Source organism: Populus trichocarpa, chromosome 1, assembly GCF_000002775.5.
Source record: "Populus trichocarpa isolate Nisqually-1 chromosome 1, P.trichocarpa_v4.1, whole genome shotgun sequence".
Classification (NCBI taxonomy): Eukaryota; Viridiplantae; Streptophyta; class Magnoliopsida; order Malpighiales; family Salicaceae; genus Populus; species Populus trichocarpa.
In genome coordinates this window covers 24,184,352-24,256,440 of record NC_037285.2, presented here as the reverse complement: position 1 = coordinate 24,256,440, position 72,089 = coordinate 24,184,352, and the positions used below count along the sequence as shown (strand labels likewise).

General features: G+C 32.5%; 5 protein-coding genes across 6 annotated transcripts; 2 read left to right on the top strand and 3 right to left on the bottom strand.

The window, feature by feature from the left end:
* The first annotated feature begins 12,787 nt into the window (after positions 1–12,787).
* Positions 12,788–15,374, top strand: LOC7486651 (elongation factor 1-beta 1). Its single transcript, XM_002299613.4, has 5 exons — positions 12,788–13,257; positions 13,359–13,434; positions 14,064–14,181; positions 14,768–14,881; positions 14,974–15,374. Exons 1-5 carry the CDS (start codon positions 13,055–13,057, stop codon positions 15,135–15,137), a joined length of 675 nt encoding a protein of 224 aa, XP_002299649.4. The 5' UTR covers positions 12,788–13,054; the 3' UTR covers positions 15,138–15,374.
* Positions 15,375–23,873: 8,499 nt separating this feature from the next.
* LOC7486650 (uncharacterized) lies at positions 23,874–25,746 on the bottom strand. Its single transcript, XM_002298112.4, has one exon. The coding sequence runs from the start codon at positions 25,744–25,746 to the stop codon at positions 24,190–24,192; it is 1,557 nt and encodes a 518-aa protein (XP_002298148.4). The 3' UTR covers positions 23,874–24,189.
* Positions 25,747–31,138: 5,392 nt separating this feature from the next.
* Positions 31,139–36,321, bottom strand: LOC7486649 (transcription factor GAMYB). Of its 2 annotated transcripts, none has more exons than XM_024607725.2 (4): positions 35,944–36,321; positions 34,569–34,944; positions 31,696–32,692; positions 31,139–31,624 (listed from the first exon to the last, which is right to left on the bottom strand). In XM_024607725.2, the coding sequence occupies exons 1-4, from the start codon at positions 35,961–35,963 to the stop codon at positions 31,428–31,430; spliced, it is 1,590 nt and encodes a 529-aa protein (XP_024463493.2). In that variant the 5' UTR covers positions 35,964–36,321; the 3' UTR covers positions 31,139–31,427. The 2 variants fall into 2 exon arrangements, with proteins under 2 accessions (XP_024463493.2, XP_024463496.2); XM_024607728.2 differs by lacking the exon at positions 35,944–36,321 and adding an exon at positions 35,526–35,929.
* Positions 36,322–38,932: 2,611 nt separating this feature from the next.
* Positions 38,933–40,491, bottom strand: LOC7486648 (urease accessory protein F). Its single transcript, XM_024606061.2, has 2 exons — positions 40,352–40,491; positions 38,933–39,962 (listed from the first exon to the last, which is right to left on the bottom strand). The coding sequence occupies exon 2, from the start codon at positions 39,909–39,911 to the stop codon at positions 39,180–39,182; it is 732 nt and encodes a 243-aa protein (XP_024461829.1). The 5' UTR covers positions 39,912–39,962; positions 40,352–40,491; the 3' UTR covers positions 38,933–39,179.
* Positions 40,492–57,270: 16,779 nt separating this feature from the next.
* Positions 57,271–61,365, top strand: LOC7472985 (proteasome subunit alpha type-3). Its single transcript, XM_002299612.4, has 10 exons — positions 57,271–57,524; positions 57,639–57,678; positions 57,784–57,867; positions 58,938–59,011; positions 59,474–59,560; positions 59,665–59,749; positions 59,871–59,917; positions 60,253–60,318; positions 60,817–60,907; positions 61,099–61,365. Exons 1-10 carry the CDS (start codon positions 57,421–57,423, stop codon positions 61,168–61,170), a joined length of 750 nt encoding a protein of 249 aa, XP_002299648.1. The 5' UTR covers positions 57,271–57,420; the 3' UTR covers positions 61,171–61,365.
* The last annotated feature ends 10,724 nt before the right edge of the window (positions 61,366–72,089 follow it).

Below are 72,089 nucleotides of genomic sequence, written 5' to 3'. Positions count from 1 at the left end.
TGAATCACAAGATTAGACTTTGCAAGGTCACCTGGTTCAAGCAAGTAAATAAGAGTATTCAAATTAAGAATATGCAAATGAGTGTTAATTGGGTTTAAAAGATTTACAAGCAAAATATAAGTTGTCTGTTAGAATTCTTATGGATCCAATAGAAAATTAATACTTCATTCATATACATTACATGAACAAATATATATTTCTTTTATCAATATAATGGTATGTTTATTTATGTAACAGGTCCATCAAATATTCAGGGAGATCATTAGTTAGGTCTCTAATTTTTCAAACTTATGTAAATATTTAACTTAAACAAAAGGGAATTGATGCGTTTATGTAGTATACTTTTGTGTAAACCTTGATGTATTTATAAAAGTTCAGCTTAGCATATAGTACTTTAGTTATCTTGTAATTAACCTTTTTGAAATGTTTAAGAACACTTATTATGTTGTAATGCTTTCTTTGCATGTTAGTATTCCCTTTTCTTTTAAATTTTATGATATGATATGTGGGCTATGTTCATATTGAACTTACTCGTAGGATAAATATAAATTGTGAGGATTGTATGAGGTGTTGAATTATGATTGTTTGATATAAGGTCCGAAATTATGGGACGTTGTGATGATGGGTTGATTGAATAAATTGTTAGTAGTCGATAACTTGGGATGTACTAAATACAAACGAAACTCTGCCGAATTTTTGATAGAAATTTTTTTCCCCCTCAATTAAGAGAATATCTTGGGATCTTTTAACATTGATCAAGTCGTACATCATTAGTTTATTGCAGGATGGTACGTTCCCGTCAAGAGATTAGAATAGATCTAACCACTGCAGGGAGGGGGAACAGAGATATAGCTTTTCCGAGGGGCAAGAAGAGAGCCCTTTAGAAGATACTGCTTCTCATGCACCCGTAGTATCAACTCAAGCAGGGCATGAAGAATCGACGGGGCCTCAAATTGGATAGGCACCAAGGCAAACTGGAGATGTTCAGCCGACCATGTCAGCCCCACGGGAACGAGTAGAGGAGCCCCCTCAGACTACACCTGCAGGGTCATCTGTTTCTTATGTTGATCCGATGCTCCTGGCCCAGCTAGCAAAGCAGTAATGGAAGGTATGGCTAATGCTGCAACTCCTATGCCAGCACCCCCACCTGAACCCATTATACCAACCATTTCAGAAGCAGCTACAACTACTAATGACGTGGTACATCTAGTTTGTTTGGTGAAAAGTATGAGAGAAATGGGTTGTGAACCCTACTCAGGTGAACAAGATGCTGAAGTGGTGGGAAGGTGGATTAGAAAGGTGGAGAAAACAATGATTCAAATTAAGATACCACATGATCCGCAGGTAGATTGTGCTACTCAATTACTATCAGGCAATGCTATGACTTGGTGGGAGACAGTTCAGTTGAGGAGGGCTATAAAAACCTTAACCTGGGATGATTTCAAGACAGAGTTTGAGAATCAATATTACTCCAAATATCATCGGAAGATAAAGGAACTAGAATTCCTAGCCTTGAGACAGGAGGGAATGTCAGTACTCGAGTATGAGAGACGATTTCATGACCTCTCACTATTCGCACCACATTATGTCCCATCAGAACAACACATGATAGAAAAGTTAAGGGATGGCTTTAGACAAGAATTGAAGCAGGGGTTGATTGTTTTACAATTCAAGACAGTAAGGGAACCGATTGAAGCAGCACAGGCCTTGGAGGGTTGTATGGAAGAAGGCCAACAGAGTCACGGGGGTGCAGGAAAACAAAAGGATATGGAATTCTTAGGCAGGCCACCGCTTCCAAAGAAAGGTAGAGGCGAACAGTTCCTCCAATTCAAAAGGAAAGGGGGGGCATCAACTAGCTTTCGATAGGATATAGGTGGGAAGTCGGGAAGTGGTCAGACCCGCTCCATGGCTATAGCTGCGAGGAGGCCTAATAATCAAAAGGAAATTGTCTACCCTCGATGTGCTCAGTGTGAACAGAGACACCCCGGGAGTTGTTTGGTTTCTCCTGGACGATGCTATATACGCCGAGGAGAAGGTCATAAGTGGCAAACCTGCCAGTACTTGGGAAGAGGATGTCATCACTATGGTGAGAAGGGTCACTTTAAAAGGGAATGCCCCCATTTAAACACCGAACAGCCTCAGAGACATAGGCAGCAAAGTCAGAGTCATCAGCAGTCCATCACAGTAAACAGACTGAGAAGGTCAACTCAGTTAGGAGCTAACTCAAATAGGGGACGACCCAGAGTGCAAAATGAAAGGGATCAATGGAGGGTTTTCCATATGACACAGGAGGATGTCAAAGCAACATCAGATGTGGTGGCATGTATGCTGCAAATGAATGACTATCAAATGCATGTTTTGTTTGATTCTGGTGCCACTCACTCCTTTATAGCAAATAAAAATGTAACCAAATTGAGTAAGGAAACAAAAAGGGTAGAAAAAGGATTTATTATTGGGACACATTTGGATGAAACTGTGGAAAAAAATGTTGTATTCGAAAGGATAGGAATTAACATTAATGGGTGTGAACTAGAAGCAGATTTAATACCCCTAGAATTAAGTGATTTTGTTTGTATTCGAAAGGGTAGAAAAAGATTTAATTCTAGGTATGAATTGGTTGAGCAAAAATAAGGCTCGTTTAGACTGCTTTACAAAAACAGTAACCTTCCAAGGGGCTAAGGGTGAAACAATGGTCTTTAAAGGGGAGAGAATTTCCAACTTTACAAATATAATCTCGGTTATGGACGCGAGAAAACTGCTAAAGAAGGGTTGTACAACATACCTTGCCTATGTGATAAATTTGAAAAAGGGTAAAATATGACTGTCTGACATTCCAATTGTGAGGGAATTTCCGGACGTATTTCTGGAAGAATTGCCAGGACTACCCCTAGAAAGAGAAGTTGAAGTCACCATCGACATATTGCCTGAAGTGTCTCCTATAGCCCAACCACCGTATAGAATGGCCCCAAAAGAATTGGATGAGTTGAAAATTCAATTGCAGGAGCTTTTAGACAAAGGGTTCATACGACCAAGCAACTCACCTTGGGGGGCACCCGTATTATTTATAAAGAAGAAAGATGGAACGTTGAGGCTTTGCATAGATTATCGTCAGCTAAATAAAGTGACGGTAAAGAACAGATATCCACTTCCGCGGTAGATGATTTGTTCGATCAATTGAAGGGTGGTAAAGTATTCTCAAAGATTGATTTAAAATCAGGATACTACCAGATGCGAATCAAAGGGCAAGATGTGCCGAAAACTGCCTTCAGAACTCGCTACGGACACTTTGAGTTCTTGGTGCTACCCTTTGGATTGACTAATGCTCCAACACTTTTTATGGATTTAATGAACCGAGTATTCCAACCATACCTTGATAAGTTTGTTGTCGTATTCATCGATGACATCTTGGTTTACTCCAAATCCTATGAGGAGCATGAACAACACTTGAGACAGACACTACAGACTCTAAGGAACCGCCAGTTGTATGCCAAGTTGGATAAATATGACTTCTAGTTAAAAAAAGGTTACCTTTTTAGGGCATGTAGTGTCTTCAGAAGGCATTTTTATAGACCTTTAGAAGGTGGAAGCAGTTTTGAGATGGGAAAGGCCTACTACGGTGACGGAAGTTCGTAGTTTTCTTGGATTGGCAGGGTATTATATAAGGTTTATCGAAGGGTTTTCAACAATAGCAACTCCATTGACACGACTCACTAGGAAGAACATAAGATGGGAGTGGTCAAAGGAGTGCGATGAGAGCTTTCATAAATTAAAGAGAAGGCTTACTACTGCCCCCGTACTAATCCTTCCATCCAGAACCGAAGGCTTTGTAGTTTACAGTGATGCCTCAAGAAAAGGATTGGGTTGTGTCTTAATGCAGCATGGAAAAGTAGTAGCCTATGCATCGAGACAACTAAAGACTCATGAAATCAACTACCCAGTTCATGACTTAGAATCGACAGTAGTAGTTTTTGCCTTACGAGTATGGAGGCACTACTTATACGGATCCCAGGTTCAATTTTTCACGGATCATAAGAGCCTTAAATATCTGATGTCGCAGAAGGAGTTGAACATGTGACAATGGAGATGGGTAGAATTAATTAAAGATTACGACTGTATTATAGATTATCATCCAGGAAAAACGAATGTAGTCGCGGATGCTCTAGCCGTAAAGACAAGGTGATTAGGGGTGGACCAGCGATTTGGAATGAGAAGACCATGAGTGAGCTAAAGAGATTGGGGGCAGTATTAAATATGAGTCCGGAAGGATCCTTAATGGCTCAATTAAGGGTGAAGTCAGAATATCGAGAGCAAATATTAGAGGCACAACAGCGTGATGATGAAGTGTCGAAAGTAAGAATCAAACTAGAATCGGGGGGTGAAACTCTTTTTCAAATGGGTGATGATGGAATAATGATGTTGGGGCGACGTATGTATGTGCCTGACAAAAAAAACCCTTAAACAAAAGTTACTACGAGAGGCGAGTCTAAGTTCATTGTACATCCAGGTAGTACTAAGATGTACCAGGATCTAAAACAGTACTACTGGTGGCCAAATATGAGAAAAGAAGTGGCTGGCTACGTGGCAGAATGTAGTATTTGCCAGCAAGTAAAGGTAGAACACCGAAAACTGGCAAGACTGTTACAGGTTTCCTGTTAAGTAATAAAAAAGAGTTTATATTATATTTATTTGAAATACCATTAGTGGATCCTCTAACCTTGACATTTATTTTATCCTTGTTTAATCCTTACATCAATATCACATCTCAAAAGTTCTCTTCAATGTTTTTTCATTTATTATTTGTAATTTTATATAGTTGACCTCCCTGTGGTTCGACCCCGGTCTTGCCGGGTTATTTATTACTTCGACATTCCTACACTTGAGATAAGACATCAATCTTTTGATCGTGTCAAAGACCAATCTCAAATCAATGAAATGTTAAAGGACCAAATAAAAATAAAATTGAGATATCAAAGTAAAAGAAAAAAACTAAGAGGAAAAAAAAGAACCACTATTGAAATCTATATTGATTCCTCTCATGTTCTAATAATAAATTGATGAATTTTAGTTTTTTTTAATAATTATAATAAATATAATGAATGGGAGAAAATATAAAGATTAGTTGGTATTCGTATACATTGTTAGCTATGTGATATAAATAAATTTCAATGGATTCCACGTGTATAAAATATGAGCATGTAGAAATTGTGTAATTATTCTAAAAAGAGTAAAGGAAAGGAACAAAAATGTAACAAAATAACAAAAAAAAATGCAATTAAAAAGAGATTATTGGATAATATTTTGCTAGATGCAAGTACAAAAACAAGAAGTCTAGAGCATTAAACCAAAAGATCCAAGAGACATTGTGGTTCATGGAACTGTTTTACTATAATAGCATGTTAATATAATAGAATATTTTGTACATGATAGCTGTTTGCACTTTAAAAAAATATTCTTTTGTTATATGTTTTATACAATTTTCAGTCAATCGTTTATATTGGTTAATTTATACGAATTAACTAACTAATGTATTTTCAGTCAATTATTTAATTTTCAGCCAATTTTAATACATATTGTTTTGGTAAAAGAAGAAGAAGAATGGAGGTAGGTTATCCAAAATCTCACCATGACATATTGTTTTTACTAGACCGTTCACTCGTGTTACGCCACGCGTTGGAACAATTTTTTTTTAACATATTAAAGAAGCATACATGCATTGCTAATATTTTTTTTAATTTTTCATTTAAAACCATATGGAGGTTGTTATTACCCATTTTTGACCCCACAAAAAAATCAAGAAAAAAAGAAAAAGAAAATAAAAAAATACAAGAGGATACACATGAAGAAAGCTTAGAAGGTTGCCCAAGTTGTTGGTAAAAGACCAAAATGACAAGTGAAAAAGTTGAAGGATCATAATGTACAAGATTGATAAAATTGGTGATCCAATTCTGATTGATAAAAGACTCATTCAGTGAAAATATTTTTTATTTAGGGTAAAGAAATACAAATTTTGATGAGTAAGGACTCAATAAGAATTTTGAAAGGCTTAATTAATTTTATTAAGGATTTAATTAGAAGGAAAATCAATTTTTTAGAGTCAATTTGAGTGTTAATTGGAAGAAATTGAAGTTTGGGGACTGAAATTGAATTTTAGAAAGTTTAATTGATCAAATTAGGGGTTTAATTGTGAAAAAATTAAAGTTTGATGGCCAATTATGGGTTTAATTGAAGAAATTCCAAACCAAATACCAAATCGTAAAAGACACGAGGCTTTAAGGGCTGAAATTGACCAAATCAGTAGCCAAATTGAAGAGAATTGAAAGCTTCATGGTCAATTAACGGTCAAAGTGCACAAATCAAAAACCAAAAACGAAGATGAAAATGACGCTAAACTTTGGGGTTGATGATTGAGTTTGACAAGAGTGAAATTGCATGAAATTAAGAGTTTGGGATGCAATTATAGGTGCAATTAAAAGCAATTGAAAGAATAAAGACTAAAATGAAATCTAAAAGATCTCAAAATAAAAACCCTTAATTTCTAAGAGTTTAACTTAGACGATGTGTCGTTCACCCACTATTTATCTCTTTCCATGACAGTTTTAGATGATTGGGTTAGCACCTTCCAAGAGCTCATTGTAGAGTTCTAGACCTCCAAATGGCACAAGGTTTTCTGCTAATGGAAGAAGAACATCCCTTCTATAACCCCATTTCCATGAAATTAGATGTTTACATCCTAATTCTTCCATAGAAATCTCTAACTTCTTGTCATTAATCAACCATCACTATAATTTCAAATTCTAGGCGAATCGATATGGCATCTTTGAACGAATGAATGTGAAGCTACAAACCTATACATTAAGCAAGGTTGGATCTAAATGAAAGGTATGTGCCTCTTCTACGAACTTCAGGTGGTTTTCGATGACGTTTACATGGAAATTGCTTTGGCAAAACCTCGAAAGTGGTCAATCTAGTTAACCTTGACTATGACCCCCATTTCACAAAAACCACCTATTTTTTCATGTGTTTATGTTTAAAACCTTCTCAAAGGGTTCTTATCAATGAATTTAAAACCTCCCTCTAAAGATCAAAAGACAAGAAATAACTCATTGCCCACCAAGTCTCGCAAAACCACCAAAGACTCCTAAAACCAAAACCATAATTGCAAAATCAGCCTAGTACAAGAGCTTCAAGCTATTAATTTTTTTCCAAAACCCTCTCATTTTGATCAAAGGGCTAAGCTTTGATCAATTTTTGATTGAATCCACCTAAAAACCTAGAAAAATCCTATAAATACCCCTTGAAAAATCAGAAAAAAAGACAAGGAAAATAAAGGAGGAGAAAGAAGGAGAGAAATACTGAAAATAACCCTAGTTGTGAAGGTTCATGAGCCTAGCACAAGGGTCTCATTAGTTTTGAAATGTTTGAAATTGATAGAGGCAAAATTCTTTTCAAAAGTGAGCAAAAAAGTAGCAGCTACTGTTTTAAGTTTTGAAGGTATAAAACCTCATCTAACCTAGCAGGTGATATCTATGAGGCACACCTCTAGCCTTCCCTTATATGCTTAATGATGTTTTTAAATAATTTTTTGGTGTAATTTTGTTTTTGGAATTTGTCAAAGGTAGTGGTAGGTGTTTAATGGCTTTTTTCTAGGTTTCTAATACATGTTTTTGGTTCTTGAGTTTAGCTTAGGTCTCAAGTGTTTAAAGAGTCAGTTATGAATTGAGTTTTGATGTTTTTGTTGGTTGATAATAGGGCCGCAGTTTTGGAAGTTGAAATCTTATACATGTTTTTTATGATTTGAGATTATTTGTTAGTGTTTTTTTTATTCAAACCTGTTTGTTTATGATAATATGGTTTGTTGGGGCTAAGAAAGCTTGATTTGGAGGCATAAAATGTATTTTCTGGGTTTGACAGTGTTTGTTGGGTTTTCTAGGCAACTTAGGTTCATGTTCTTCATGTTCATCCGAAGAACATTGTCATTAGTGCTAGTTTTAGGTCTCATTTTGATTTGGTTTTAGTTTCTGCAAGTTTGTATGTCATCATTAGAAAATAATCTAGAGTTTTCATGCATCAGTAACATATTTTTATGGGTTTTAATCTTAGAGCTTCGATTTTAAACCGAAACCCTTTTATGACAAAAATGATGATGTTTGAGTAATAATCGAAGCAAATGGATACTTGATTTTTGATCTATGTTTGATTGCGAACAAAACCTTGTCTTTTATTGCTTGAAATCTAGTCTAATTTGATGTTTACGTTGGTGGGTTTGAGTTTGAATGTTCTTCATTGTTCTTAATGTTTTTTATTTTTCATGGTGTTTGATATGTTTTTGTTAGAAAAGTTTATGTTTATGTGTTTTTTTAGTCTTGATCCGTTTTCGGTTAATGGTTTGTTTTGGTTTAGTTTTTTGGTTAAACCTTAGTTTGTGGTTCGGTTCATGGTTGAACCAGTGTTTTTGAGTCGACCCGGTCTTGTCAAGATCGGGTCAAATACTTAAGGATTTGTTTGGTTTGTCGTTGTTTTGATAAAATGAATTTTGGCTTAAGAGCATATTTGGCAAACATCTCGTTACGCTTGTGTTTGAAAGTTTTGTTTTAAACAAAAATATAGTTTTGCCAAATATGGTCCTAAAACAATTCTCTTAAAAATCAAAAAATGATTTTTGCTTGTTACATACGGCTCAATTCTTATAAAAAAAAGTGCATTTTTATTTATAAATTTTTTAGCATGGTTTTAGAAAATACATGTGTTGATTTTCCTTTGTATTTGTTTTTGGAAGTTTACAACAAGTTTGTAAAATTCCTTAAGAATTTGACCAATATTTCAATAACTCTAAAAATTTTAATTCATGAAAATTAATTGTCAACATTCTAGTATAAATATTGGACCTATAAGTAGAGTGGTATTTAAATACCAAGAGTTGACTAAAAAAATTTTAGAATTAATTTTGATATTCACAAATTTTAATTGAGATTATTTTTCATCACAATATACAAGTTCTGAAAAATTCTTTCGGCTTCCAGGATAGGTGAACTCTATTAGGGAACCTATATGGACCCTTTCTATAAGAATCTATCTAGGCATACAAGCTCAAAATAAATTCAAAATGCCAGATTTATTCATAGGAGTAAATCTTTATGATGAGCCATAGGCAGACCGCTGGTTAGGAACTCATCAAAACCTTTAAAACCATATCTAGACCACACAATGCAACTTACCTCGAGTAAGGTGCGTTAAGGGTGTTAATATCTTTCCTAGTCGTAACCAGTCCCTTACCTTTTGAATTTCTGATAAGAATAGTACATTTGGGTCTCCTAGTGACCCTAAACCAAACAACTAGGTAGCGACTCCTTGACCCCGACGTCGCATTCCTCGTGTGCCCACGTGCGATAGAGGTTGACCCAATGTGACTTGATCGACTTGTTGGATATAAAGACAACCCAAATAACCGGTAAAAACATAGTTTGATTAACAAAAATTCAAGACAACATCTTTTTAAAAAAAATAATATTGAAACGACAACATATTGGATTGATTCGGGCCAACTAAGGCTAATCTGCCAAATCTATGACACGAATCATAAGACCATGATAATTCTATATAAAACAAATCAAAACAAATTATGAAACTTAATTTCCAATCAACCCAATATTGAAGAATGTAATTGAAAAAATTAATTAGAAAATAACAAAAAAAAATTGACTTGAGTTAACTTGCCAAACTCGTGACCTGGGTAATGATATCAGGATAACCTCATTGAAAGTAAACAAAAAAATGACCTGAGTCAACCTGGGTTAATCTGCCAAAATCATGACTAAGGTCATAAGACTTTGATAACCCCATAAAAAGCAAATCAAAACAAATTATAAAGCCCGATTTTCAATAAACTCATTGTTAAAAGTTGGAAATGGAAAAAAAATCAATGTAAAACCAGGACACAATAAAACGACTTAAATCTACCTTGGTTAACCCGCAAAAAACGTAACCCGAGTCATAAAACCGGGATAACCTCATAAAAAGCAAACCAAAATAAATCATGAAGCATAATTCATAATCATCCAATGCTAAAGACTGAAATATAAAAAACACCAATTTTAAAAAAAAAATTGAGACAACTAAGTTAACCTATCAAACTTGCGACTCTAGTAATGAGACCTAAATAACCTCATAGAAAGTAAACCAAAATAAATGCTAAAGTTGAAGGATAAAATTGAAAAAAAAAACTCAAGTCAACTGAGTCAACTTGCTAAAATTGTGACACGGGTTATGAGATCGAGCTAACCATGTATAACGCAAACGACAATAAATTATGAAGTCTAATCTTCAATAATCTAATTATTGAAGTATAAAGTTAGGAAAAGAAATATAGATTTAGGAAAAAAAACACTATTGAAATGAATTGTGTTTTGTGAGAAGGTGCACAGTAAAAGCACAACCTCTTTTAGTTTATACTACTAGACTGAGAACCCGTATTATGTCGCAGACTGATAGTGTTTTAAAAGAAGCAAAAAGAACTTGATACTCGAGTCATTAACTTGACTATATCCAATAAAATCAATTAATTTAATAATCTGATTTAAATTGAAGACAACAATAGAAAACGAACCATAAAAAAACATTTGGCAATACTAAACAAAAAAACAAGACATCGATATCATACTTGTAAGGAAAAGAAAAAAAAGATCACTGAAGAACCACCACCACCACTTGACCATGGACATCGCCTACAACCAAAAAAGCTTGCTAAGTTGGTTCAAACTCCACTGCTAAAGGATGCAAGACAACATCGAAAAAAGTTGTATGGTTCGCTAGAGCAATGCCTTGTAAAAGCAAACTGAACAAAACACAGTGAAATGTGTATCCATCTATATTCAATTAATCAATTTTATTTAATTAAAGAAAAAATATTTTGAGAAAATATATCTAACAAAGAACAAAACATAAAAAGACCCTAGATAACCCAACTAATTAAAAAAATAAAGGATGTAGAAAATATATAAAAAACACAGAGCTTAATCTTCAATAAACTAACTATCGAATGATAAAATTTGAAGACACATTAGCTTAAAAAAATGATAAAAAGAAAAAGCAACCCCTAGCAAACATCCTTAAGCTGAGTTAATTTTTCAAACTGGAATATGTGGAATTTCAAAATGGAGTTAACTACGAAGCTCAAATCTAAATCAACTCAATATTGAATGACGTAATTGAGTGTAAAATAACATAAAACTAAAAAACAATTTAGCGAAGCAAAAAAAACACAATCAAAAGAATAAGGACAAAATTTGATAGGAAAAAAAAATAATCGAGCGTGAAATCATAAAAAAGCCACATTATAAAATTATCTTAGATTACATAAATAACAATTAAAAAAAATAAGGACTAAATAAGACAAATTTAAAAAATCAAACGAGAATGAAATTAAAAAAAATTCAATTCTCACAAGTTATTTCAAATAAAAGAAATATCAACGAAAAGATCAGCAATTAAATAAAAACCAAAGAGAAGTAAAAAAAAAAATAAGGATGAAATTGAAACAAATTTGGATTTTCATAAGTTATTTGAAATAAAACAAATATCAATAAAAAAATTAGGGATAAAATAAAAAACAAAGAGAAGCTAAGGGGCCGATTTAAAAAATTACAGGGCAAGGTGTAAGAATCAAAGGGCAGAGAGGGAAAAAAAAAACAAAAATGGTCATCAAAGTCAAATTGGAGATCCGTTTTCTACACATGCCACTTCTACATGGACAAGACACCAAGATGAATCTAATGACGCCCCAGAATGGTATTTTTGGTTGCCAAAATCAACTGCACGAGCCATACTAAGAAGGCCGAGTGGCTGATGCACTGATGCATGCGTCAGCTTTGTTATTATTATATTTTTTTTCTTTCTAAAATCCCTTAAATTTATTAAAAGACAAAACTAACCATCACTTTACCCAATAACAATTAAAAAACCAATATTACAATAACTAAAATACCCTCATATCCAAGGCATACAAAACTAAAACCTAGGCATTTTTATTGTGAAAATAAAAAGGATAAGAAGAAAACACCCCTCCTAGCCAACTAAAATATTTTGTATATAAGGTTAAATCGATTATTTTACTGTGCACTTTGTAAATAAAAATACAAATCTATCCTTCAATGATACCAAACAATGCATTAATCTTAAGAGTATTTATGATAATTTATTATGCAATTTTAAAGTAAATACCTGTTTTGCCCTTGATCGATTTAAAAATACCAAAATACCCCTATTAAAAAGACAACCATACCCTTAATCTCTAGACAAAAGGTTTTTTCTTTTTAAAGTAAAGTGGTAAATTCATTGTTCATGTCCACAATGAAAAGTGTCTTACAGAATAGTGAATTCATCTTTCCTTTTAATTTTTTTCTTTAATCGAAACATATTTAAAAGAATCCTTCTCGACATGAATCTTCATAAATACAATCTTAATATATTAATTACATTATTTTTTATTTTAATAAACAAAGTATTGAGTTTTTAATATTTTGCACAATATGATTATAATTATTGTAGTTGTAAAATCTAATATGAAATTGAGATTGAGATCGATCTATTAAAATAATATCATTTTAATTAAAAAATATAACACATAAAAAAATTAAATTTTAACCAAATTTGAGATTTATTAAATCACTGATCAATTAAGTTTTTAATTTTTTTAATCTAGGTGTAAACACGATCAACCCATTACCTCCTAGATCTAGTTTTATAAATAATCAATAGTAAGATATGATCTCTTTGTAGACATGCATTCTTGATGTTTTGAAAGAGAGGAAATGGGCCAAAGCAACATAATAAGTCCACCACACGAAGCCAACCCATGTGAACAAAAGAATATCCATCAATCAATCATTCCAAATCCCATAATTTCTAATCTAGGGTTTCTCTTACTGTTATAAACCATCACTACCACTCCACACAATTCTCCTCTTTCAATTACACTGTTTATCGCTCTCTTTGGCACCCCATCTTCCAAGTAATTGAAAAGGAGTGATCCATATCCTTCTCATCATCATCTTCAATAATGGCAGTCACTTTCTCAGATATCCACACAGAATCCGGCCTCAAATCCCTGGACGAGTATCTCGCCGGAAAATCTTATATCTCCGGAGATCAGATTTCCAAAGATGACATCAAAGTTTACGGTGCTGTTTTGGAGAATCCTGGTGATGCTTTCACTAATGCTAGCAAGTGGTATGACTCTGTTTCTTCACAGCTTGCTTCAAGGTAACAATTTTTCACTTTTCAAAGTTCAATTTCGCATCTTGGGGTGATTTTGTTTTGGTTTGGTTGTTGATTAATTATGAGTTTTGTGTTTTGATTTATAGCTTCCCAGGAAAAGCCACCGGTGTAAGAGTTGGTGCCGCTGCCGCTGCTCCCGTTGAAGCTGCCCCTGCCAAGGAGGTTCCTTTCTTTCTTTTCATAACTGAATGTTGATTTCTGGTTTTTGTTTTCAATTGGGTATCTCAAAGTTTGGATCTTTTCCCATGCGTATGTAGCTTATACACTGTGATTTGATTAGCTTTGCTGCATATAAAACCATTGCCAACTGGGAGTAAAATAATGTAATCGATTTAGAAGGCCATGAGCTTATACCCAGTAACACACAGATAGGGCAGCTTTAACTTGCAAATTTAACGTTGCAAGTTGAAGACTTCTGCACTGGAACCAGCGAGAGTATAGCTGCTGCTGTCGTATGAGTTTAAATTTAAAGCTTGACTTGTGTTTCTCGCTGGTGTGCTAGAGGTAGGATGCGATGATAGTTCGATATTGTTTAATTCAGACAATAATTTCTTGTACTGTTTTATTACATGCCAGGGATGACTATTTCGTGGTCAAAGTGATAGGTCTAAGAATAATTTGCTGGTGATTCATAAATCACGCTGAATTTGCTATTCGGTACAGTGCTTTAGTTTCGAATTAGGAATGTCCAGTGCTTTGGTTGCATTGGTGCAAGTCACATGGCAAAAATATTAGGGGCACTTCTTGACTTGCTTGCATTGAACTCAGAAGTTTTCCCTGTTCTGTTTCAGGCTGCTGGTGACGACGACGACGACGACTTGGATCTTTTTGGTGATGAGACTGAAGAGGACAAGAAGGCAGCAGAGGAGAGGGAGAAAGCTAAAAAGGGATCCTCCAAGAAGAAAGAGAGTAAGCGCCCTTGGTCCCCTTTCTAATTCACTCCAAAACCTCGTTCATGTTCTTGTATAACACAGTTGAAAACTTATCTGGGTAAAAAACACAGTTGCAGGTGCCAACTGCTACTCTAAAGCTTCACGATTGCAGTTGCAATTTTATTAAAATCTTTTGATAAAGATAATATTTTTTTTGGGTTAACCTAGATTTGGATAAAACAGAAAAAGATCAATAAATAAATATTTTCTTTATCACAATAATATTTATTTATTTTTAAAATATTATCTTTAAAAAGTAAATAAATATTATTTTTACCCTAGTTGTGATAAAAATGATATTTAATTATTTTTTAAATTCAAAATTTAAAATGGCTATTAATTTTTATTAACAAAGTTGCCTCTACGACATCTTTTAAAAGAGTAGATGACACCTGCAACGTAGCAGATGCAGATGAGATATGCTACACTTTGCAAACTGTGCTAAATAAGTTTTCAACTGTATTATTTTCCCTTTTTTTTTCCTTACTGTGCTACTTTGAAAAAAAAACTCCTTTTATGACTTCATTTTATTTTCTGTTCTGCTGACTTTTCCCAACCTTTAGGTGGAAAATCTTCTGTTCTCTTGGATGTGAAGCCATGGGATGATGAGACAGACATGGTGGCGTTGGAGAAGGCAGTTAGGAGTATTGAGATGCCCGGTCTCTTTTGGGGAGCATGTATGATTTGACTTGACTGAGTTTTATTTATTTATTGCATCACACTTGACTTGATTGTGTGATACTAACCAATGTGTGTTGGTTTTGTTAAGCAAAATTGGCTCCAGTTGGCTATGGAATCAAGAAGCTCCAGATCATGCTTACCATCATCGATGACCTTGTATCAGTGGATTCCCTCATTGAGGAGCGTCTCACAGTCGAGCCTTGCAGCGAATATATTCAGAGCTGTGATATTGTTGCCTTCAACAAAATCTAAGACTGCTTACATTCTACTGGTTGTAGTGTAGCCATCTTTGGCATTAAGTTTTGCTGGTCAGTCATTTCCCTTTTGTTTAATATCGTGTCCTGGTAATCTTGTGCCTCTGTTCTCTAGATCAGTGAGATATGAGATGACGATCACTTAACAAATTAAATTCCTCTTCTACTGTGTTTGGCTGAATGCCTCCACATGAACTGTTTTTGCTTGTCTTATTATATAATATTTATTCAAGTAGAGACTAGACTAGACTGTCATTTTTATTTATATGTTTTATGTTGAATTTTTTACTATATTTTAAAAATAACTTGGGTTATCCCGGGTTTTTTTATTTGTTATTTTTAAATTTTTTTATTTTGATTTCATCATTCAACATTTGGAATAATTTTTTTTAAATAATTCATAAAATTAAATTTTTTTTTTCATCCCTCTTATTTTTTAATCTTTCAAGTTTGGTCTTTATTTTTTTTAATTACTATTTGTTTTGTTTAAAATAGTTTTTAAAATTGATATTATTTATATTTTCATTCTTTTTAATTTTTTTTCTATTCAAATTTGATCTTTATTTTTTTATTGTTTTTTTATTGGTACTTTGATAATTTTTTTAAAATTTTTATTATTTTTTCTGTTTAATTCTTTAATATTAAATTGGTTGAGATAGAGTTTTTGTATTGAGCTTGGTCTAGGATTTTAAGGGTGCAAGTTTTAAAGGTTAAACCAAGTTTTTGGGGTGGCTTGTTTTTTTTTCCCCGTTTAAGAATATATGTCATTTTTTTTCTTAAATATTTATTCAATTAGAGATTGAGCTATATTATTTTTATTTATTCGTTGTTCATTGAATTTTTCACTGATTTATAAAATGACCCGGGTTATCTCGAGTCTTTTTATTTTTTGTTCTTTATTGAATTTTTTTGGTTAATTTTCAACTATTATAATGACCATTATTATTATCATTATTATTATTATTATGACAAAAATCATAAATCTGATTTGAAGGATAAAATTAAAAACTATAAAAACTTTGATAAAAAAGTAAACGAAACAAATAAAAAATCAAAAGATGAAGGATCAAACTGAAAAAAATATTATTACCATTGAAAATAATTATAAATTTAATTTGATGGATAAAATAAAAAATTATAAAATCTTTGACGAAAGAGCCAAGGAAAAAAAGTGAGGATAAAATCATAAAAAACAAATAAAATCTATAAGCCATCTAAGAAAGATAAAAAAAAAAGGTGGGGATTAAATTTGAGAGATGAAAAACTTAAGGAGGATAAAATTTAAAAATCTTTTCAATTTAAAGTGATTTTTCCAAATAAAACAGGGATTGAATATGAAAAAAGAAAATAAGTTCAAGGGCTGCTGTGTTTTTTTCCATGGGTAGTGCCAAAACCGAGGCATATGAGAGAGAAATGAAGGGGAAAAAGGAAAATCAAACCGGCACCAAATCAAATATCATCATCATACACGTGCTGCCCAGGAAGGAAGAGAACACCGAGACGGATCCAATGACATGGCAAGACAATTTTTTACACCACCACTGTCATCCACATGCATTGTTCAAAGACAGCAGAGTGGCTGATGTGTGCTGTATATACGTCAGTAGCTTTTTGTTTTTTTGTGTCAAAAGACAACATCACCCCTAGGACCAAACATCTATTGCTAAAAACCATCATGAAATGACGAATTGACCCTTACAAAGATGCTTTGAGAATTTTCCTTTCAAGGGTGATAGAGTCATTGCATTGTTCTAAAACAGCTAAAAACCAAAAATACCCCTAGTCATAGTTAAGTTGAAAATTACTTTTAAAGGTACTAAAGTAAATCCACTATATAAAAAGTTTATGAAAAGACAGACGCTCCTTAACAATTGAAGAATGACAAAAAGAACTTTATGAAAATACTAATCTACCCCTACAGGCCAATTATAATAGTTTTTTTTCTCAAGTGCAAGAACGTAATTCCATTATTGTAATCCACAACAAATCATGCCTAATGTACAATGTTGACGTTAAGGAGTTAAATGATGTTTTGAGAATCAACGGACATACAAAAGTCGATGAAGATGATGACAACGACAAAATCAATGTAGAAGATTGCGATGAAGATGAATATGATGACATTGATGAAAAAATAGATAATTTTGATTAATTTGTAAAACATGAATATGTAATGAAATTAATTTTATTGTAATATTTCTAGATGTTCCTTCACAATGACATGAATTTATTATTACATGACAAGGAATGTAATATTTTTTATGATATTATTGTTATACACAGAACTGATGATATTGTGATGTGATTTTAATGTATTTGCAGGATGAATAGATAAGAAATACATATATAATTTGGACACAAAAAATATTTTATATTGATGGAATTACTGACGGACTAAATACGTAGAAAAATTCTAGAGAGTTAGAATAAAATTACATGTATTGCCATTGAGGATGGAACCATCAACGGATTAAGTTCGTCGGTATATTCTAGAGAGTTGAGAAAAAAAATAACACTCCAATGCCACTAGAATATACAGATGGAATCACTGACTGATTAAGTTCGTTGGTATATTTAGAGACTTGGAAAAAAATTACACTCCAATTCCACTAGAACTTACAAACGGTATCATCGACGAATTAAGTTCATCGGTATATTCCAGAGAGTTGGGAAAAAATTACACTCTCATACCACTAGCTATTACAGATGTAATCATCGATGGACTCAAATTCCATCGGTGATATTTGGGAGGGGTTTATATAAAATTTAAGGTTTAATTTTTTTAATTGTCCGCTAGAAATTCTATCGGTAAAAAACAAAAAAACACAATTAAAAAACCAAAATCCTTAACTTCATAACAAAAGTTCATCTTCTTCCTCTCTCGTTCTCTTCCTTATTGTAATTTCTTCTTCTCTTTCTATGTTTTTTTCATTTCGTCTCTCTTTGTCAAGTTTTTCTCTTATTCTTCACTCTCGTTCTTTTCCTCTCTCACTCAATACCAAGTAAAATCTCTAACTCTTGCTTCTTCTTCCTTTTTTTATTTATTTATTGTTAAGGTGGTTAATTAATTGATTTTTTAATTGATTTTTCCTTTTCAATCTAAGCCAGCAAGCTCTTCATCTAGGTAAATCTCATTCTTCTTCCTTTAATTTGTTGAAACCAAAACTGTATTATTTTGATAAAAGTTGTTTCTGGGTTTTGTTTCTTGTTTGAAATGGTATCGATGGGTTTTGGGTTTTGATTCTTGATACCTTGTAAATCTATATTATTAACAAGTGTTTTGTTGGTTGTTGTGTCTTGGGTTTTGATATTTTTGCTTCAATGATTACTGGGTTTAGGGTTTTGAGACTTAATTATTTGGATATTCTAGTTTTATGAGGTTTGGTTAATTTAATGTTGTTTTGTTAAGGTTATTGCATGTTGATTAATAAATTTTATGTGCCTATTAAATATTTTTCATAGTTTCAAATTTGTGTGGTGTGTTTCTTGAGAAAATGTAATATTAAATTGAATTTGTGTGATGTATTTATTGAGCAAATGTTAAACATTAATCAAAATAAGCTTTCTATTAAGTCTAATTTATTTTTAAAAAATTAATTTAGATGTTATGTCACTTGTTAATGAATACAATTAAGATGATGCATCTAGTGAGTATATGAGTTTTCTTAGGAATAATATCTACTAAGTGATTTGAGTATTTAGGTTTGAGCATATAAGAGCAAAGGGTTGGTTTGAATTTTGAAGAGATATACTCTATAATAGGTCTCTTTACTGATTTAAATTAATTTTACATTGAAGTAATAGAATTTTTCATTCCTTATATTTTTTATGGTTATTTTTTTTAGAAACTGATAGGAACATGGAGAAGTCCTAAATAAAATCAACTAGTTTGTGGAAACATATTATTGATGTGTATTTGTAGGTAAACAAAATTTAGATAGTCTCCTGTATAGAAAAGGTGATGCCGATTTTTTTTAGAAAATAGGATTGTTATTAGCGTGTCATACAAATATGATCGTTGCTAGTTCTTTTAGAACTATTTTTGCTGACCATAAGTCATTACATACTAATCATGAACATGCACCTTAGGCACAAACAACCTTTCTCAATACAGGTTTGTCGAGTGTGATGCCGCCATGCCGATAGGGGGTTTGTTTAGAGAGGGAACCATTTACTGGGAAGTACATTACCCAATGGAAGCCCGACCAATCAATGTAATTTTGTTTTCCTTTCATGCACTATTAAAAAATAAAGAACATTTAATAATTTTTGAAAAATTAATTTCAATTAACGAATGCAATTTCAGGTTTATAAATGTTGAGGTTGCCTGCATAATAACATCGACGATTAAATCATCGATGAAAGTGCAATTGTTTCAATGGAGTCAGGTTTTTTAAAATCCTGAATGAAAACCCATGTTGATGCACGGTTCAAAAAGTTCAAGGTTAATATATACTTCATTTTTTTATCATGTTAATTCGGTTAGTTTATTCATTTTAATGAATTAATTCTTTTATAAATTTATTGTGCAAGGAAAATGTTTACTAGGATAAGGCCGACAACGTTGTTGTTAGGAGGGTTTGAGAGAATCACAATACAACGAGCTAAGATTGAATACTATATTATATTTTTTATTTAAATTTTATTTTTCATTTATTAACCAATAATTCATTTCTACCATACAGGTTGCGTGATTTTGGGTATTAGGTGCAAAAAAAGAGCTAAAAAATATGCTAAAGAAAGAGATCTTCCAGGTTGGAGAGACGTGACGGTTTAGAGGGATTTTAGGCATTCACACATCTTAGAGGCTATATGAACATAATACATTCAACACGTGATATTTGAGCGTTTTGTGTGGCGGTTGCAGTTCGATACGGAAAACCAAAATAGAGAGATTCACGATCATTACCACACATACTCTAGCGTATGTATTCTGTTTGTTTCACATGTGAAGCGGATGATAATATTCTTCTTTATTACATCTATTTTTTTAAAAAAATGTTGTTTTATTATTAATATGTTTAACTAACAATAGTTTTCTCTTGCAGATTACGGTTCTTGGATGCAAACCAAGACCGATGAAGCTTTTTGTAGAAACTCACATGCAAAATGATGACCGTTAGAAAGAGGTGTAGCAGCTCGTGGACAGTCGAGCTCAAAAGTTCATGGTATGTTAGATTTCAACAATTTCTTTTCTTAAGTTATTGTTATTTTTTTGCTAACTTTTTTTTTCCAAAAAACATATAACACCCGATTGCAGGAGAGATATATGAATGATCTTTTGACCCATCCATAACTCGATCCAGATTTGTGGTTGGAGTTAGGATCGTCCAGTAGACCCGATAAAAATCAGGTTTATGATATCTCAAACACTATGACAAAGGAGTTGTGGACGACTTGAAGTGTTTCAATCATTGGATGCTTGCAATCAGTTCTGAGCACTGAATATTCAGAGTTCTAAGCAATTTTAAACCAGCAAGTTGAAGCTCAGATGACCCATCTTGCGACAGAGACAACAAGACTTAGTTATGAGAAGACTGGACTCTAACGATTGTACATGGAGTTGAAATCATATATGGACGGTACATCTATATTATTTAATCATCAACGAAATTCATCTGTCGGTAATGTAGACATAAATCACTGATGGAATTACAAACAGACTTTTTGTCAGTTATATGTTACATTCACTAATGAAAATCCTGACAGAATGATGCCTACAATTTTTTTTGTTTGGCGTGTGTTTTTTGTATGTAAATCCATCGATGGTTATATTACCGATGGAATAACTAACGATCATCGACAATAAGTTTTCTGACAAACGGCAACCATTCATGATCTAACTGATAAAACTTATGCCAACGGAATCGATGTCTAACTACCGATGAAATATTCTGTTTGTAAATTGCAAAATTATGGTAGTGAGCAACTCTTCATGATCGAGATGACCCTACAAAAGACAAAAAAGATCTTGAGCAAAATTCTTAACCATAAAAAAATTTAAAAGAAAACAAATAGTAATCAGAACAATGAGGACCAAATCTGATATAAAAACTAATGAAAGAAAATAATGAGAGACTTAATTGAAAAATAAAATAAAAAAGAAAAGGATAAGAAAGAGCAATTGAAAGTACGATGACCAAAATTGGATTAAAAAAATGAAATAAAATGTTGAGGGACTAATTGAAAAAGAAAAAACAAATTAAGAAAAAGATAAAAAAAAAAAAGCAATTAAAAAAAATAAGGACTTAATCTGAAAAAATAAGAAGAAATGAAATAAAATGTTGAGGGTTAAAATTAAAAGAAAAAATAACAAACCAAGAAAAGGATGAAAAAACAAAAATAATGAAAATAAGTATCATATTTGATATAAAAATAAAATCAAATCAAATGGAAAGAAATGAAATTAAAAAAAAAAACAATCTAAAAAAGAATCCAAAACGAAGAAAGACCAATAAAAAAAGAAAATCATAATTGAAACATAAATAAATAAGAGGATAACTCTGATTTTTGATTGATCTGACACAAATTTCAAGGAGTGGAAAGAGAAAATAAAGGGAGAAAAAAAAAGTCAACTACTGTCAAACCACCATGACTTGAGTAACACGCGCTGTCTTATAAGCTTCAGCTCCACTGAACGCTTCAAAGATATAATAGTTGGGAAATTTTAGTAACTGCATGATGTGCCAACAACATTTTCTTAATTAATATTAATATTTTTATTTTATTTATGAAAATATTAATTTTCCTCCTATCCAAATAGAGTATAACAAAAACACCATAAGAAAAATACTAAATATCCTTTGATGCATCTTTAATTTTCTTGATTTTAAGGATAATGAAGTAATTGTACTATTTGAAAAAAAGAAAATCATACAAAAGCTCTCTTAGCCCTTTTATTTTTTTTTTATTTTTAAAGGCATCTATGTAATTCTACCAATATAAATTATTAAATTGTCCCAATCAATTTGCAAATGACTTTAAAACCCATGAGAAATACCATTCTAGCCCCGCAAACATGCAAAAACTTTGTACAGAAAAGAGCAAAATATATATTAATGACATTATGTAAATCCAAATTGAATTACATCTCACGGTCTACAGTGAAATACAGATTTTTATAACATAATCATGTCATGAGCTACTGTTATTTGGAGTGGGGATTTTGGGCTTAGCTTAATAATAAGAAAACGTATTTTGACTATATGAATATTTTGGGTATGTTATACACATAAACATTTCTGTATATGTATTTAAAATTTGGACACTTGATCATAACTATGTTTTTGTATTCTAAAATTCAAGATCTTGACAAGTTGATCACTTGAATATATTCTTGTTTTCACATCCCTATCCGAATTCGATCAACATAAATATATATACTCTATGACCTGATCCTACTGTGCTTATTGCAAAAATCATACATTCCGTCTCAAGAACTGATTACGAGAGAAGGATAAGCATGTCCGTTCCTTTTATAATCATCTTAAAGAGGTATTTTACTTGGAAGTCTAGTACTATATGAGCAAACAGACCTCATAATACTACCTTCAAGACATTATGGTTACAGTTTCCATCTCTCATGAATGTATGGTAAAGATAATACATCCACGTCTCTTTGCTTGTTAAGAATGTTGTGTTATTGTAGTTCTGTGATTAATGAAAAACAGTGCCCTCGTGTTCAATCTCATATCTTACTAGATTTATGATGTTACCATCACCTAGTTTCGCAGCCATTGCTCTACGTACTCGATGCTACTGCAAAAAAATCAGGAGAAAATTGCTGCGATATGATAAAACACCTAAGGGAATTCCCAGTTTCATGTCTTCCTCTTAAGATTGTGTGTGTGTGTGTGTGTATTTCAATACATGTTCTAAATACCTTTGTCATGGAAAGCACCCAGCAACATTAGGAATGTTTAATTAATATATGTTTAGTAATGCTGTGCAGATGTTTTTGTAAAGATTTATGTGTTTTTTTAATGATTTTAACGTCGTTTACATTTAAAATCATTCAAAAATAACTTGACTTTTTTAGTAAAAACACAATTTGAAAACACCTAGAATGCAATCCAAGTGCATACTAAAGCTGCAGAATAGGAAGAAAGGAAGGTGAATATTCAAGTTGATTCAGGTTATGATGTTACTGCTTAACAATCCAAAAACAAGAAAAAAGTCATGATGTTGCCAGCAGGACTTTATATTACAAAACAAAGAGAGAAAACCTGAAGACCACTTGTTTGTGAAAAGATTGTATGCTCAAGAGAATTTGGACCAAAGAAAGTTGAGCGGATTATTGAATTGAAAATGGTACAAAATGAAAGCCTTCTTTAATTTCAGTTAAATGGATCACATGAGGCATATATACGGAATCCTTGGTAAAGGAACAACTTAGCTAGGTTTTTCTTCATCTATTCTTTTCCTTACTCTTACCGTCGAGACATTTGGGATCATCCCCTTCACCTGATCAGCTCAGAAGCTAGGAGTTTAGACTTTAGGCTTGTAAATTAAGTTGTTCATACGCCAGAAAAACAAAGCAACATGCATTTATCATCACGAGAAGCAAGCAAGTTTTGAGCAATAATTTGGATAAATTAACATGAAATTAAGCATTATAAGACTCAATATGCTTCCTTCTTGCATCAGATTCATTCAAAGTTCAGCAAAGGTTTACATTAGAAATAGTTATAGCCTGCCTGGAAACAATAAAAGACATTATACCAAAAAAAAAAGGTAGTTGAAGATAGCTTAAATTCAAGCAATATATATGTAATATACTAAAGGTAATATATTAAAACCTGAAGACGACGGAAATGCATTAGAACCTGGAGAGGAGGAAGGAAATTCAAAAACTACAATGTAGCTCAATGATCAGACCTTGTTGAAGAAAAAAGAAACCTATTCCCCATCCTTCATGATGTAGGGCATGTTCAGGTCAAAGCTTAATCTACAAGCACTGGCCCGAGTAACTGGAAGGAAAGAAATTCAAATACTACAAAGGAGGTGCAAATGTAGCTCAATGATCAGACCTAGTTGAAGACAAAAGAAATCTATTGTCCATCCTCCATGATGTAGGGCATGTTCAGGTCGAAGCTTAATCTACAAGCACTGGCCCGAGTAGGTTCTCCATCTTGATTGGCTTCTCCAGATGATTCTGTATTAGAAGTATTTTGACTTGCTTCTCCTAGTAAAGCTACTTCATGTGATGGAGTAGCTTTAACTGGCCCTTTCCAGTGGCATCTCTTATGACCTCCCAGTGCCTGCCCGGTGGGGAATGTCTTATGGCATATATCACATTGGAAGGAGGAAATCCCCATTGGGACTGAGCCCTCCTCTTCAATTTCTTCTGACTGTTTAACTTCCGTGGAAGAAAGAACATGGCCTTTCACATCCATGTTGGAGTTATAATCCAACAGTTCAGCTCTATCTGCATTGGCAAGGCCTGGTGGTACATGACCTCCTGGAGCATGAAATGTTGGAAACGCTTTATCATAACTGCGGCATCCAATCTTATATGATCCAGTGCCTTTTGAAGTTTCAGAATCATTCAACTTGCACATCCAGTTCATCATCATCATCTTCTTCTTTTTCTTTTTGGTGATCATACTGTGAGATTCATCATCCTGTTCATCTGACTCCCTCTTCGTCTTGCCTTTCTCTTCATTAAACCAACACGAAACTCCCCCTTCACTGTCGAAAGCTACCGCCTTTTGATCATCCATTGGTTTGCCGCTGTTTTTTGGTTGAAAAGATTTATAAGTTGCTGATTCGTCATTAATCTTTAGCTTCTTGCTTTGTCGAACTTCCTCAATCTTCTTCTTCTCTAATTGGCCAGTACCATCGCGAGATAGTTCTATCAGATTACAAGCAGCCACAACTGGGTCCAGATCACACACAGCCTCAACTGGATCTAAGGTCCGCCCTCGCTTATCCCTCTTGTTCCAACTTGAGAGGGATGCGAGTAGATCAACACCATCATCTAAACCTTTTTCCATAGCTAAACCAATCTGATCAACCTCTAATCCAGCTGCAGATTCAGAAAGACTAGAGGAGCTACTGTGTTTGTCAGAAAATGAAGGCGGCTGAGTCCCCTTCCAGCCTCTATCAGGATGGAATCTCATATGGCCAAACAGAGAATTCATCGAAGGAAAAACTTTAGCACACAAACAGCAGGTTGGTTTTCCTCCACTAGCCACACTCACATCACCAGCTTTGATGGTATTACATCTACTAGCGTTACTCTTCGACAATTTTAATTCATGCTTCTTCGTCTTTTCACGCTGGATCTTGGTAAGCTCTAATTTTTTAGCTTTCTTGAGATCTTTATCGTTCTTGAGATGGTGTCTCTTATGCCCTCCCCACGCTTTCCCTGATGAAAATTCTTTACCACAATATTCACACACCCGATAACCAGGGCCATGTAGGTCAGCAGCTGAACCTTCACGATCATCCCCGCTAGGTTTACTGCTGTTAGCTATTTTTATCTTGAAACAAAATTTCGATTTCGAAGCTAAGGGATCTAATGGTTGTGATGCTACAGGTTTAGCTGCAGTAACCTTGGCAGGATAATGATCCCCTTGGAAAAGCTCTCGTTCATGGTCATCCATGAGAGACAAGGAGAAAAGAAAAAAAGAAAAAGAAAAAAGAAGACTGCAGCACAAGCTAGCTAGGGTTCTAGGAAAAGGTGCTAAAGAAAAATCGGTATAGTGATAGATAAGTAGGGAAAGATAAGAGAGATTTTGCCGTATAAGATGCTACATTCAGGGAAAGAAGAAAGAAATAAGGCCTTGGATTGGATAGAAGAAACCATTTTGCGAAGATATCTCACAAATTTTAGGTGGCATTAATTCAGAATTTATTAGATTCACATAAATATTCATTGCCTTTGATTCTTCAATGAGAAATCCTTTTTGGTAACCTCTCACTACTACAACTCTTCGCTTCAGTTTCCATTTACTACACTCTTGTTATTGATATGCATGCATACAACATAGCATAGTTGTAAAACTCGATTCGGCATCGTAAATTGATTAGAACTCGATTAATTCAGGACTTGAATTAATTTAAATTAAAAAAAAAACTTGATTGATTGATAATAACCTAAACCTTAACCCGTTGATTTTTCTTATTATTTTTAGATCAAAATGATATTATTTTAATTTTTTTAAAAAAATATTTTAGGATCGATTATCTCAATTTGTGTTCTAAACCTTACATGGGTTGAGTTTTACAACTATGACATATAGAGTAAAACATTATAAAATAAATTACAAACAATAAATTGAAGTAAAATCATTATATATAAAATATTGTAGGATTTGTTTTTTTGATGAAATATTCACATAGTGATAAATTTTGCTAAACCACCATCCCTATCCATCCATCCGAGGATATAGGATGTGATGTTAAGTATCCGAAAATAAAATTAAAATGGGCCATAATTTTTTGGTTTGGGAACTTAACAACTCATAACTTTTCTAATTTGTTTTTATAATAATAATTTATAAATCTCCATACTTTGTTTAGAAGAATTAATTTCCTATTTTAATTTAAAGTAACCTTAATTTGTGTTTATACCGAATAGGAAAATAGAAAAACCCGTTTCAAGAAAAAATCTTTCCCGTTTTTTATCTTTAATTTTCAACCCATTTATTCCAATTTCCAGTATTTTTCAATGTAAATACAGCGAATTCGAACATGAACAAATTTCGTTGTGTTTAGTTAATTCCTCCTAATATATAAAATAGATATATAAGGGAAATTAAGAAACGTGTTTAGTTAAATATATAATTATTTTAGAATAAAATTTCTATATTTTTAAACCAAAATTAACCCCCGTGAATAATATTCTTGTATTTTTTATATTCTAGATACAATGAACTATTAATTAAATGAAAACTTTCACAAGTAAATTAAATAGCAACCTAAAAAGTAACCCAGCTAGGTTCTTAAAACTTCAATTTTAGTCCTTCCGGTGGAGCTTCCATTGCTGCCTCCTCTCGCTGTCTAGCTTCACCTCGCGTCAAATCCCAGTTCTCCACAGCCTCCATCAACTTTTCTAGCATTGACAGCCACCTCCAGGCAGCTATTCGTATTATTTCACAACCAACCAAGCCTCCCTTTAATTTTTGCTACAAAATTATATTTCTCTCTTTCTCCACTAATTGTTGTTGAATTTTGTTTGTTATTGATGTTTATATTTGAAATTGAATTGATGGAGAATTTAGATAATTTTGTTTTTATTTTTCTCTATATATATTCATATATGCAATTTTTTATATTATGGGTATTTTGTTTTTTTATGAGAAATTATAAGTTTTATTAGATCATTGGCTCATATTATGCTGTTGATTAGATTATTTTTTTAACGTAAAATAATAGCTAATAAGAAAATTTTTTAAACCATATGAGAATTGATTCGATGTGACTTGATTACCTTGACGGATCCAAAGACAACTTAGATAACTAATAAAAATATAGTTTGAGTTAAAATAAATATTTAAGATGATATTTTTTTAATTATAAATATTGAGACGCCAACATATTGGATCGATTTGAGTCAACCTGAGTTAACTTGTCAATCCACATACCAAGTCATAAGATCATGATAACCCCATAGAAAGAAAATCAAAACAAATTACGAAACTCAATTTCCAATAAACTCAATGTTGAAGGATGAAACTGAAGAAAAATCAATTAAAAAAAAGATCCAAAAATATAACCAGAGTCAACTCGGATTAACTTGTCAAACTCGTGATCTAGGTCATAAGACCAAGATAACCCAATAGAAAGCAAATTAAAACAAAATATGAAACTCAATTCTTAATCAACTCAGTGTTGAAAGATAAAATTAAAAAAAATCGATTAAAAAAGAAAGAAAAATGACTCGAGTTAACCGGGTTAACTCGCGAAACTTGTGATTCGAGTCATGAAATGAGGATAACCTTATAAAAAGTGAACTGAAACAAATCACGAAACCTAATCCCTAATCAACCCAATGTTGAAGAATAAAATTGAGAAAAAAAGTCAATTAGAAAAAAAAAACTCAAGTCAACCAAGTTAACATGTTAAACCTATTGTCCGAGTCATGAGTATGAGATAATATCATAAAAAGTAAATTGAAAAAAATTTTGAAGCTTAATTCCAATAAATCTAATGTTAAATGATAAAATTGAAATTAAAAAAAAATAACATAGATTATAAAAGAAAAAAATAACAAAGAAAGAAAGAAAATACTATTATAGTGAATAATATTATGTGAGGAGAGGCACAATAAAAACCCCTTCTCCTTTAGTGTTTTTTTTTTTTGTTAATGTTAATTAATTGTTTATTAAAAAGTTTTAAAACATTTGAGTTGAAAATTAAGAATTTGGAATGAAGTTAGGTGTTTAATTTCTTAATTAGGACTTTAAGTATAATAATTAATTGGAGAGAATTTATAATGGTGATTGTTGATTTTTTTGGTAATTTTGCTTGAGAGTTACAAATAATAATTAGGTGTTGTAGGTGCAGATGGATTCAAGTTCTTCTATTCGATGATGATGTAATCATTGTAGTATTGGAGAGTAGGTATGAATCTAAACCACGTGAAAGGAATAAACATTGTAGATATGCTTTAAATTTCTATGGATTTTAATAGTAAAATTATTTTGAATGAAAAATCAGATGATCTTGAAGAGAAAAATGATTATTTCATGAAGTTAATTTGTTATTTTTTATTTGTTTTAGAGTAACATTATCTTTCTATTTTTTTAATAACAATAAAATTATTCAGAATCTTTGGTTTAAAGGCTTTATAGAAATTTCATTTCCTAAATTAACAGTGTAATAACTTCATTTCCCTTACCATCTAAATTTTTTAACCCTGACTTTAGGGGCTTGGAAGTAATTTCATGATGGTTTTTTTAATTATTTAGTCTTAGGGGTATTTTAGTAATTTTTACAAGTAAAATAAAAAAGAAAAAAGTTGTTGGTACACGTCATACGCTTCGCCGCAGCGTGTGTGATTGATTTTGGTGGTCGTAGTCGTGCTTCCACCGCATCATTTGATTCGTCTCAACATCCTCTTCCTTCTTAAATGATGTGTGTATGGTGGTTCGTTCTGGTTTGGCACAAATTTGCTTTTCCCCCCTTCTTTTTTCTTTCATTCACCTCAATATGCACGCTATCTCTTGAAGAAATCACATCAACCCTTCAATTTCTTTCCCTTTCATATTTAGTCTCTTTTCTCTTAATTGCAAATTTTAAATTTGAAAAGATTATTTCAATTTGAAAATTATTTTTAATTTTGTGCTTCTTTAACTTTTTTCATCTCTTAAATTTGGTCCTCATTCTTTTAATTGCTATTTTTTAGGTGATTTATAAAATTGATTTCTTTTTGCGATTTCATCCTCCTTCAATTGTTTTTTCTATCATATTTAATTCTCATTCTTTTAATTGCTAGTTTTATACATTGACAAGTTTTTTCGATTAATTTTATCTTTTAACATGAAATTGGTTGGAGATTGACCTTGATGAAGCCCAAGTATGAGATTTCATGGGTTGTGATAAAAAAAAAATTGCAATTTTATCCCTCAACATTAAATTGATTTGGAATTATCTTTCTTGATTAAGCTCGAGTATGAGATTTTACAGGTTGTGATTTTAAAATATTAACTTAAATTTAGAAGATTCACTCGAGTTTTCTTTGTTTTTCATACTGTTAAACTAGGGTTGTCTTTTTTCACTTTCAAATTAACCAAACTTATATTTTGTTTCTTTCATATTATTTTGGAATATTATCCTAGTGTCACCTTAACATTTTTCTTCTTGCGTTCAGAAAAAATTACCCCAGCCCACACTATTGTGCTGACCACCGATATAGGTTTGCTAAATTCACTTTTTTTATCTTTTTTTTAATTCTCTTTTAGCCTTTAATATTTGGTTCATTATAATTGAGCTTTCTAATTTGTTTCGTTATGGGTTCCATGCCTTTATTACTATCTCTTATCCTATATCATGGGTTTCACATGCTAACCATGGTTAACCCGAGTCAATCCGACGTCTCAATGTTTTTTTAGAAAAATATTTTGTCTAACATGTCAACAATTAAGTATTTGAAAAGTGTTTTGGGCAACATATATTGAATATTTATTTCCTAATATTTTTATAACCTTTTTAATGTTAAGAAAAAATCTAGTCCACTGCAAAAAAAACGTGTGTGTATTACATTCTATCTATATTAATAAACTCTTTGGATAAACTTGATGTCCAATAATTTTTTTAAAAGAAAAACTTTGTCCAATACCTTAGTTTAAGTTTATTCTTTTTTTCCCCTTATTATTATTCAAAAATAATTTTATTATTATTCCCAATCTTTAAAGAACTGGTTTAACTTTTATCAATTAAAATTACTTGATTTAAAGTGATATTTTTTTTATTATTATAAATACACTTGATATATTTAATTCTTGATCTGATAAATATGCAAAGTGATATTGATAATAATCTGTATAATCTTTAAATTTTAGCCTCTATAATCTTTAAATTTTAGATATTTTATTTTTCTATTTTGATATAGTGTTTTAACTCACATAAAAGCACGAGGCAGAGTAACTGTTTAGTGGGGAGATGACGAAGTCTTTATTTGGCCAATTGCCACCAGCGAAAATAGTTGGCATCTCTTGGCATTAGACCTCAGCTTGATTGCACGGCTTCGTTTTCTACCAGTCTCTCTCTCTCTCTCTCAATCCAAGCATATGTAATTTCTTTGCTCACTGCTTCGTTTAAGATTTAGTCTTGTTTGATATTTCAATAATTTCTATATTTTAAAATGTTTTTTAAATATTTTTTATAGGTTTGTTGTACCGGTATTTTTTAATATATTTTAAATTAAAAAATGAGCAAACAATTACCAATACCAAGTAGCACAGGAGAGCAAAAACTACTAGTAGTATTCTAAAAGCTCGATGGTTGTGCAGTATATATCGTTATGAGGAAGAAAGAAAGAACTAGCAGTCATTTCGAACAACAACAACAAAACCCACACTTGAATAACATGGCAATGGCAATGGCATTGGCAGGACAATGTTTCATGTCTAGTCAGTCACCTAAGATGAGCACAACAGAAGGTAATTATCCAGAGGCACCAAGAAAGTCACAAAATCTTAGGGAGCCTATGAGGAATGATAACAAAAGGATCATAAAGGTTACTGGAGTATCAAATTTCAATGATGTCAAAGCCAACAAGGCCACTATCCTTTCCCCAGTCGCAGTTGCAACTCATGGAGCACTTGCTAGTGCTCAATGTTCACGGTTGATCTCCACCAAGAAGTGCCGCTACATCATCAGTCTGAAAAAATTGGTCATTATGGTATTTATTGCTGGGCGCAAACCAGGTTGAGCCAAGCAAAACATCTGGCCTGTTACAGTCTGTCTGATTGAGAACTTCTCTCGCTTCAACATATGGCAAAACCTGATCGATTGGCTCAGGCTTGACATTATATGCTACAAGAATCACAAGTTCATTAGTAAAACTGGGATTCCCAACAAGTTCATGTAATCTTAAATATTCTCACCTTGTTCATCCGACGAGCTTCCACTGATCGGGGTGCACTCGCTAAACAATGAGGAAGCAGAATGACCTGAAGGAGAGTTAAGATCAGCATGTAGTTCCCATTCTGCTGCGCAGGCATTCAAAGGTGAACTATGCACTCCACAACCAATTGGGACAAAAGCATCTGAAGTTTGGTGGCCTGGACATTTCTTTGAGTATTTCAGAGTTCGTGATTCATAGAGTACTGCCTCCAAGAGACCACTACTTCTTGGTGACAGACCATCTGACTTTGTCTCCTTGGTTGGAGGAGACTGAATAAAAGTATCAACAGACTCAAGTGAAGGCAGTGGGGAAGCAGGTGTTCCCCAGCTATCTTGTTGAGTTTCTGAATATTGGAGTGAAGGGAGCTCTAACTTCGTGGCCCTATATATGGGCTCAGAAGAAGATGAAGAAGAAGAATTGCCATTTAATATGGCATGACTGCCAGGAAGAACACCGCATGATGACTGGTCATAGTTGCTCAAATCACAACCATATGGGGAAGATAACCCAAAGTTCCCTGTAATCTTTCCGCGATGATAATCTGTAAATTGATCGAACTCTGGTATTCCACCACTGACACTACCATCAAGACCAGTGAATATGGTCTGTGACTCTCTAAAGCGTTTGGCAGGATGAATTGTTGGGAACACAAGGCCCTGACCATAGGATGAACCTACACCTTGTTTCAGCATGCTGCTTGCAGAAGCATCGAAAAGACCCGTTGAATAAGACAGGACACCTGGATTGAGTGCCAGAGTTTTGAATTCCACTTCCGGAATCTTAAAATGGTCAGTCAGCATCATATCAGGATCATGTGCGTCCCCTGTTTGCAATTTGCCCATATTTTGACCATCTTTATTCATCTTATATGCTCGCAGACAAACTTCAGGGGGGTAAAGTGGTAAGCCAGCACGTTGCAGTCTCTTTGTTCTTGTATTCCAGTAGTTCTTTATCTCGTTATCTGTCCTTCCAGGCAACTGCAAGGGGAAGGAAATCATAAACACAAAAAAATGGAAGCATGATACAGAAAACAAAGCTGGGAACTTGAGGTTTTGTTTGCTTGTATTAAAAAAATTATCAGGGAACAAACTTGTTTCATGTCTCCCATGGTTGCCTAAATGCTGTCCATGTATAGGAATTTGCTTAACATGTTATGAAATATGCTACCAGCCTACCACACAATGTCTTGTGAGTGGCCAATATTATAAGAAACAAAACCTTCAGAATATATTCAATTACCAAATTGTAATTCTGTGTGGACACAGTTACTTCACAAAAACAGAAAGAGATAATCAAATACGCAGGTTCAGTCATAACACATAAAAGATGATACTTTTCCCCAAAAACCAAACTGAGCCTGGGGTTAATTATGAAGGCAGAAAGAAAAACAAGGTTCTGTTATACCTGTTTCAAAAGAAAATAATGTCCTGAAAGATGAAGTTAGTTGAAGCAAATGGATAAGCACTTTAACATATATACAAGAAGACCATATTGTAGTTAATCATGTAGCAGGAAACTTCCATGTATGTAATATGATGTGGAGCGTACATAGAGGTTTGGTTCTTTTGAAGCTTATGCTAAGCCTCACAGAACATGTATTCCACAAACAGCTTCTTGAATACCTCTTCCCGGAAATTTTTTTTGAAACAATAGTTACTTTTAAATACAAAATATGAATCCCTAAGATTGAAACATGATTTTTAAGATTAATATATAAGGTGAAAAACCAGCAATATTTCTGAAAATGGAAGCCGCTCAGGAAATACATAAAACCAGTGAAGTTGATTTCCATTTCTTTATCACTAATTGTTTTTGGACTTGGTGTTGATTCTTGACAAGCTACAAACTCTGCAAATATCTCCAAAACTAATTAGAGTGACTCATTTAGCCTAATGAAAAATGCATTAAACTGGAAAAAGGAAATCTTTTGATGTTGTAACTAAGATATCTGAGACAAGAAAAAGATTATGCAGATATATGTCTGACTATAAGATTGTGTTCAAACACTATGCTTATATATCCTCTCTTTTTTTTGCTGGTTTACATTCTTATCTCATTCCAAAAACGTCAGAATGATTGAAGATTAATTAAGAATTTGATTTTTTTATTTTGTTTCTTTTTCAGTATTTAATTCTATTTCCTACCATACTAGATGAATTAATTTTCTGCCATTTCCTAGCTATTATTTTACATTAGTAATATTTTTTCTTTTTTTATGCTACTTATTTTTCTGAAGGACTGTGAAGGGTTTATTGATGCCTACAAACCATAAGTTATCACTCTTTTGAGGGAGCCTTTTTTTAATTGATAATAAATGAAGAATTTCTATCAAGTTTTCATAGCCCTCGTGTTATTTTCTGATATTCTACACCTTTTTTTCTCCGCTACTCCCTATTTCTCCTCTCCTCCCAATTTCTTCTTCCCATACTACATTGTGTATGCGCACACACTGCACATGTATGCAAACACACATGGGGAAGAAAAGACAGACAATGTCTTCTATCAAATCATGTATGCAATTAGCTAGATTCAAAATAAACGCTTGAATATTTATCTGCACATTACATTGGGAATTTAGTAAGAAGTGTGCAGGTGTTATGTCTGACTGAACAAATCTTTGTATATATACGCATGTTTGTAAGTATATCTGTTCCAACCATTGCCATATCCATGCCACTTGATTAGTGGATTTTCTATACAGTGCATATCTAAAAAAATCCAACATCTGATTATTGTTGTGTTCCATGAACAAAGTTAGACGGATCGATACCATCCCCACAACATAATTTAAAAAGATCAAAGTGATAACACATTTATTTGAAAAACCTTTAAATCAGGAATAAGGTTACCAACCTCTGCAGCCATTCGAGCCCATTTGTTTCCCATATTAGCATGGAGTTCAATGATGCGGTTCTCTTCCTCTGGAGTGAATGAACCCTTCTTCAGATCTGGTCGTAGATGATTCGCCCATCGCAGACGGCAGCTTTTTCCACATCGGAAGAGCCCTGAGTGCTTCTGGACAGAATTCCAATTCCCTTCTCCATGCTTCTTGACATAGTCTATCAAAATAGCATCTTCTGCAGAGGTCCATGGGCCTTTCTTCAAAGGAGTAATCCCACCCACCATTCCCCCACCATTAACTTCATCAGCTGCAGGTGAATCTTGACGACCCTTGGACCTCTTATTATCCTCGGTCCCATTCATCATGCTGCTCATCTCATGAATATGCCTGAATAGATGAAATAAGACAGCTTAAATAAAGCTCAAAACAGTTCATTTCAAATCAGAAAAGGTAAGTAACATAAAGAGCGAATCAAAGAGGGGAGAATAAATTGCTGTTTTTGGACGCAAAGAAGACGACAAAACCAAAGGTGAAGTCCAAACAATAATGTGAACCGCTAAACATTTACGTATCCACGCAATCCAGCCACACAATCCAGCAATACAAGTAATCCAAGCAACTCCTTACAGATTAAAAAGTCAAAATCAAAACGCTTTTAATACTGAGTCTATGAGATATTATTGCTGCACTAATACGACAACTTTGCGAAGATTCTCTACACGAATCATGCGTAAAATCAATACATTTGGCCAACTCTTTGGCTAATACATTTGACCAACCCTTTGCTATATTCAATTTATAGAAAATTTCTATATTCGATTTATAGAAAATTAAAGTCAATTAAAGCACAATGCTCTCGGTTGTCCAGACTACTTCCTACCTTTCTTTGCTATAATTTAATTGATATCCATATTATTACCACAAACAGATTAAAAAAAGAGAGAGTAAACTTAAAAGATTACTTTTACCTGCACAAATTGTTGAAGTCAGGTGAAGGTTGACAAATTCCAAGATCAGAAACTCATCAACTCAACTAATCCCTCTATAATCCCACTAAATCTAACATCACAACTTACAACCACCTCCAAAAACTTGAATGAAACAATGAAGAAACAAAACCCACATCAAAAACTGAAAATATAAAAATCCTTCAAGTATTAAAACTCAAAAGAGTTCGACTAAGTACTGAAACTGTAACAAAGTGATGGATTCACAGTTTTTCTTTACATTTACAGAAATGATAGCTGAAAAGAACCGAACACAATCAAGCTCAACACACTGAAATTCAAAGCTGCATACTTACAGAAACAAGCAATTAAAACAGTAAGAAAAAAAACAAAACATGAAAGCACACAATACTCAGATCCATTAAAGCAAAATACATACCATAAAACTCTACCACACATCCAAACCAAGTGTAGAGTCTGAGCACAGAAGAGGGTTTTTGTTTCTTTCTTGCTTGCTGAGCGGAGTAGGAAAAATGGGTTTAAAAATAGAGAAAAAAAGGGGCCATTAAAAGCAAAAAAAAAAAAAATTAGCAGGAAAAGGAAACCCAAGTTAATTAAAAATATTAGATGGCAAAAAATGAGTAAATGTAGGAGAGATTCAAAAGGAGATATCAACAGCAAAAAACCTAAATATCTCCCCTTCTTCTTTTTTTAAAAAACAAAAAACAAAAAATAAAAATTTCAGCTTTCCCTTTTCTCCACGGTGTGTACTTCCATGTTCCTTAAGGGAGAGAGAGAGCTTGCATTTATGTTCATAAGGTCTTATAAGGGTATGAAAGGGTGAGGACATGAATTTAATCATGGCCCCACTTAATCCTTACGTCTATTAATTATCAAAAAATCATCAATCATGATGATGAGTTTATTAATTTTGCTAGCTTTCGATATTAATAAACATTTCATCTCTCATTGATGGCCCCAAGTCTTCTAAGTATAGTAGAAACATGCCCTAAGGTTACATAAATAAATTGAGGTATTACAAATGGGACTCCATTTTTCTTCCCATTTCAGAAGAATAATTAAACTACATTATCGAGAGAGGGAGAGGGAGAGGGTGGGAGGGGGATAAGAAGGATTTCATCTTTTACTATTTTTGATAAGCATGGAAGCATGATTTTCACAAAAATAAAAATTATTAATGTTAAAAGGGATAAAATCTCTCATTAGCTACGAGCAAGTTGCTCAGAATTTTTCCAAACTTGAAATAAGCCAGCAAATCCCACGTCTTTTTTTTATTGGTGACCATTGAATATTGTTGAAATAAAATGTTCTTCCATTGAACATAATTTTTTTTATTTCAAAATCATTGTATTTTAAAATAATATTTTTTTTTTATTTTTTCAATGCTTGAAATTAATTATTTTTTATGATTTTATATTGTTTTAATTGGTTGATGTTAAAATAAATTTTAAAAAATAAAAAATATTATTTCAATATATTTTTAAATAAAAAATACTTTTTTTTCTAAAAAAAAATATATATTAGGTGCATCCAAAATCACTTCTCTCTCAAATAATATGGAAAAGTCAGGCATAATTCAACACAAACTCAAACTGTGCTAATTGGATGCTTAGCACCCTCGGGCTGTGGCCACAAGGAAGCTATGCGCCGAGGGAAGCAAAGGGTGACATGGTCGGCAAGTACTTGTCTCAACTGCCTCTTTCGAGCCCTCTGGTTGGTTTTTACCATTCTCTTTGTACTTCAAAAAGCGTTTGGGACAAAAGCTGATTTTATTCCATTTCCACAAGGACCATAACCAATTCAACGGTTCAAAATCTTCCATCATCAAATTTCATGATTTTCAAGGAAAAGCAATCTAAATTACATGACTCTTTTTTTTGGGAAGCAAGTTGCAAATGACAAGTGTGATCTACAAGCAGCACATTACAAGGTAGGCTCTGGAAATTATTTGCCAGATGATGATGGTGTTCTCTACAAGTTGCAAGAACATACACTAGTGATCTTCAAAGTTTTGATATCAAGAGACTCGTGATAGCTTTTGTTTTTTTGCTCAGAAAAACTCATTTAATTAGTCAAATTACTTTTATTTTTTATGGTGGACTCTCATGCATAATTTGCACTAGTTCATGACTATTTCCTAAATCAACAACCTTTATAAATAAGCACTGGCGCCTAAAATCAAGAAAATGGAAATGGTCTTCTCAAAAAATGATAATACTACAGAAAATGTAGAAAGAAAAAGGAGGAAGGGCTTCGCTCAAAGAGTAGTGCCAAGCACAAAATCCACAACAGCAGCCCGCCAAACAGCTTCACCGAGAGCCGCCCACCATCTGACTGGTGTAGGGTTTCAGGGAATCCATTGGAGTTGCAGCTGTTGGACTATTTATTTTTACCATTGCCCAAATCACGAATATTTCATAGTGACACCGTTGTCACCAGTAAATGGAGATGAAACTCCAAGCAGGTTGCAGAGCCAAGCAATCTGTCTCCTGGAATTTGTTTTATTATAGTATAAAAGGCAAGTGCGGAAGGGGGTGGGGAAGGGAAATGGAAGATGAAACAACAGTTTTTCAATCATAGGTATGGTCTGCAAATTCTTCAGTCAGATTAAGAATATATAGTCGCTCTCACTTGATTGATAACAGTAACAATCAACACCACCTTGGGGCATAAAGCTTTTCCAAAATGGACCTTGCAAAATCAACGAGGTCCACGGTCAGCAGCCTGAGAGACAGCATGAAAGCACTAACTAGGACACTGTAAGTAATTTCGACTCAGCAAGGCAGTCCACATATATAGAATGAAAGCACTGCGGGCTGTGCTCTGATTCCCTGTAAGGAGCGTGGAGCAAGGCAGTATTTGAGCAATGGATACCACTCACCAGAAAGCTACACTGTTCTTCACCAGTTCACAATAGGTGACCAGTCGATTGCGATTCTTAATATGAAAATGAGTGTGCTGCCAATGCCATCCACATTCACAGAGGAAAAGAAGCTCATTAGGAGGAAGATAGAATTAAAAGATCAACGACAACATTCACACACACACACACACATCAGATATATAGCAGAACTTTTTTTTAACATCTGAAAATTCAGCCATGCCCACGAGCAACATTACCACCTAATATGAACAATAACAAGCTTTATCATTGAATTATGAATGTACAAGTGAAAAATTATCCCAAGGTATTCTTCTCCTTGACGCACCAACTGGAGATGATAATTGAACAAAGCAAACCTCAGCACAAGGCAGGGTTGAGAAATAAATTAAAGAACGCATGTTCTGTCTACTCAGTAGGTATGTCTCAAAAGCTGTATGATAGTTTTTAATTTTCTACATGTTAACAATATATGCTGCGTGGTGGAGTGGAATGTAATGAAAACAGCAAGGCAGTTTCTCAAATGTTTTAGTATCAGAAACTTCTTCTCAGTTTTGTAATTAATAAACTAACCATGGAGGAGCATGTTTGCAGCACAAGATGATTCTGCAGTAATTTGTTTGTACCCTGACAGTTACACATTGTTATAAAGACTCAACCACCATTGCCTATCCTCCTGACATTGACTGATTGCTAAAGCCTCATAGCATAAGAAAAGGCACAATCGAATCAAAATTTCATTTTGTGTGGGAATTGTACATTTACATAGGACATCAAGAGCAGAATAATCTTGAAAATAAATAGCCATGGCATCCCTGTAAAGTATCAAGCAAAGGAGCTGTCTGACATGCATCCTCAACCTCACGGTTCATCCACCTTTTTAGCATAGTTTCTGCAGCAATAGACACCTGATGCTGCAATACAGCAGCACCAAGAGGTCCCACCAAATTCAACCTTGTTGCAGCTGAAAAAGCATCTCTCAATGTGATAAACATGTAAGCCCTCTGAGAAGTTTCACTATCCATGCCCAGAAGCCCACAAACAATCCCGAAGACAGGAGCATGGTGAAAAGCAACAATCCCAGAACCAAGAGACATCTCTCTCATAATTTTAAGAGATGGGATTTCTGTAAACACAGCCGCAGCCACTCTCATTAGCGCCGATCCTTGTGAAACAGACGCCTTTCGACTTACTTCATTAGTTAAAGTAGCATCAAGCATTCTATCAAGTTTCCGCCAATTATCCAAATCCGGACACATTGCTGCGGAGTACACATAAGGAAGAAGCAAGCTTCCCGTGTTCTCCAAAACATGAATTACATAAGTTTGGAAGTCTTCTGGATTCAAAATCACACGTGCTTGAATAGCTGCCTCAATACCAAACGAATGAGCAAACCCACCAGTAGGAAGAATCGAATCGATCAGTTGCCACTGGCTCCAATGCAAAGAAAAACTCGTAGAAGCAGGTTTCTCTTTTGCTCCATCTATTTCCTTCTTGCCTTCCATTGGAAAAATTGAAAAACCAGCTTGGCCGCAGGCAAATACTTAGCAGATTAACTATCAAAACAAGAATCAACAGCACAAACCAACAGAATGAACAAATTATTTTATCAGAATATAATCTCTGGGGAGGCAAGAGTTTCCAAAATCTATAATTAACCCAGCTAATCTTTATGCCCATTTTGCATATCCTAACAATAAAATTATCAACATCTGTCATCAACCCAGTACATCAAATCAATTATAGAACGTCAAATTCTTTGCAGTTTCAGGAATAATACTCAGAGAAGATAACCAAAATTCAAATCAGAAAAGGATGCAAACCAAACAAAAAGATATTAAAAAGGAAAAGTAAAAAAAAAAAAAACCCAGATACGCAATCTGTATGAAGAACTACAGATTCTATGGAGGTCAGCAGGGACTTTATGAAGCGAGGAGAGACTTGCCTGTCTTGTTTTCTGTAACCACGACCTTGCTGCGTGAAAATTCGACGTTGACTCCTTGTTTCAAGTGTTAGTTTCAATTTACCCACCTTTCTTTTAATTTGGTTCCAAAACTAGAATCAACCATGCCCTTAAATATAAAAAAGTTTCAATGAGGCTTGTAACAAATACAAATCCCTTGATTATACCCATTTTGTTAATTTAGTACTTCAATTTTAGAAATCTTGTGGCCATAGGCTAGTTGCTTAACTTCGAAGGCGTCGTCACACATGCTAGAATAGTTGTCAGATTTAGTCCAGCCATACAATTTGATTCGAGAACCTAACAATCTAAGATCTAATCCAAAATGCATACATACTCATGCACACTTCACAAAATTTTAAGCATCTTATAGCAAGGAGGCAATAATTGGGCAGGAGACAAACAAAGAATTGAGAAGCTTATTGAAACTTGTATACTAAAATGCCAAGAAAGCTAATACATAGAATTAGAATTCAAGAAAGTTAATTGGTGAGCATCTCCCCCCTTTCCTTGCTCTAAGAACCTTGCGGCACCCTCCAATCAAAGCATCTTCTAAGGGAACAAGGCATGGAGTATAAGGAAAAATCTCGCCTGTCTCCAATCTGATATAGTGCTCTTTATTTCTTCCGTCTTTGGGTCATTTGAACTCAACCTCTTTGAATACTTTCTCGTCAGCGTCGATATGCTTCCATGTGACAGCAAAATACTTCCATCTTCCATGTACTCCTTGACTCCATACTCTTTCATCAACCATATGTTAAACGCAGGGAATCCAGCATCATATTGACACAAAAAATCCCCCAACAACACTAAGGATGCAGTCTTCATGTCTATCTGATCAGGAGGTGCGGTACTCCGTGTTTGTTCATTCTCCATATCAAAAGAGCATATGTATTGATTATCTCTGTCATGCTTATTATCGACTGTAACCCAATGTAGAGCTCCATTTACGAAAACGGTTTGTATCCATTTATCACAATAACGGCGTCCCGGGATATCAATCTTTCTCCAAGTATTGCTTCCAGTGAAGATCTGACCAGGGATATCAATTCCCCATGGTCTATTTATTAGAATCGTGCACTGATGACTTTGTGAGCTATAGTAAAACCCGCCTGGCTGTGTCGAAGCAACCTGCCCTTGCTCTACTTCTGGTCCTGGAATCTCTACGTACTCTCCCGTAATAGGATTGCAGATGTAAAGTTTGTTAATCTTAGAGTCTTCAGTTTCCGAGAGACAAAGCAAGCCGTTACTGGAACCCACAAAGTTGCCCTTATCGGAAATCTTTGGGAGGTCAAATTCGGTTGGCATACTCAACATGGCATTATTAATATTAATTACTGCTGCTAAGGCTATGGATATCACAATCGTATTGTGATTTCTTATTCCCTGAATAAGGAGTTGAAACCATGTCACGCCAGGATCTGCAAACGTTTTTGCACTGCATCACAGTGTTGACAGGGAGTCTTGCAAGAATGTCCAGGAGGAGTTCTGTTGGCAATTCTGTCATCAGTCTGGATGGTGATTCTTCAGCACCCTTTCTCTCTTGTTGTGACCAGCTGGTGGTTTCTATTGTATATCAACAAAAAAGCTACTTGTGAGCAGTGATAGTTAAACTATTTTGGTATGTAAACAAATAAAAAATTGGTTTTGAAGTGTTAAAAATTGTTTTTAATGTATTTATTTATCCCATAAATAACACTTTTAAAATACAATTAAATCTTCTAAACTTGTGAAAGAATAAGAAGAAAAGAGAAAAGAAAAAAATTATATTTTTTAAATATATTTTTTTATGTGTAATGATGAAATATTATGACGGTTAATAAAAATATATGATTAATTATGAAAATTAAAAGAGATAAACTCAAAAAAAAATTAATTTAATTTTGATTGCTATATGTCTTTTTTGTCGTAGTTCAGATTTGTTACTTATTTTTTTTATTATTATATGTTTTGTTTTTCATTATTTAATTTATTTTCAATTTCATCACTTAGTATTTAGTCTCATTTTATTTTTATATCAAAATTTGCCCTTATTATTTTGATTTTCATTTATTTTATTTTGAAAAATCTTTTAAATTTCAATATTTTTTTATTTCATTTTTTAATATTATATTGATTTTTTTCAATTTCACCCTTCAATATTTAATTGATTGTGAATTGGGTTTCATTGTTTTTTGAGATTCGGTGCTTCCGGACTAATAGTCTGTGTCACCTATTTGAAGAGTTGACATGGATTGATATTTTTTTTATTTTATCATTTGATATTTTTTTAAAATGAGCTTTGTTGTTTTCTTTTCTATTAGCTTATTCAAATCTCAAGACCAGAACCAAGATTTAATGAATTAACTCATGTTAGCTCAGGGTCAACTCAAACCGAGTTTTTTTAATATTTTTTTATCCAATTTTTTTATATTATTTTATTTGCTACGAATTGAGATACATCGTTTTTCTCTTTTGAAAAAAGGTTTTTAATTCCCTAGATTATCATGATCACTTTTTTTTATTTGATAAATTTGTTGTAAATTATTTTTTTTATTATCTAATTAAAATAAAATCAGTTTATTTGACCCATTCGGATCTATAACGAGAGCCATTGATTTTTTTTTCCTTTTCTAAAACATGCTTGAGGCACTAGAACATTATTTTTTATAGAAAAAATTAATCTAACTTGTGATGAAGCACGAACACTTGGCTAATATCATATATAATTTAATGTGTAATAATTGGATGCATAGAGATATAGAACAAACATAATAAAAAAATTTAATTTTGGACATTTGAGATACGGTAGAATACACGAAGTATGCAATTAGGATACATGAGAAATATATCCATAATACTTTTTAGGGTCAGATTTCTTATTATTATTATTATTATTATTATTATTATTATTATATTGATTAAAATATGAATTTAAGTTTTATGAGTTAGAATACTTATATATTTAGTAAAATAGAGTTTCATTTAATTGATACGAGAGTAGCTAGGAAGCAAATACTTACGAATTTAAATTTCATTCAAAGTTAAATTTGGTCAAATTCTAAAAGCTAACATGAATTAACTTAAATATTTGAGGCCAATGAACTCTACAATATCTCAATTAGTATTACTGCTTGCCACCTCCTCTCATCAGGAGGCTAGAGATTGAGTCTCTCCTCTCTATAACCTAAAAAAGAAAGAAAAAAGCATGAACTTTGAATGTCATTTAATTTCTAAATAAAATATAAAACAAAGCTCACACTTGCATATACATGCATGCATGCCCACTTCACAAAATTTCAATAGACATGAAAATTAATCATCTATGGCAAGGCACAGCAATAATTGATTAGAAGAAAAATAAAAAAAAATTGAAAAACTCATTGAAACTAATAATAACTATATAGAATTAGAACTCCAGAAAGTTAATTGTTGAACATCTTTTCCTTTTCCTAACATTAAGAATCTTGTAGTGCCCAGCTCCAATCAGAATATCTTTTAAGGGAACCAAGGATGGAGTATGAATGTAAACAAATCGCCTGTCACCAATCTGATCATATAGTGCTCTTGATTCTTTTGTCTTCGGATCATATGATATCAAAGTCTCCGAGTTCTGTATCAACAGAATACTTGCATCTTCCTTTATTGCAACTGGTCTATAATGAGAATTAGGTGATCTTTTAACAGTATAATGTTTCCACGACTCCTCGACTCCATATTCTTTCATAACCCATATGTTAAATTCAGGGTATTCATTATCAAATATACACAAGAAATTCCCTAACCCTGCTAAAGATGCAGTGTGCATGACTACTTGATCAGGAAGTGCAATACTCAGGGCTTGTTCATTCTCCATGTCAAAAGAGCTTATATGGCGATCGTCTCTAGTGCTAATCCAATGTAGAGCTCCATTCAGAGGAACTGCACGTATCAGATGAAGGTGGCCTGGGATATCAATATTTCTCCAGGAATTGCTTCCTAGTGTGAAAATTTGTCCTGATCCTGGAAAATTTCCATATCCTACCCTTACTCTAGGCATTAGAATCTTGCACTGCTGATTTTGTGGGTTGTAGAAAAACCCAATTGGCTCAAAAACATGCCATCCTTGCTCTACTTTTGGTCCTGCAATCCCAATGTACTCTCCTGTAATAGGATTGCAGATGTAAAACTTTTTCTTCATCCTGTGAATTTCCGACAAACAAAGCAAGCCATTACTCGAACCCACAACTTTGCCTCGAAAGGTATTTTTCGGGAGCTTAAATTTTGTTGGCATACTCACCATGGCATTATTAATATTACTGCCGCGAGAGCTATGGATATGACAGCAATATAGCTTAGTCTTATTGCCTGAACAATGACAAAACAAGAGGCTGCTGGGTTTTGCCTTGGCGAAGTGCAGGCGTGCAAAATAAGGAGTTGAAAGGAGGTCACGCCAGGATTTACAAACGCTTTTGCACTGCGTCATGGCCTCGACAGGTAGTCTTGAAAGAATATCGACGAAGATTTCAGCTGGTAGCGTGGGCGTGGATGATGGTTCTTCAAGACACTTTCTCTCATATAACCTAGTTCTATATCTTTTCGCCATTGCATATATCAGCAAAAAATTAAAACCTTGCTAGTGATTGGCTCTCGTTCGCATAGAATTAAGAAGAAAGAGATGTCTCGTATATATATATAATTAGGAGATAGAGAACATCGATCTTAATTACGTTTGCGTAGTCCAAAAGGATTTTATGTCTTATTTCCAAACGAATCTGGTAATTCATGCCTGTCCCTAATAATGTGTACCATTTTACGTGTTTTATATTTGTTTACAGGTTTTTTTTTTCTTACGAAAAATTTTCATGTCAATATTTTAATAATAAAAAATTACTTTCATTATTGCGTGATATAATTTAATTAGATAATAAGTGGATAAATTTTATTTTTCTTTTCTAAAATATTTTCTAAATGATAACATTTTGAAGGTAATAATATTATTGTGTTTACTATTAGAGTATATACTAGATCATTGCCGGAAGTTGTGAAAAACTTCACGTAGAACTAGACTTTTCTAGTTGACGAGCTCTAGGTTTTTGTTGATCTTGTAAAATAAATTCTTTATGGAATGAGGGACAATTTGATGCTTAAGTCAATTCTAAGTGTTTGTTGATTTAAGGATAAATAAGAAAAAATTATGAAAAGAAAAGTTTTTAGGTAGTTTAGAGATTCTTATATCCTTTGTCTCTAGCAATTTATTCTTATAGAGATTTTCTACTGTTCACCTTTTCCAAGACAATAGTCCGAGGTGATAAGGCAAATGGTTGTGCTTTTCCAAGAATACAATCAAATGTGGTAAGACATGTGGTTATGTTGAAAAAACAATTTGACAGTTTTTTTTTTTTTAGTTTAACGTGGGTGTCCGGGCCAGCTTGCGCGCATCTCGACTAATCCCGCGGGCCCTGAAGTTAACGACCATGTAAGCCTCCAGTGGCCATCATATGAGCAACCACAAGGCTCGAACCTGAGACCACAGAGGGAGCAAACCTCTTGGTCCCAAGCTCTTACCACTGGGCCACCACCTAGATGGTTAACAATTTGACAGCTTTGATTGGTTTAGATAATGATGTCTGACAGCTTTGATTGGTTTAGATAATGATGTCTGATTCACCGCGTCTCTCCGCTAATAAAAGTGTTGGTGTTAATACAAGTAGAATTTATGAGATTGTGTATAGAAGAAAACAAAAGAATTTTATTGGATTGTGTATAGAAAAATATAGAACATATTTGCAAAATAAAAGAAAGAGTAGGAAACAAATATGCAACATAAAAAAATGCAAAAAAAGGATTCGGGTTTTCCTGTAACCATGTTGACTCAGGCAAACAACACCTAGCCCAGGCAAGCAGCCTCCAGCTCACATGGGTCGAGCCCAAGCAAGTTGCATCAGGCCTTTTGGCATATGTTTTGCTTGGCACATCACCTATCAATTTTTTATATAAAAAAATCCAGGTGTTATTAATCTGTTCTTTATCAAGAAAAAATATTAAACTATATGGAAATTGACTTGATTTGACCTTGTCAACTTGACAATTTCAAAGATAACCCAAACAACCGATAAAAATATAATTTGACTAAAAAAATTAAGACATTTTTTAAAAAAATATTGAAATGACAACATATTAGATCTATTTCAATTAACTGAAGTTAATATGTCAAATCCATTACCCTGGTCAAAACAACCTGATATCCCTATAGAAAGTAAATAAAAAAAATATTAAACTCAATTCTTAATCAATCTAATGTTAAAAGATGAATTTAAAAACAAAATTCAACTAAAAAATAAGACGAGTCAACTCAGGTTAAACTGTCAAACCTAGGTCATTAGATAACCCCATATAAATCAAATTAAAATAAATTATAAAATTCAATTCTCAATGAACTCAATACTAAATGATGAAATTAAAAAAGAACACAAAAAACAACATGTGTCAACCGACCAAACTCGTGACCTAGGTCATAAGACGAGGATAACCTCATAGAACACAAACCCAAACAAATTATGAAGCCTAATTATTAATCAACCAATGTTGAAGGATCAAATTAAAAATAAAAAAATAAATTTGAAATAAAATAACAAAGTCCTAAAAGACTTTAAGGAGCAAATTGAAAAGGGCCTTAGCATTTCGCAGTTCATTGCTACAGTGAAATGCCAAGGCATTTTAGCATATACTAAATTATTGACCCCTGTTACGTTGTGTGTCAAGTCAAATTTTTCTTAAACGTAAAAAATTATTAAAATGTTGTTAATGTTTTTTTTTTCTAGCGGGAAAAAGTTAAATTGTGCAAGGGTTTACTCGATGTAAATCGGTTGACTTTACTAGTCCAAAAACAACCCATACGTACAACCCATGAAAACAATATTTGACTAAATAAAATTTCAAGATAATATCTTTTTTAATATTAAAATAATTGCATATTGGATTGACCTGGGATAACCCGGCTTAACTTGTCAAATTCATGACTTGAGTTATGAGATTATGATAACCCTATAGAAATCTAATCAAAATAAATTATGAAGTCTTATTCCCAATCAACTTAATATTGAATGATAAAAATGAAAAAATAATCAATTAAAAAAAGAACCGTAATCAGCATGTCAAACTTGCAACCTAAGTCATAAGACCGAGAAAACCCCATTAAAAGCAAATCAAAACAAATTATGAATTCCAATCCATAACCAACCCAATATTGAAGGATGAGATTAAAAAAGAAGTCAATTAAAAAATAACATAAAAAAATAACATGAGTCAATCCACCCAAGTCATCAAATCGAGATAACTTTATAGAAAAAAAAATGACGTGATTTAACTCAGGTTAACCCGCATCTGTGGTCTTTAGACTAAAATAACCACATAGAGAGAAAGTCAAAACAAATTATAAAGCTTGATTCTTAATCACCCCTATCGGACCTAATGTTAAATGATAAAATTTGTAAAAATCTAAATAAAAAAAATGACATAAAAAATAAGTCAAGTCAACTAGGGTTAACCGTTAAGCACTATTCCCGGGTCATGAGATCAAGATAACCTAATGAAAAACAAACTGAAATAAATCATGAAGCCTAATTTTCAATCAAACACAATGTTGATTGATGGAATTGGAAAAAAAAAAGTCAATTTAAAAAAGAAAAAGAAAAAATGAGTCAATTGAGTTAATTCGTCAAACTCGCAACTTGGGTCATGAGACAGAGACAACTCAATAAAAAAAAAATCCAATGTTGAAGGACTTGTGACTTAGGTCATAAGATCAATATAACCTCTTAGAAAGAAAATAAAAATAAAAATGACCTAATTTAACCAGGATTAAAATGTCAAAACCCGTGACTTTAATCATAAGACTAAGATATTCTCTTGAAAAACAAATCAAAATAATGAATGAGGCTCAATTCCCAACTGACCCAATGTTGAATGATAAAATTTAAAAAAATTAATTAAATAAAAGATATAAAAACAACCCGAGTCAACTTAGGTTAACCCGTTATGCACTATTTTCGGGTCATAAAACTAGGATAATCTAATGAAAAGTAAAAAAAATAAATCATGAAGTTTAATTCTCAATCAAATCAATATTAAATGATTAAATTAAAAAAAATATATTAAGAAAAAGAAAAAAAATCAGTTATCAGTTGGGTTAACCCACCAAACCTAGTTAACCTATCAAACCTGGGATTCATATCATAAGAGTGTGATAACTAAATAGAAAAAAAATCTAATATTAAATGATGAAATTAAACAAGAAAAACATTGATTGAAAAAATATCAAAGAATAAAAAAAGAGCAAAACAAAGCACTATTCTAAAAAATAGTGTTTTGTGAAAAGAGGTAAGACCCCTTCTCTTTTAGTTGTGTGTGTGTGTGTGTGTGTGTGTGAACATTTGGACAACTTGACATTATAAGTTATAAAATTGTGCACATATTTTTTTTATATAAAATTACTCTTATTTTTAGGCAACTACACCTTTAATTAAGATAAATGATTTTAAAGAATTTTTTTTAGTTAAACAATAAGGTGTTGAAAATTTATTTTAATTAACATGATTTAAATAAATTATAGATGAATAGCAAATTAATCTAAAAAAAATCCTTGGTTTTTCCACTCAAAGAACCATTGATTTTTCTAAATTTGATTCTTGATTTATTTGTTGCTATTCAAAAGTTGATAACAATGAGAATTAATTCTTATTAGTTATTCAATATTTTTTCTTTCAAAATTCACTAAAAAAAAGAGATGAATGAATAGTTTCTAACTTGAATTTTTAGATTTTACGCATTTCTCCTCACCTTATTTTTAGTGTTTTTCTTCTTCTTTTCATACTTTGGTTTTCATTTTAAATTTAAAGATTAAGTTCATCTTATTGAGAGATATTTGAGTTACATAATTTTTTGTTAAAAAACCTTATTTAAAAGTGCATCTAAACCAAAATGGTATTGTTGGAATATTAGAAGACATATTGCGAACATCCTAATTGTACAAGTGATAAGTAATAAAATCTTAAGGACAAATGATTTATCATTGACAACAATAAAAGACTCATTACAAGTGAGGAGCAAAGATATTAATTTTAAGTATAATTAATTTTATTATTAGTATGCATACTAAGACTTTTTTATTTTTTTATCAATTACAAGTTTGAATATATATTTAATATACATGCTAATATTTTATTATTATTTTTGTGTTAAAAACATGTTTGCTATTAATTATGCTCTTACATGCTTATAGTTTTAAATATATATAAATTTTAAGTTTTTATTAGTTATCTTTTGTTTATCATACCTTTGTAATCATAAACTAAATATCTTTACTCAATAGGCTAATATATAATTTATAAACTTTGATTTACATGAGTATTCTCTAGTTAATTTAGGCTTAATTCAGACTAATTTCTATTTCAAAACAATCTTAAGGATATATCTACCTGATGTATTTCAAAGAAAATTAATAAATTCTTCTAAATTTTAGCTGATTACAAATAAAAGATTATACCTGCCAATGACCTATAAGTTTCTTAAGTCTGTCAAGTATATTGTGAAATGAGAATTCTACTTCAACGCTGCCAAGTAACTGGAACTAAAATTATTCTTTGGAACTCAAATTTATAATTTTGTTGTAAAACTCTTGTTATTGTATTCTGTTTGAAAAAAATCAGTTGAATTCATAGTCATTTAACCCGGCTTGGCGGGTCAACCCGAGACCCGAGTGACTTGGAGCCTTGGCCGGGTTTGGTTCATTCAAAACCTAAGCCAGCAATTGACCCGGAGAAAACCGTTTGATCTGTTAAGTCAACCCTGAACTTGAGTAACCTAACAAAACCCGGTAGAGACCTATTTTTTTTCAAATATATTTTTATCCTAGCTAAAGATTTTTTTTATATATATATTTTTCAGTTGGTTATTAACTCATTTCAAAGTTCACTATATAAATATTAGAAAAATATTTTATTTTTTTAATATAAGATTTGAAGTCTTTTAATATATATACTCTAGTATATATATATTCTATATTCACAGAAAAATTGTATGCACAAATAAATCAAAGCTTATATGTTGAAGTTTACTACTGCACTGAAGCCTCCCTTTGGTTTTTTGAAGCCAAATCTAGTTTAAAATGAATGCTCCTCTTAAGCAGAACTATAAATAAAATCTTTTAAAATACTTAAAAAATATTTTTTATATATTTCTAACAAATAGGGCCTTTGATAATTTTTATTTTATACTTAGAGCTTTTTTAAGTAAGAGCAATTTTCATTTTATAAAACATAATTGATAAATATATTTTATTTATTTAAGATTTTTTTGTTAAATATGAGAGCCTTAAATTATTTTTTAAGTAACCCTTAACTTAAAACAGCTCTGTTTAAAACCTTAAGAGTTCATCTTTCATGATCAAGATTGTTAGTGCACAATGAAATCTCCACAATTTAAGCCCATGTATTAAACAGAGAAAATAAAGTTCGGCTTTTTTTTTTCCTCGGTTGAACCACTGGGTTGATGTGAGATGCGGTCCATATACATATTATAGCTCTTGAATCTTCAAATCAAAATTATAAAACTCAAATTGCCTTATATAGGTTATCTAAAAACCTAGCTGATCTAGAATTTGGACCGGTCCCAATTAAAAAATAAATAAATTAAAGTATTGATATAATTAAAAACTCAGGTGAACTCGTTATTGATCAACCTTGGATAAAACCTTGATCTTCAACTTTTTAACTTTTATAGTAAATAATTTTTTTGTTAAAATGAAATTGTTTTACTTTTTATTTTTTAAAAATTATAGGATCAACCTAAATAGACTCTCCCAAGTCCCAACATAACATGTAATATGCCCAATCCATCGCCTGACTATGCCTCAAAGTTTGCGGGTTTCATTTGTAATTGTTGTGATGCTTTTGATTAGAACCATTTAATTATGGCATGGACAAATGACAACAGCTGCTTTCTATATATTTGATTATCAACCGTAGAAACGTAGAAAGAACTCTAAGTTTGCAGGCTAGGAAACAAACAAACATTTTCGAAACAATTTATGTATCATGGGATCAAATGGAATTCACAGCAGAATTTGACATCCTAATCATCTCGTGGCTTACTATGTATGTATGTTTCATATTTGAGGAATTACAATGAAGTTTAGGATTCGTAGGCTTAACTAAAAAAAAAAAAAACCTAAATGTACCTAACCTTTTGAAAAAATGAACAACACATGGTATACCTAAACAAACATCTCCTCCAATAATTTCCAATCATTTATGATGACCAGAAAATCAAAATTTGTATTTTTTACTAACAAAAACTATATTTTAATAACCATAGAAAACAACTGTTGTCATTTGTCCATGCCATAAAATATAGTTTCATTTATAACCCAAACCACCTCAACCTAAAAAAACACTCTAAATAGTTTAAAAACTCAAAATCAAATCAAAACACACTTTTTGGATTCTAATTTACCTTTTCTAGTTTCATTTATAACCCAAACCACCTTCATTGAACTTCTATTCTAAAAACAAAAATAGTTATATCAATATTATTATTTTTTAGCCAAACAAAACCTTTCTCTCTCATCTCTTATCTATTAAGTAGAGTTTGATTATTATCTTGAGATATAAGAGATAGAGATAGTAGAGACAAAAAGGATAAGTCCTCGTGTACCTATTATTTTGAAAGTATAAAAATTTACTCCAAAATTGTCTTAGAAACAAATTTATTTATGAATGTTTGTCTTTGCCCCTTTAACCAAACCTTTCTCTTTCATATTCCTCTCTTACATCTCTCTTTCCTCTCTCAACTATTAGGTAGTGTTTGATTATTATCTTGAGGTAGAAGAGATAAAGATAGTGTGGTACAAACACATCCTAAGACATGCTAAAATCATATTTGAATGATTTACAACTTGACCCAACAAGAACCTACCTTGAAGAACTAAAGTTATACGCAGTGATCATCCCCACCACCTCACATCTATAAAAAGATGTGAACGAGTAATATAAAATCATAACAAAGTTGATCAATCATTCAAAAAGTTTACAAGTTAAATAAAAAATTTAGTATGGAAATCACTCAACCACACAAAAGATAACAAGAATATTGATTTCTCTATTAAAAATAGTCTAACCTTAAAAAGCTTGTACAAAAGAGTAGAATCCTAAGTCTAATAAGATATTCCTAATGGATATGGATAAACATAATAAATATTAATGATCCAATGAACCCAAATTTAAATAAAATCTCTAATATCTCTAAAAGGCCTAATAATAACTAAAAGATAAATAAAACAATAGCCCAACTAATTTAAATAAAACTAAAGTTGTTTTTGTAATCTATTGGCAGAATCGAATCTCAACTTCAAATGCATGGCTCTATCTCTTCTTAATGAATTATAATGCTTTCCATATATCACTAGAAAGATATGGATGTATATTTTCCAATACAACTATAATTACATTAAAATTCCTTATGAATATCCAATTATGACAAATTTAGCTAAAGGTCAAAATTATCAAATTTGAATCTTCTCATTCCAATCTTTTTGTAATGCTTGAATGCCTATCTACAAGCCCTTCTTGAACATGAATCAAATTAATCAAGACTTGGTCTTCATTATTTATTATCTTCTTGAATTTCACCTTAGCTCATGTGTCTTGAAGAAGTCCATTGAAAACCTATTTGAACCTTTTAATCCTAAGTCTTGTTACTGGACCAATTGAAACCTCAAATTGATCTCTTGGTGTTGCTTGGATTGCATCATAATGGAGACAAAAAGGAAATGTCCCCATGTATCTATTGTTTGGAAAGTATAAAAATTCACTTTAAAATTATTCCAAAGACAAATTTATTTTGTATCTTTGTCTTTGTTCCTTCAACCAAATATGTTTATGTTCTTTTTGTATTTATCCCTTTTGTCTTGGGATACTAACCAAACGCAACGTTAGGGGTTAAAATAAAGTTGCATGATCAAAATGTAAGTTTTCAAAACTATAACAACAAAAATGCGAAAAGTGTCACCTAAACTATTAAGTTAATAATGATTTGTAAATATGTGAAAAAATATTTAGTGAATAATAAAAACATGTTCTCTTTTAGTTTATAGCTATAGAGAACACAATTAAAATTGTTAAATTCAACCCTCCTCAACTAGTTGATTTAGAAAACTCGAGACTCAGAGCTTGATCCATACCAAGTTTTTAGTTGTTCATTGCCTTGGCAAAACTTAGTTGACAAACTAGTTTTTTAGTGACCTGATTTATCCGGCTAAACTTGATCGAGTCAACATATACATAAAAAAATGAAACATTTTTGTTTTAATAAGAAAATGGCTTACCTAAATTGATAGGATAACTTAAAGGTTGATATGGTGATATAATAACCTTAATCTTAACCCTTTTTCAAAATAATCTTTAATGTTGAGTTTGAGAAATATGAATAGAAGTACTAGAACACATATAAAATACTTCTTTAATCAAACTGGACCCAAAATAAAAATTGAAGCTGAATAAGTTTTTTCCTCTCCATCAAAACAAAAAAGAATCGATATTTGCACAAACATAAGAAACTTAAGAACTTGTTATTTTTTTAAGAATGCATTTGGCGTTTAAATTTGGCTCTGGTAAGCAGGAAAATCTTGGGCTTGTTATCATGAAACTGTAGGCCAACTATCTTCAAAGTTTCTAATTAAAAGAGCGTTTGGAAATGCGGGCCAACCTATGTTTTTAAAAAATTTAAAATTTTATTTTTTGCTAAAAATTATTTTGTTTTATGTTTTGAAATTTCAAAAATAATTTTAAAAAAATAAAAAAACATCATTTTAATACATTTCAGCATGAAAAATACTTTGAAAAGCAATCGCAACCACACTCCCAAACAGGCCTATCTATTAGCTCTTTAGATGGGTTTGATAATGGTGGGTGTAAAGGTTTTTGTAACTGCCTTTTGATTTTTTTTTCCTCTCATAGTTTCAAATCAACTTTAATTTTACATTTTCTATATTGCTAACGGGCTTTATTGATCAAGTCATCTAATACCCAAGTCCAAAAAATTTTGGCGATGTCATTCAACGTTAATGCACTCATATAAATTATGCAAAACCAATTATAAGGGTAAGATGAAGTATTTTATGATCATAAAGTTGTACGGTAATTTCTTTTCTTATTTTTCTTCCTCTAAGCAAACTTCAAACATCTCTTCGTGAAAAAAAGGAAATAATAGTTGTATGTTTCTGTATGGATTATGTAAAATCATCCCATAAGTTGGGTTTAACAAACATAGTAAGTAAAAAATGGATAAATACAAAAAAAAAAAAAAAGACATAAACACGTTTGGTTTAAAAGAAAACATAGATAGCGTTTAATTATCGTTTTAGGACAAAAGAGACAAAGACAATAAAACAGATGAGATATAAACAAAATTGTATTTGATGGTGGCGTACAAGACATGATAATTGTCTTTATGTTCTGTATGGCTAATGATGTACGAGACATGGTAAAAGATATAAAAAAATCTATTTTAGCTTAACATGTATCACTATTAAACTTACAACTTTTAAAAGATAATTAGATATTATTTTTTTACTTTAGATTATATTAATTGTTGAAATAATAGTACAATAATCCTAATTATAAAACCTAAACTAGCATAGTGAATTAATTGATATGAGACTCGATAATCTTGATGCTTGAACCATTCCAGGTTTGAAAAAATTTAAAGAAGGATTGACTCTGCATAATCCGATAAAAACCCTAGGTAAACACATGACTTGGTTGCCCTATGATAAAACCCAATCAAAACACATTGATTTTTTAAAAAAAAAACATTAGTTAAAATGATATCGTTTTGATCCTATAAAAAAAAACTTTTGGGTTAACTTAGATTGATCCTCTCGAATTATGACTTGAGCATGGTCTCGGGTCAAGTTTTAAAACTATAATAATAATCACCTTTTTTCCTTATATATCTTAGTTGAAAACAAATTGGAATTAAAAGTTTTTTAAAAGGATATTTTAGGGATAAAAATAATAAATATTATATTTGAAGATATGTTCCCTCTGTACCTCTTGTTTTTAGAAGTGTTGTTACATATTTTTGGGGTCTATATAAACAAAAAAGAAAATACAATTTAAAAAAAAAACACTGGAAGAAAATAAAAATATACCAGTGAGATGAATATACTAGAATGTCCAAGAAATTGCTAAAGACTGGTTGATAAAGATCAAAATATACAAGATTGAAAAATTTGACAGTGTATTTTTTACTGATGAAGGCCTTATTGACAAATGAAAATTCAATTTGAGGAAGAAAATTCAAAATTGAAGGTTCAAGGACTCAATTGAAGTTTTTCAAGGTTTAATTGAATTTATTGAGGGCTTATTGCAATAAAAAATAATTTTTGAAGTCAATTTAGATTTTAATTGGAAGAAATTAAAGTTTGGAGGTCGAATTGCAAATTTTAAGAGTTAATTTTATTAAATCAGGGGTTTAATTGCACAAATAACATGAGAATAATAATAATAGTAGTAGTAATAATAGTAGTAGTGGTGATAGTTCATCATTTAATGCTAGATTTGCTGGGAATTGAGTTTCACCGTTTTTTTATGATATTTTCGATCTAATATCCCAAGTTACTGGTTTGAAAAATTTACGTGTGGCTTGACGTTCTTTTTTATTTTTTATATTATTTTTTTTAAAATTTTATTATTTAATTTTAAAATTTTAAAATAAAAAATCTATTATTCAGGTTTTTTTTTATATTTTATTAAAAACTCAAGCAAACAAACATTGAGATTTATTTTATTGTTGAAGTTTATTGTATTGCCAAAAACATCCTCGCAGTATCTCCTTCAAATGAACTAGTATTATAGTACAGTAGGAGAAACAAAATTTACAATATAACTAGTTACATGCTATTTTTTTTTATATATAAAATATATATATAAAAAATAAGATCTAAAAATATTAGGTTTTTCTGTAAAGCTATATCCAAGAGTCTTGGATTTGACTGCAACGCCTGATCCAAAAATAATATTTATAATATTAATAATAACATTAAACTTGCATGACCTAAGTTTAAGTGAGTTTAGCTGCAACACCAGACCTAATAGCTTTAGATGTGGGTCTGGCTGCAATGTCGTGTCATAAAAGTATGATAATTAAATAGATTAATAAAAAAAAAAAGAAAGAAAAAAATCAACAGGAAGAAAAAAAACTAATGAAAAAAAGAAAACAATCTGAATTAACTGGGTTAACCCTTCAACCCAGGTTAACCCGTCAAACTTAAGATTCACGTCATGAAAGTTTGATAACTAAATAGAAAAAAAAATTGACGGGTTAACTGAGTTAAACCGTCAAACCAGGTTAACCCGTCAAGCCCGGGATACGTGTTATAAAAGTCTGATAATTAAATAGAAAGAAATTTAACATCAACAAACTAAACTAAACGAAAAAAATTAATTAAAAAGAAAAAAAGTAAAAAAAAAAAATTTCAGGTTAACCCGTCAAACTCGGGATCCATGTCATGAAAATCTGATAACTAAATAAAAAAATAACATTAACAAAATAAATTAAAAAAAATTATTAAAAGAAAAAAACATAAAGAAAAAAACAAAAAAAATTTAAATAAAAACAGCAAAAAAAAACAAAAAAAAAACAAAAAACGAAAAAGAAAAAAAACAGCTATATTTTAGTATATATTATTATTATTATATTATTATAATTATAATTTTAATATATAAGTTATATTATTATAATTATACATGGAAAGCTAGTGCTTTCCCTCTATGTTTTTTTAAAGTATTACTTAATTATTTCCTTAAAATATAATTCCTACCTCTAAATGGGCCAACAGAACCCAGCCCACAACTAAACCCAAAAACCCACTGTGTCAGCTGACTCTCTGAGGCAGCCAGTCCTGTTCTCTTCTGTCTTGAGATCGAAGAAAACTTTTCTTCTTAAACCACAGTCTCTCTGTCTCTCTCTCTAACCCCTGCAAAAAGAAAAAGCACAGAGATAGAAGCTGAAGAAGACAGAAGCATAAAACGATGAGCAGCATAGGAACAGGCTACGATCTGTCGGTCACTACTTTCTCGCCGGATGGCCGTGTTTTTCAGATCGAATACGCTGCTAAAGCCGTCGATAACAGTGGGTCTGTTTCTTTCCGTTTTCTTTGTGCTTGTAAATTTCCACCCCAATTTCTTTCCTTGGATTTGCTTCACTAGCATTATAGCAATTAGTTTTTTTTTTTGTTTTGTTTTTGCAGTACTGTTATTGGAATCAAGTGCAAAGACGGGATTGTTATGGTATAATTACTATTCCTTTCTTTAAAAGATTGAATCTTTTTTTATTTGGTTTTTGTGATTGTAGTTGGAATTATAGTAATTAAATGGTTAATTGTTTGATTTTAGGGTGTGGAGAAGCTAATAGCTTCGAAGATGATGTTACCCGGTTCCAATAGGAGAATCCACGCCGTTCATCGTCATTCCGGCATGGTACTGCCTTTTTTTTATTTTTATTTAGAAAGTTGCAGAAAATATAAGAAAAAAGCTGGGTTTTTTTTTTTCTTTCTTTACAATGTTTGTACTAAATAGAGCTCAATTTTGTGTCTTTTCATTGCTGTTTGTTGGGTTTTGGACGGAGATTTATATCATTTGAAATTGATGAAAATTAATGGTCGTGGATGATTTACATGACATTAGTGCTTTTAATTTCTTACGGGATTTGAGCTTGGTTTTATTTAGCTAAAGTATCCGTGTGCATGTGTTTCGATTGCTTTATCATGCCTGATTAAATGGGGTCTTGTTTAGGGTCAGTTAGTAGGCTTAGTTTGTGACGCGATTATGGGTTATTGCTGAAACTAACAATGATACGAGTTAGGGTTTGAATGTATTTGAGGTGGTTTTTTTGGGTACATGGTGAGAGCAAATGATTGCTATATCACAGAAGGTTTGACTAAGTCTGTGAGTTAGAGTTTGTAGGTGTTGTGCTGGAAGTTTGGGTTTCCTAATGAAATTCCACTGGAGAGGCTAGGTTAAGCTTAATTGATGGTGCTGGAAGTTTGGGTTTCCTGATGAAACTACACTGAGGGGCTAGGTTCAGCTTAACTGGAAGAACTGATAATAACATTTTTTTTTCATGTAATTTTCACTTAGATTTCATCTTAACTTCCCCAAAGAGAAAGGGTGGTAGAAGTTCCTTTTTATTTTATACAGAATTATAAGGTTGTAGATTGCGTTGTTATTTCAAGGAAAAATGTGCTTTAGGAGAGATAAGGAAAGGTCAAGTCAATGCTATGTTCTGTAGCATTTCATTTACTATACATGTGTTCACATGTGTTATGAATGAAGCAGAATATTGCTTGTGTTATCATTTATCACTAATCTGTTCCTTGAACTCCAAACCGCATGCTTATTAGAGATATCTACATGATATGTGTTTATGGATCTTGTTCTTAAAATCAATCACTTTGATGAAGAATTTTGTATTGTTCGGGTGACTTTATGGAAGCAAACAGTAACTTGCTCTCTCTCTCTCTCTCTCTCTCTCATGCTTCAAATATCAGGCTGTTGCTGGTCTAGCGGCTGATGGGAGACAAATTGTTGCACGAGCCAAAAGTGAGGCAACCAATTATCAGAGGTTTGTTTTTGAACAATGCGTAGTTGCAAGTTTTATTTTTACTCTGAAGCCTGCTTGAGTATTGAGTAGAAAACTGTTATAGATACATATCCTAGTTGATTAGCTTTTGGTAGCGGATTAGGTGCTTTTGCCTCAGTCATAAGTTGGTCACTGAAAATTCAATTATGAACATTGCATGCGTGAACTTCGTGCAACTTCCCACTAGTGCCTCCTAGTCTTGCTGATTGCTCAGTCTGTTACAATTTTTGTTAAACTTTCTTCCTTTTGATATCTGAAGTACATGTTTTGGTTTTGATTCCATACAGGCATTACTATAGATGCCCATTCTCATCATTTGTTTTCTATGTAATCATCAGTGCTATAGATTGAACATGGACTCAGTAGCTTGATTGAAAATTGCCTTTCTGATTTCTTACACCTTAAGTTTGCTAATCCTTGGCATGCCATATTCTGATTTTGCAGTGTTTATGGTGAACCTGTTCCTATCAAGGAGCTTGCAGATCGTGTTGCTAGTTATGTGCATTTGTGCACTCTCTATTGGTGGCTTAGGTAAGTACAGAATTTATTGTTAAATTTTTTTGTTGGTGATTATGTCCTTTTGCACCTCTTGGGCTTCCTTCAGAAAAAGTACATAAACATTGTTGATGCTGCAGGCCATTTGGTTGTGGGGTGATTCTTGGTGGTTATGACAGAGATGGGCCTCAATTATACATGGTCGAACCATCTGGCATCTCCTATGTGAGTTGATTTGTCATGGTTATGCTTGCAGTCTTTGCAATGTCCCCCCCCCCCCCCCCCCTCTTGATTTTGTTACATGGTGTGTTTGTTATCTAATACCATGTAATTTGATTTTATGTAGAGATATTTTGGCGCTGCAATAGGGAAAGGGAAGCAGGCTGCTAAAACGTAAGTTATAATATTCCCTTTTGGTTTGGGGAGTTTAGATAGCTGTATGATTTTATAGCAAGGATTTGTGACATGATCTGAATTTTAGAAAGTGATGTTCATTCTTTTTGGCAACTCTTAAGAATGATTTGCTCTCATCTTAAGCCAATATGTCAATTGATCAAGCAACAGCCACTTTAAGTGGAGGAATTAATCTTTATAAAGGTTTAATTTTGTTAGCCTTGTTTCACATTATAATTGGTTGCTGTATTTCTGCTATTTATATTATACTTTAGCTAACGTTTAGCTTGTGGTCCCTTTTCTTTATCAAATGATTGAATTAATGGCATGGACAGAGAAATTGAAAAGTTGAAGCTATCTGAAATGACATGCCGAGAAGGGGTTATTGAAGTAGCGAAAATGTGAGTGCTCCGTTTATTTTTCTTAATCTCCCTTTTTTCTTGCATGTATTTTTTTTAATTATTATTGCATTCAATAGATTTTCTTTGTTTCCTTTCTGAGTCTGGGCCTTTTTGTCTATCAGCAAATGTGCTTGTTTTGACAATGCTTGGCAACCCTTGGCTCCTTTTTCTTTGTTTTTTTCCCCTTCCCTTCTTAATCCTTGCTGATGCCTTTGGCAAAGTTTAGATGATGTAATGACATGTGTATATCTCAATTGTTGATCTTATTCACTATTTCATGTAACATAAATTTTTTTTGATGAAAAGAACCCATGTTATTAGACATAATCTACAGTTGTAACTATACATATCTATAGAGAGCAAGAGAAAAGAATCATAAAATGGAGGAAGATCCTTCAATCTCTCTGTCACTCTCCAATTGGATGCATTATTTGTAGCATGTGCATGTGTATTAAGATACTTGGACACTATTTGATATCTTCCTTCTCCCTGGATCAGCATTTACAAGGTACATGATGAAGCAAAGGACAAGGCCTTTGAACTGGAAATGAGCTGGGTTTGTGACGAATCAAAGAGACAGCATGAAAAGGTAATTCTTGTGGATTCTAACTTGCAATTTTATGATGTGAAAGCCAGACTTGTCTTGCTGTTATTTATTTAAGGCTTTCTTTTTTGTTTTGAACGTTCTTTGAATGTGTGTTATTTAATAAGAACATACGACAATTCTCTCTTGATGTTGCAATGAATCTGAATGTTTTATTGTTATTATCGCGGGCTTAGGTTCCTGATGACCTCTTAGAGGAAGCCAAGGCAGCAGCTCGGAATGCTCTGGAAGAAATGGATGCTGATTAAAAAGCTTATTAGAGCTGGGAATTCACTCCTTGGAGATTACTGTTGTCTTCCTGTAATCGGTTCCCACTTTTCCCTTGTCAGATACCAAGTGGGTTTATGTTTTTTTTTTTTTTCTTTGAACATGGGAAAATTCAAGTGGGTTTATGCTAGTGTATTGCTGCGGTTGCAAGTAATTTATCCTCAACCTTTTTGGTAGCGTTTGCTTACGCTGCTGCGGCTGCGTTTTGAGTAAACCGCATATTTAAGCTGTTTGGTAAAGGAAAAGACGGGATTTACTGTGCATGAACCCCATTGTTTTCTGCGTTTACAACGTAGGGGGAGAAGAAGCAGCTTGGAGCTGCTTTTTTAGCAAACTGTGTTACAGCACAGTAACCAGAGGCGCGTAACTGAACTTCCTTCCAGTAACCAGAGGCGCGTGTTTTTTCTTCTTCTTCCAGTAACCAGAGGCGCTTGTTTTTTCTTCTTCTTCTGCACTTCCATGTCTCCACTGTTCACGTGAACAGTGGAGACATGGAAGTGAAGAAGAAGGAGAATGAGATGCTGGGGAAAACAGGGAAAGAGTCTAACTCCAGCACCAAGCAGACACTGTGAGAGGAGAATGAGCAGAACAGAGGAATAGAAAAGTGCTCAACTTTCATCTTCCTCCCGCTTTGCTTTTATCACCATTACACTGTTGAAGTGAATTTTAATTCACTTGAACAGTGTAGCAACACGCGTGTTGCTTTGCCCAGCCGGGTCACTGGCTTGGGCCGATGACTGGGCCAGGCTGGCTGGGTTTAGCCCAGGCCATATGGGTCGGACCGGATCCGATCCAAACCTAAATGCATTGATCCGGTTCCGTTCCAAACCTAAATGCATTGAATTGGGTGTGACCCAGTAAAATAAAAAAAATCCAATAAAATTTCACAGATATTGTGTTTTATTCGAAAAACTAGTGTTAAATATTATTCAATGACACTACATTAACTAGTGTTAAAAACGTAGCATTTGCAGAATTTGATCGCAATTCTAATTTTGTTTCTGATTATATTTTACCTGATGTTGTTGATGTTGTTGCGCTTTAAGAAATTTGTGAAAACTGTAGTTCTTGTCGGATGTATTTCATACGTGATGGAATTGTAAATAGTTTAATGGAACAATAAAAAATATTTAAGTATTATTTATTTCATGATGTAATGGCAATAGTTAATCTATAATATTTAAATTAAAAACCATAAATATTAATATATATTTTTTAAAATTATTTTATAACCTCAATTTCAATGGTATTTTTAACCAAACACATTAAACTACTTTTTGTTCAACCTCAATTTCAACTACAGTTTTAACCAAACATATATTTTTCCAAACCAATCTCAACTAAAAGTACTTTTTATAAAATAATTTTTTTTTCAAACCACAACCACAACAACTACTGCAATACCAAACACACTCTTAAAGTCTAGTATGTCCTGTGGTTTTTCCTTTTCTTATAATTCAGTCTTCATGCACTTTAAAAAAGCACATGCTTAGAGCTTATTACGATCGGGAGTGTGGTTGCGGTGATTGTTTTTAAAGTGTTTTTCATTTGAAAATGTATTAAAATAATATATTTTTTTAAAAAATTATTTTTAATATCAATGTATTAAAATTATCTATAAATATAAAAAAATATTAATTTGAAGTAAAGAAAAAAATAATTTCTTTTTAAATTTTTTTAAAAATACTTTTAAAACATAAAAATAAATAGGATCAACTTGCCATGCATCTTTTTGGTATTAAAAAGAAAAACCAATTGGGTGCCTTGCACAAAATTATAAAAATAATGTTTTTTTTATATTTTTTAAAAATTATTTTTGACATTAGCATATTAAAATTATCTAAAAATATAAAAAAATAATTTGTAAGAAAAAAAATAAATAAAATTTAATTTTTTTAAAAAGTATTCTTAAAATAAAAAAATAAATAGGTTTCAATGTTTAAATTTCTGAGTTTTTTTTGTCCTAGATCTCCTCTCTTGTGGGCTTGCTTTTCTCTTTTAGGAATTTTGAGAAATATATGTTGGGCTGTGGTTTCAAGCAATATTAAAAGAAATGTCTTCACGCCATGCTATGCCCCCAATTCAAGTTAATTTAATTTCTAATGTGAGTGAAGAAAGTAATGTGTTTTGATATCAATTTTTTAATTGAAAAATAAAAAAACAAAGTACATGATTAATAAAATTAATTAAGAAAATTACTAATTAATAAATTAAAAAAGTTATAAATACTAATAAAAAATTAAAGAAGGAAGTTGATATTTTAGCAAAAACTAAAAGCTAGTTACAAATATTTTATATCAATTGTTGTGTTTATTTTATACATTTTTCTTGTATCTATGGGCCAAATTTCATGACATCGATAGTCTATTAACCAATTTATGGACAATTTAGCCCGACTAAACATTTTGGGTCTAGGGGTATGGATGTCATGGATATAATGGGTTGCATTTTGACCTATAATTATATCTAACTTAATTTTTGATATTTTACAAAATATAAACCCAACCTATTTTTATTTTTATTTTTTTGAACTTTAGCAAGTTGGATATATCAGGTTGGGTTAAAATTTGTGGATATTACATATATTTGAGGATTGAGTATATTAATTATATTATTCTTTGATGATCCTAAAAATAACATCGGGTTGCAAAAGAACTTCAGTTATACGAGTAAGAGAAAAAAAATGATGAGTAATTAAGTACATGAAGTTTGAAAGAGAGAATTGAAGGGAAAAAAGATTAAGAGAGTGAGAGATGACTATAAGTGTGAAGGCGAGGGAGGAAAAAAATTAAGAGAGAAGAAAAAAAACATTTATACCAATAACTATATTTACTTACGTTGGGTTATACATGTTGGTTCAGGTTGAACGAGTTTTAAAAATTCCAACCCGCACCCGATCGACCAATTAGATTTTACGATGATCAAGTTGACACCTTCCAAGAGCTCGTTATGGAGTTCTAGACCTCTAAATGACATGATGTTTTTTGCAAATAGAAGAAGAACATCCCCTCTACAACCATATTTCCATGAAATCAGACATTTACATCCCAATCTTTTCATGAAAGTCCCTAACATCTTGTCCTTGATCAACGATCACTCAATTTTTAGATGTGGGGCTGATCAGGTTGGCACCTTTGAACGAATAAATATGGAGCTATAAATATCCAAATTGAGTCAGAGTTGATCAAAATGAAAGATGTGCACCCCCTCTAACAGATTCAGGTGGTCTCAGACGACGATGATGTCATAATTGCTCCGATGAAGCCTCGAAAGTTGGCAACTCAGTCAGCCCCGACAATGCAACTATTTTGCAAAAATTGATTTGGTTTTCATGTGTTTACACACAAAAGCTTCTCAATGGGTCCTTATCAAGAGTTCATTACACTCCTATCAAGATCAAAAGGTCAGAAATTGATCTAAGACAACCCAAAATCCTATAAATACCCCCTCTCAAGCATGCTTAGAGGCTAGAACAAAAAAAAAAGGAAAGAAAAAAAAGAAAAAGGTTAAGAAAAGATAAGAAAAAGGAGAGTAATAACAATAAGAAATATAAAGTTATAGGTCCAAGAGTAAAAACCAAGTTTTTCTTAAGCTTTATAAGCTTGTGAGAGGTAAAACTTTTCAAAGGAAAGCCAAGAGAAAATAACTTGTTCTAGGTATACATTGCAGACTCCAAAGTAGGTCCTTTATGGCATGATTTTGTTGTTTTTTTTATTTGTTTTGTTTATGTTTATGTTTAGAAGCATAAAAAAAGGTTTGAATGCTTAACAAGCAATGTTACATTCACCTCTTTGTTGCTTTGATTTCTATTTAATATAGTTATTTTTTATGTTTTTATTGTATTAAAGTTTTTGTTTAAGGTTTTCTTTTGATAAATAAATGTTGTTTTAAGCTTTGGTTTAGTTTAAGTTATGCATGTTAATGCAAGAGTGTTTATCCTTAGCTTGTTGTGCCTGTTCATGCACAGAAATAGGTTCAGAAAACTAATTTTGAATTCATGTTGCATGAACATGTAGGTTGTTTTAAGTTGTTGGTTTCTAGATTTGGTATCTTATGCTTCATTTTAATTGTTTGATGTTTTTTATTAGTTTTTTAGATTCAAACATGTTTGTGTATGATATTGTGACTTGTTGGGATAAAAAAAGGCATGCTTTAGAAGCCAAAAATGCTATTTTCCGGGCTTGACAGAGGATGCCTTTGCTGGTTTTTGGGTTTTCTAGGCTTGTTCTTCGTGTTCTTGGGAAGAACATTGTCTTAGCCCCTACATTCATGTTTGATCCATTTCTTTGCACAAAATCCTTATGCATGAATAACCAATAATCTAGTGTTTATTTGCACCAATAACATGTTTATAATGATTTTTAATCCTAGGGTTTTAGTTTTGAACCGAAACAGATTTTGGTCAAATCGTGATGATTTAACAAAAATCAAAGTGAATGAACCATTAATTCTTGATCCTTGAATGATGTGCAACCTTTATGTGCTTTGGATCTCATAAAATCTGGTTTGAATTTGAGTTCACGTTGCTGGGTTCATTTGGGTGTTCTTAGTGTCCATTTTTTTGTGTGTTTAATCCATTTTGTTCAAGAATTTTTGAGTTTTTATGTGTTTCGGGTGTTTAATGCATTCTTTTACTTTATTTTTGTTTTTGAGTTGTTTTCAGGTGAAACCAGGATTTTTTCTTTGGTTTATGGTCGAACCTAAGATTCTGGGTTAACCCAGTCGGGCCGACTAGAGGGTCGGGTAAAAAAAATAATTAAAAATATATATTTTTTCTTGCATCTGGCCAAAAATCCTAAAGTTATTTAAGCATTTGTTTTAAGAAAATCTAAATACTTTGAAATGTTTTTTAAAAGAAAATATTGCTTGGATTTTATAGCAAGTTTGTATATTTCCAAAGGATTTTGGCCTATATTTCAAAAATACCAAAATTATATTTTTTGTTTCTTTTAATACATGTGATTATGAATTTAAACATAAGAGATATAGTTAGTTTAAATTAAAAGACAATCTATTTTTGGTGGCATTAGAATGGTTATGTTTTTTTTTTTTTAATTATTATGATAAGAAAATGATCTCTTTACCGAGAATGATTTTTCTTAAACTTTAAACACACCAATGATTAGGAAACACAACTTTTCCTTACTTTATATCAGATAAATAAACATTGTAGCTTACTTGTAAAATCCCGAAAAAAAAATTAAATTAAAATGTTATTATATGAGTGATAAATAAAAGTAATAATTAAGAAATTAAATAGGAAAATATAAAGACATAAAGAATGTGACTCAAATTGTAAAGAAAAGGAAAGAATAGGGGCCAATGTATAATTAGGAAAAATGGGGGCTATATATACCCCATTCATTCCTTTTTCATGGCCGGCTGGAAACTAAAGAAAAAAAAAAGGGGGGGGGGTGGAGAAGAGTGCAAATTTTCTTCTTCAAAAGAGAAGGAAAAACACCAAATCACTTAGGAATACAAACCTAGAAACTCCAAATAGAGAGGACAACCAATAACAAGGGTTCTAACAAGGATCAAACAAGTGCAGAATTGAAGAAAAAGAGGAAGAGGGGGCCGACTGCATACTTGAGAAGAGGGGCCAAAATATTCTGAAATTCTGAAATTTCTGAAGGTATGGACACTAGACTTGATTGTATAAAACAAGTTAACAATTATATAGGAATTATGCACAAATTTTAGATTTTATAAATTAGGGTTCTTAAAGGAAAATTTGAGGGAAATGCAGAAATTGATAGAAATGAGGTTAGTTAAGATAAATAAGATGCTCTGAACTTGAAAGAAACACATAAAATTGTTAAAGAAAGAAGTCATTGATTCCAAACTTAAATGGTCAGCCATGTGATGGAAAGGGGGAGGAAAGGGATTCTGAAATTTGGGGTTGATGAACACTTATGGCATGTGTAGTATGTGGACAATGAGTGTGTGTGGTAAGAAAAATCAGCTAGAAAAAGAAAGAAAGAGGGGGATCCTTAGTTCCTTTAGACTAAGATCGGCTAAGAGCCAAATAAAGGGAAAGAAGAAGAATTCTGGTGTGTTATATATGTTTATGCAGGAACCAATTATAGTAGAAAGCTCACTTAGGAATCACTGATGAATTATGGACAGATTCATCACCTCTGTTATAGGGGATTTTAGGCCTCAAAACGATAAAATTTGGGAAACATCTCCTCATAGAAATTGTAGCCTGAGATGTTAGCTTTCCAACGAATCCAACCTCGCTCAATTAAAAGCTCTAGAGCTCCAGATATAGGTAAATATATAAGGAAAGGTCAAACTGCCGCCCTTGCTGGCAGATCTGACGAGAGTTAATAAAACAGGGGGATTTAGCCGTGATAGGGGCAAAAATCATTTTCTTTCCCACCAAAATTCTTGTAAACATCAAACCTTAACATCGGTAGGGGATAAACCACATTTGAAAAGTGAAGTTGATGATGTGCGTAATGATTTAAAACAAAGGAATGTGAAGAGTAAATGTTATTGTTGTTGCCTTGCTATTTGTGAAATGGAAACTAGCCATGAACTAATATAGTATACTTGTGAATTTAGGAGGAACCACATGGGGAGTATATCAATAACAAGGAACACAAATCAAGCATCGGTGGCAGGTAGGTGTCCCACACCTATATTCTTCTTGGTTGATAATAAACTTCGTACTCAAATTCATGCTAGAAATCATATTCATGAATATGACTAAAGAAAGGAAAGATACGGTGAAACAGACATGGATTTGAAATCTGAATTTTGGTCATAAACTCCGGGATTTGGAGTTCGGATATGGGTCTATATATATATATATATATATAAAAGAAGAAAGAAAACGACCGCCTATGGACTTGATTAGCCGACCTCGAATAGGGGTGGCTAATGATGTTAACAAATATTGTTAACATCGGCATGACCTTGATGGAAATATAATGAAATATTGAACTTGATTAACTATTCGTATCAAGAATAGTTAATGATACTGATGAATAATGTTGGTATCGGCAAGCCCACAATAACTTGATTAACTTCCTAAGGAGGAAGTTAATGGTGTCAAGAGAACTTGGCATCAGTATTATCGGAAACATCTCCAAGTGTGATGGAGAGCAATTGATTGACTATTTTGGGTTGGAAATAGCTCAATGGCATCGACCGATTAAGTTGGTGCTAACATTGCCAAGGAATTGATTAGTCGATCTGGGTAAGGTGACTAATGACACTAATATGAGTTATTAGTGTTGGCAACAACCACCTTAGAATTTGGGGCAAAAAAGGAAAAGGGTAAATCAGACAAAAATTAATGTGTGATAATCGAAAAGAAAACCATAAGTAGGTTGTGGAAGGATAGGCGTTAGATTTAGCAAAGGATCTTCTTTTACGGATCAACTATGATTATGCTCTATCGAGTGGGTACTTGTATGAGTAGATACATGTAGTAGTGACCCTCCATTATTTGGTTGTATTTTATTTATTTAATATAATTATTCCCTTATTTTGATGTTGCAGGTCCTTCTCATTCCCGTGAGGAGTAGTGTCCTAGGTGTCTAATTATTTTGCATGAATTAGGAAATTAGCATTTCCAATTCTTTTGTATGAATTAGGGATTTCATGTTCTTAATTCCTTTTGTATGACTTAGGGTTAGAACCTTTATTTCTTCTGTATGAACCTGGAATGAAATAGATGTTGTTGTATTTTTTTTTAGATAATTATATGACTAGAACGATGTTAGTATTCCTTTATATTAATCTTAGAGACCTTCAGGATTTATGCTTGTAATATTGATGTTAGTATTCCTTTATATTAATCTTAGAGACCTTCAGGATTTATGCTTGTAATATTAATGTTATTAATCAAGTTTATTACTATTAGTTTGTGTTGTAAATTATATGTTTGAAATGAATATGTGGATTTGCAATATATTATGATTAATAATAATTGTGGTCGCGATGCGATATGGATATGCGTTGATGATGGAATGAACATGAGATATGTATAGGATGAATTGTCGATAACTTGAGACCTCTCGGTTTGGGGGAGACTCTGCCGAAAGTTTGGTAGAAATTTCGTTACAGTGTAAAATAAATCAAGATGAAAAAAAAAAATAATTTACCCATAAAATTTAGTAATTTTAAATGTCTTGTCCAATTATGGAATTGAGAATGTTACATTACCTCAGGTAAGGCGTATTAGGGGTGCTAATATCTTTCATTTACACAATCAAGCCCCTTTCCCAGACTCTGAGATCAGTTAGGGTTTCTAGTGACCAAAATACTAGGTGGTGACTCCCATTCTCTTTTTTTACTGATAAAGGACAAGAATTCCTTGTCCTTTTTCGACTATCCCGATCCAGGAGGATGATCGCCATTATGCCGCACACTTGCGACAATAATGTTTTTCTTCTTTCATCATTTGACATTTGATTTACTGAAAATTGAGCTTTGTGTTGTTTCAAGTTTGGTGCTTCTGATCAAATGGTCTAGGTCACGGGTTTAATAAGCTAACACAGGTTGACATTGTTTTTTTTAATTACTCAATCCCATTACTCAACATTGATATTTTTTTCTTTGTTTTCCTTTTATCAAATTATCTGATCTCATGACTTAGCCCGTGGGTTTCGCTAGTTAACCTAGGTGGGCTCATACCTTTTTTTTTTCTTTTAATTACTCTTTCTTCTTTCGGATCCTTTTGTGTGGTTGTTTTTTTTTAACTCCACCCTTCAATATTTGGTTTGTTGATAATTGGGCTTTATGGTTTTTTCATATTTGGTACTTCTGGTCAAGTGGCCCCTGTCACGAGTTTATAAGCTAATGATGATTTTTTTAAAAAAATGGGTTCCATGATTTTCTTTATTTTCCTTTTTATCGGGTTACCCGATCTCATTACCTGACTTGTGGGTTTGGTGGGTTAACCCGGGTGAGCTTAAGTCTTTATTTGGCTTATTTTATAATTGCAATTTTTTTTTATCCTTTTGTATGATTGATTTTTTTTTTCAATCTCATCCTTTAATTTTTGATTAGTTGAAAACTGGGCTTTAAGCTTTTTAAAATTTGATGTTCTAGTCAAATGACTCGGGTCACGGGCTTGATAGGTTAACATGAGTTGACATCTCTTTTTTGGCATATTTTTTTGTTTGGGAATTAAGCTTCTTGATTGAGTCCGGATCTGAGATTTCACGGGTTATGATTTTAAAAGATTAAATTAAGGTTGCCTTCAAGGTTGTTAAAATCGCGATTTGACTCGTCAAAATCAAACGATTTTACGAGTCAATATATGCTTAACGTGCAGAATCGCCTTAAAAACTCGAAAATTGATAAAATCGGGTTAAAATCAAGTGAAATCGGTAAAATCAGATGAAATCGCAAAAAATCAGAAAAAACAACGAAAGAACCTTCTGACAATAGGTTTACCAATCATACAGGCCATGATAAATAGGTTGCCTTAGAAGAAAGATTGAGAGCAGTTGAAGGAAATAACTTGATTCACCCTGTGATAGCAGCTGAACTTTGTTTAGTTCCACATATTGTGGTGCTGAAGGAGTTTAGGGTGTCGGACTTCATCAAGTATACCAGACTGGAATGTCCATACACCCATCTCCGGTCATACTACAACAAGATGGCTGAAATGATCCATAACGATAATATGCTGATATACTTTTTCCAAGATAGTCTCGCTGGATCTGCTCTGAGCTGGTACATGAGACTAGACAATATTAAGATCAAGACATGGAAAGACCTGGTAGACGCCTTCTTGAAGCAGTATAAATTTAATCTGGAAATTGCTCCTGACAGAACCATCTTAATGGCTATGGAGAAGGAAAACCAAGAGTCTGTGAGGGCATACATGCAAAGATGGCGAGATAAGGCAACATATGTTCAACCTCCATTGATAGATACAGAAATGGTGATGTTGTTTGCCAACACCTTTCAATTCCCTTATTATGAGCATTTAATAGGAAGCTCAGCTCAACATTTCTATGAAGTTGTGAGGATTGCTGAAAGAATTGAACAAGCTATGAAGAGGGGAAAGATTGGAGGTTCTGCCATGGATTCCAGAACAATGATGAGAGATGACTTTGAATGTGGATGAACAAGAGGCAAGTTGAGTGTGTGAAAGGTGATGTAATTGACTATATTGTTCCCCGAATATCTTTAGAATGACAAGTGATTGAAAATGCTTGGCAAAACACAGATATTGCCAGAAAAGCTAATCCAAGAATGGCGATGAATTGTCAATTATATTGTTATGGAATTTTGCCATTTTGCATTTTGTTTTGGGATCCCATCTCATCTTTTTAACGAAACATGTCTTTTTATTTGTCTCTTTGTTGTTTCGAAATAACGAGATGTTTCTTTCAAAGTTTATTTTGGCAAAATATTTTGATCGAACTCCAACATGCAATTAAGGCTAATCAATCCTGAAAGATTAAAAGTATTTTGATTGCAGAAATGACTCGATGTTTGTTAAAATGATATAGGGTGACCAAACAAAATTTTAAGCTCACATATGAAACTGAATCACCCACCATGTAGCTAAGTTTTAGCAGTATGCATAATGACATGTAATGGATTCAGTAGTTATGGACTCGCGAATCAAGGTTCTTGCAAGTCTAAATCATTACACTGGACGAGGTCAAAATTTATCGGTTCACACCGACCTTGCTTGAAATGAGAAAAGGCCATCTTAGTTTTATCCTTTGACAATACTGGAAATATATAATTTGCAATCCCATTTTGAGCTTGATAGAATATTCTTTTCAAAAGAAATCCTGACCAGGATCACACCCCACATGGGGGCAAATGAGAGATTTTTTTGAAGACAAAAGTGAATCAATGGTAAAAAGTAGGCTAAGAACAAAAGTCCAACGTTTGAGAGAGAGCTAAAAGAAAGAAAACCTAG

What these genes read in the sequence shown, in the direction of transcription:
- LOC7486648 (XM_024606061.2), bottom strand. Translation starts at nt 39,911, where the DNA reads ATGGAAGGCAAGAAGGAAATAGATGGAGCAAAAGAGAAACCTGCTTCT.
- LOC7472985 (XM_002299612.4), top strand. Translation starts at nt 57,421, where the DNA reads ATGAGCAGCATAGGAACAGGCTACGATCTGTCGGTCACTACTTTCTCG. An exon ending in TTCATCGTCATTCCGGCATG is followed by an intron (nt 57,868 to 58,937) that starts GTACTGCCTTTT and finishes TTCAAATATCAG; the next exon opens with GCTGTTGCTGGTCTAGCGGC. An exon ending in GTTATTGAAGTAGCGAAAAT is followed by an intron (nt 60,319 to 60,816) that starts GTGAGTGCTCCG and finishes TCCCTGGATCAG; the next exon opens with CATTTACAAGGTACATGATG.
- LOC7486649 (XM_024607725.2), bottom strand. Translation starts at nt 35,963, where the DNA reads ATGTGTGGTAGAGTTTTATG. An exon ending in ATGTGTGGTAGAGTTTTATG is followed by an intron (nt 34,945 to 35,943) that starts GTATGTATTTTG and finishes TCATCTATTCAG; the next exon opens with GCATATTCATGAGATGAGCA. An exon ending in AAGCTCGTCGGATGAACAAG is followed by an intron (nt 31,625 to 31,695) that starts GTGAGAATATTT and finishes TGATTCTTGTAG; the next exon opens with CATATAATGTCAAGCCTGAG.
- LOC7486651 (XM_002299613.4), top strand. Translation starts at nt 13,055, where the DNA reads ATGGCAGTCACTTTCTCAGATATCCACACAGAATCCGGCCTCAAATCC. An exon ending in AAGCTGCCCCTGCCAAGGAG is followed by an intron (nt 13,435 to 14,063) that starts GTTCCTTTCTTT and finishes GTTCTGTTTCAG; the next exon opens with GCTGCTGGTGACGACGACGA. An exon ending in CGGTCTCTTTTGGGGAGCAT is followed by an intron (nt 14,882 to 14,973) that starts GTATGATTTGAC and finishes GGTTTTGTTAAG; the next exon opens with CAAAATTGGCTCCAGTTGGC.
- LOC7486650 (XM_002298112.4), bottom strand. Translation starts at nt 25,746, where the DNA reads ATGGATGACCATGAACGAGAGCTTTTCCAAGGGGATCATTATCCTGCC.